The sequence below is a fragment of the Apium graveolens genome, chromosome 4 (assembly GCF_009905375.1).
Source record: "Apium graveolens cultivar Ventura chromosome 4, ASM990537v1, whole genome shotgun sequence".
Lineage (NCBI taxonomy): Eukaryota > Viridiplantae > Streptophyta > Magnoliopsida > Apiales > Apiaceae > Apium > Apium graveolens.
Genome location: NC_133650.1, coordinates 18,007,198 through 18,079,286, shown reverse-complemented (window position 1 = coordinate 18,079,286; position 72,089 = coordinate 18,007,198). Strand labels below are relative to the sequence as shown.

Here is a 72,089-nt window from a genome sequence, read left to right as displayed (position 1 = left end):
TTTTGATGCTCTTCCCTCCACTTCTATGAAAATTAGGTATTCTCTTCTCCATTTTGGTAATTTTGACTATGGTGACATAATTCTTCAATTCATAATTGCTAGGAGAACAGATGCATCAGGTGTCATAGGGTATACTAGATTTCTTCGACTGAATTTTAATTTTCTATGCCCTAATATTGAATTTGATAATGATGAATTGCTTCCTGTATTTCAAATTTCTGAAAAGGCTATTATAGTTCATATCAAAAGAGATGAAAAAAATAAGTTTTTAGGACTTCCTTTCCTGCCTCAGGAGGTCAGGCAATTTCTATTGAGAAATAGACATACTCTGTCACAAGTGCCTGCAAATCCTGATGCTGGCACCTCTGTTACAATTCTTGATGCTGTGGAACAAGACACTACCCATCTTGTTTCTAACCCAAACATTCCTTCTACCAAACAGAACTCCACTCCAGCTCCTAAATTAGTCTCCTCTGATGTCTCCCAAAAGACATCAGTTGTACTAAAGAAAAGGCTAGTTAAGAAATCTGTTCAATCTAAACAGAGAGCTCAACAGGCCTCATTGAGTGAGAGTGAGAAGAAAGAAGAATGATTTCCAGTACGAAAAAGAAGGTTGATCAAGCAAGATGATTCTAACTCTGATGATCAGATGCCCATTGGGCCAAGAATGAAGACAAAGAAATCTACAGTAGCAATTCCTGATGACTCTGTTGACACAATTGGAACTAAAGAGCCAACAACTGATGCTAATGATCTGATCAAAAATGTTTCAGTGAACAAAGAAACTGCTGAGTCGAAGCATACTGCCAAGAGTATGCCGAAAAGAAAAGCTAAAGATGTGGTTAGGTACATCAGAAAGAAGAAAAAGACCCAGTCCTCTGCTATGGATGTCAGTCCACAAGAACCTAAGTCTCAAGGGTACTTAGCAACTGAGGTACATCCAGTCCCACAAGAACCATCTTCACAAAGGGAAGTTGCAGACCAAGAGGTTGCACAAATAATTATTGATTTTGCTCAAGGTGATCTTCTTGCTGATTTTGAACAATTGTTACAAGAAAAGAAGGCTCATCAGGATGGATTGTCAAAGGTGGATGCAGTTATTAATGATCTTTTGTTTGAGGAGAGTGCACAAGAACCTTCACCAATGATTGATGAAGTAACTCATATTCCTCCGGCCCCACAAGAACCATCAGTTCAAAGTACTGATGCTGGTCTAGTGCATTCTCCTGACAAATCAAATCCTGATACTACAATAAATCATGATGCTTACCCACTTTCAATTCAAGCAGCTCTTATTGATGATTCATTGCTTCTAGCTAGTTTGTCAAAGCATCCTGATGCATTGTTTGTTCCTCCACTGTCATCACTGCCACTTGAGTACTCACCTTTAGGTACTGCTTATTTTCCTCTGTTGTTCTCAATATTTGTATGATTATAAATAGTCTCTTATTTGAGGTTACCTCTATTTATATGACAAGCATACTACTCCTCTCATCCCTCTCTTATTTCTTTGCAAAATGTGTGATTGTACCTTTTTGTGAGACTGTGTGAAAATACTATGTGAGAAAATCAAAATTCTGAGTGGCAGTCTCCTGTACTGGCAAAAGGAGAGGTAGTCTTGAGAAAAGAATTTTATAAGTTTTTCTTTGCTTATAAACTTTCTTATGTGAGAAACATATTATTATTCAAAGTAATATATTGTGTGAGAAGTGATGAGATCACTTGAAAAGTGAAGAGAGATTTAGGTGTTACATTGTTTTCTATTTCAGGATCTCATCAGAAATAGATAATTATTGCTAAGGATCCTCTTAAAGGCAAAGCAATTCTACCAAGCTCTGCAAATTCTTCTGAGGGTCCGTCTTGCTCTAATTCTGATGAAGACAGTGATCCTGATGATCCTGACACAGCTCAGCTGAAGACTGCTATTGATGCATCTAAGAAGTCCAATATTAGTTCTTCTTCACATTTCAATATTTATCCCTCTTATTACAATGCTGATGCTGAGCATTTTTGAAAGGATGAATGGGATTTTGCATGGAGAGATGCACATACTTCTATCTCCTCAGCTATTGGTATGCAACATGTTCACAGGGCATATGATGGACTTCAAAAACCTGACCTCAAATTGCATCTCAATGCTTCTACCATCTCTGTGAAAGGAATTCTCTCTGAACGTACTGCTATGAAGACATCTCATGCTACTTTACAGAACAAAATTGATGTTTTTATGGTTAATCCACTTACTTCAGCTGAACTTATAAGTGTGAAGAAAGCTGTTAGAGCCGTGGTTCAATCTCAACAAAGCATGGACATTCGATTTTCTTCCTTGGAAGATAAAGTGTTCTCAGTGGCTGATAAACCGGATGCTATGTTTTCTCTTCTTTCAAATCCTGAGGCCAAAAAGGGGGAGAAGACAGCTGTCACAAAATGTACACCTAACTCTATTCAGTTGAAAGATAAAAATACTGATGATGATGGTGATAATAATCCAGTTGCTAATGTTCAAATTGCTCCTGTTGCTCAACAACCTCAACAGTCTAGAAGATATGGTTCAGGACAAGGAAAGTCTATTGGTGCTCATGAAGTTAAGCACAAGACTAATACTGATGCTCCTGAAATTGGTGATGTTACAATCTCTAACTTAGTAGATGCTAAAGGATTATTCTTTCCTTATAGACACAAGGAAATAGGTGAAGAGATTGTTTTGTATTACAAGGATAAGAGGTTTGAGCAAAAGAATGCCAGAAGTGCTCTTGGGTTGATAACTGAAGAATTTCCTGATCTAACAACTGAAGAAGCAGTTATGCAACAGATGAGTTATTGGCTCAAATTGAAGCTGAAGCAAACACCTCTAAAGGAAGAGGAAAAACAGGTGGAAGAACTACAAGAGCCAGAGAAAGAAGAGGAAGAGGAAGAATCTCTAATTCAAGTCGAGGTTTTCGCAACTGATTCTGCATTTCTGAATATTTTATTCAGCAAAGGTTTTGTTCCTGTGCAAGGAAATGATGTAAAAGAAGAAGCTGAGGATACTGAAGGATTGATTGTCCCCAGAAAGAAGAAGTCAACCGCTGACATTGCTCAAGTTGATGTAACTAATGTAAATGCGTCTCTTGAAGTAAACACAAATCCTGAGAAAAAGGCAGATCCTGATGTTGTGAATCTGAAAGCTGAGTTTGATACTGATGAGAAGGTGATCAAAATATTGGATGAATCAGTTCTTGATAAAATAGTTCTTTCTCATAATTTAGAGGTTGATGAACAAGAAAGAACTGTCGGAAGGAGCGCTGATCAAACATGTAATATCTATGTAATATCAAAAGGTAAGATTCATGATTTATCTACGGGGTATGCTCCTCTCAGCAAGAAGGATAAAAGATGGAAAGATATCTATTCATTCAGTTATCCTAGAGGATTCAAGCATATTGAATTTATGTCAGCAGGACTTAGGGATTCTATTTCAGAACAGGAGGATATTGATAAGTCCATCAAGAAACCTTCTTGGGTGGAACATAATGATAAACTAAAGCTTATCAAAACTCGTACTAGTGGAGGTATTGGTCATTCTGAAATGGAGACCTTGAGGTCTAATTTACTTAACAAGGATACTTTGACTGACAGTCTTGGAGAAAGAATTACTCCTTCACATCTTGAGAAAGTTGAAGCTGTGAAGATTATATATAGAAAAATAAGTGATAATGATGTTAGAGAGGAGATTATGTACTTTTTGAGAGATGGTAAGCTGAAAAGCTTTATATTGCAGCAACTCTTGATGAAGTCTGTGACATAGTTGAAATATATTCACTATCTTCTCTGAGTTGAGGACAAAGTCACCAAAAACTGGTCTTCTATGATACTTGAGAGTATTAAAAGAAGAGTCATGAGCAAAGAAGATAAATACAATGGTGAGTATGTTCCTTTGTACATAACTTACACTGGTCAAGAAATGAAGATGGAAAAGGGAGTTGCGGTTCTGAAAGTTTTTCTCAATAATCCTCAGTTATCTTTCAGTCTTGATCATGAAGATGTCAGCTTAAGCTTTATGTTAATTGGTGATCTTGAAATAACTAAGAGTTCAATTTCTAAATTAAGATCAACCATTTATCAGCTTGGGGAAGATACTGAAGAGAAGAAAGAGTTGAAGGAAAAGCTTGTCAAAGTCCTTCAAGACAAGGTGGAAGAAAGGTTAAACAAATTTCTGGAAACAACTGTCAGTTATCTTATGATACTGAAGTAAACCTTATTCCTTGTACATTTTGTAAATTGGTTTTGGCATTATTAAGAATGGAATTTACGCTTCATTACATTAAACATAAATTGGGGGAGATTGTTACGTGCTGATTCTCAATGATCAGGAGAAGCTCAGGATCTAGTTGTTTTGGATGTCATCAGGATTTGATGTGCCATCAGGATTTGATGCCCATCAATATCTGCAGAAGCATCAGTATTTGAAGAATAGTATGTTGTGAAGATTAAGTTTGTTCCTTATTTTGAGGGATGGATATATGTTCGTTCTGAGTGGCAGGACTTTGTATATTCAGTTAGAGATATGTATCATTTTCTGTTAGTAATTGATAATGCATATCTTAGACTGATTTGTAGCAGCTGTGTATTATATAATCATAGTTTAGGTCATCACATAGTGATTAACTCAAGCATTGTACGACCTAGCAGCTCTTAAGAACATCAGTATTTCTTGAGAGAGTTTGTAACGGTTTTTATCGGAAATATAAAGAACTGTTATATTTTTATGCTTGTTCGAAACGTTTATATAATTGTATCCAACCCCCTTAAACAATTGTATCTTTACTGGACAACATAATTTAAGAATAATTAAGCATACCTAACTCACTTACCAACCTAGTAAAGGCGGATTCATCAAGTGGCTTGGTAAAGATATCTGCAAGTTGCTTTTCACTTGGAACAAAATAAAGTTCCACAGTACCATTCATCACATGTTCCCTAATGAAGTGGTACTTGATGTCTATGTGCTTTGTTCTTGAATGTTGTACTGGATTTTCAGTGATGGCAATTGCACTTGTGTTATCATAAAAAATAGGAATTATGTCCACTTGTAGACCATAGTCCAACAAATGGTTTTTCATCCATAAAATCTGTGTACAGCAACTACCTACAACAATATATTCAGCTTCAGGTGTAGAAGTAGAAACTGAATTTTATTTTTTACTGAACCAGGATACAAGCTTGTTTCCTAGAAATTGACAGGTTCCTGTTGTACTTTTTCTATCTATTTTACAACCTGCATAATCTGTATCTGAATAACCAGTTAGATCAAAACCAGAATTTCTAGGGTACCAAGTGCCAAGTTTTGGTGTTCCCTTGAGATATCTGAAAATTCTCTTAATAGCTACTAAGTGAGATTCTCTAGGATCAACCTGAAATCTAGCACAAAGACAAGTAGCAAACAATATATCTGGCCTACTAGATATTAAGTATAGAAGTGAGCCAACCATGCCTCTATAGCTTGAAATATCCATAGACTTTTCAGTAGTGTTTAATTCAAGTTTAGTTGCAGTGGCCATGGGAGTTTTTGTAGATGTGCAATCCATTAGATCAAACTTCTTTAAAAGATCATAAATATATTTGGTTTGACTAATGAATATTCCATCACTAACTTGCTTAACTTATTAACCAAGAAAGTAAGTTAGTTCTCTCATCATGCTCATTTTATACTTACTTTGCATCAGTTTGGCAAACATTTTGCAAAGTTTTTTATATGTAGAGCCAAATGTAATATCATCTACATAAATTTGAACAAGTATACTAGAGCCATTAAGATTTCTAAAGAATAAAGTTTTGTCAACAGTACCTCTTGTGAAGTGATTTTCTATGAGAAACTTTGACAAAGTATCATACCGGGCTCTAAGTGCTTGCTTCAATCCATAAAGTGCTTTCAAAAGATAGTAGACATATTCTTGAAAATTTAGATCTTCAAAACCAGGAGGTTGACTGACATATACTTCCTCCTCCAAATCTCCATTCAGAAAGGCACTTTTGACATCCATTTGATAGACTTTGAAATTGACATGGGCTGCATAGGCTAATAAAATTCTGATGGCTTCAAGTCTTGCAACATGAGCAAAAGTTTCATCAAAATTTATTCCTTCTTGTTGATAATAGCCCTTAGCAACCAATCTAGCTTTGTTCCTGACAACTATGCCATTTTCATCCAACTTGTTTCTGAATACCCACTTGGTGTCAATTGGATTCTTTCCTTTAGGCTTGGGTACCAGCTTCCATACCTTGTTCCTTTCAAATTGGTTTAGCTCTTCCTGCATAGCTAAAACCCAATCAGGATCCAACAAAGTTTCTTCTACTTTCTTTGGTTCTTCCTTAGAAAAAAAGCTGCTATACAAACATTTTTCTTGAGTTGCTTTCCTTGTTTGAACTCTAAAAGCTGCATCACCAATAATGAGCTCAAAAGGGTGATCTCTAGTCCATTTTCTCTGTTGTGGTAGATTGGCTCTAGATGAAGAGGCCTCATTGTTGTCTTGATATGTGACTGAGTTTTGATTATAAGAAACCCCCCTGAGTTTATGGATCTTTGACTTAAAGATGGGGTTCTTTCTGTAAGTGATCTGTTTTGACTCTCAGCTTCTCTCACTGTTCCGACAGATGATGCACTTTGTATCCCGACGGATGAAGCTGATTATCTACCGACGGATGAAGCAGATTGTCTACCGACGGATGAAGCATTATGTAACTCGACAGATGTTGAATTATGTGCTTCATTAGTTGTAGTTTTTTCTGCATTATCCTTAGCCACTATTTCTTGATCATTTTCATCATCACTGTCATCACTAACCATCTCAATATTATCAAATTTGAGGCTTTCATGGAAATGTCCATCTTGTAGTCCTTCAATCTTTATATCATCAAACACAACATGTACAGATTCCGTAACAATGTTGGTTCTTAGATTGTAGACTCTATATGCTTTTCCCACAGCATATCCAACAAAATTCCTTCATCTGCTTTGGCATCAAACTTTCCATGTTGATCAGTTTGATTCCTTAAGATATATCATTTGTAGCCAAAGACATGTAGAAAGTTTAATGTTGGTTTCCTATTCTTGAACAATTGGTAGGTTGTCATACATTTTGTTTGATTGACCAAAGAAATATTCTGAGTGTAGCATGCAGTATTTACAGCTTCAGCCCAAAAGTATATTGGTAATTTTGATTCTTCTAGCATTATTCTTGCAGCTTCAATAAGAGATCTGTTTTTCCTTTCCACCACTCCATTTTGTTGTGGAGTTCTAGCTGCAGAAAACTCATGCATAATCCCATTCTCTTCACAAAATGATTTCATCACAGAATTCTTGAACTCAGTTCCATTATCACTCCTGATTTTTCTTACTTTGAGGTCAGGATGATTATTGACTTGACTTATGCGATTGATGATGATTTTAATAGCTTCGTCCTTGGATTTTAGAAAATATGTCCAAGAGAACTTTGAGCAATCATCTACAATTACTAGGCAATATCTTTTCCTAGAGATGGACAACACATTGACTGGTCCAAAAAAATCCATGTGTAACAATTGGCAATTGCAAAGGTTCTTCAATTTTTGAATCAAGCTTCTTTCTGAATGATGCTTTAATCTGCTTTCCCTTTTGGCAGGCATCACACAATCCATCCTTTGAAAACTCCACTTGAGGAATGCCTCTAACAAATCTTTCTTGACTAGTTCATTCATGGTCTTGAAGTTTAGACGGGACAGTTTCTTGTGCCAGAGCCAACTTTCATATTGACTTGCTTTACTGAGAAGACAAGTTACTGATTCTACAATAAGTTGAAATCAGCTAAGTACACATTTCCTTTTCTCACTCCAGTGAGAACCACTTTGTTGATCTTCTTGTTGGTCACAACACAGGCTTCAGAATTGAAAGTGACCGAGTTTCCCTTATCACAAAGCTGGCTGATACTCAACAAATTATGCTTGAGTCCATCCACTAGGGTAACCTATTCAATGATGACATTATCCTTTGAAATCAAGCCATATCCCACAGTATAACCCTTGTTGTCATCTCCAAAAGTGATACTTGGGCCAGCTCGAATCTCCAGTCATGTACCTTGAGCACCCACTATCCAAATACCAAAGATTCTTTCTGTTTCCCTGCACACATCAAAATCAAATCAAGTTAATTTTGGTACCCAAGTTTCCTTGGGTCCTGCCTTGTTAGCCTTTTTCTTTGGTTTCTTAGGTTTGACCTCATTTGACTTAGGTATTTCAGATTCATCCTTAGTCAGTTGGACCTTTGAAACCATTTATTGAAACAGAATTATAATGCACATATTGATTTACAGGAAAATGCATGCTATTTGCAAACATGTTATTCCAGTAAGGCATACTAAATGGCATTTGAGGCATACTAAATGCAGCATAATAAGGATTAGGTGCAAATGGCATATTAACAAACTGTGCATTCATATTCTGTGCAGGAAAAACATTCATAGGCATTACAGAAATGGCAGTCATGTTGGGAAAAGAAGAAGGTGCAGCCATGGAAGTAGGCATAGATAGTTTATAATTAACAGACAAATGATTAACACTACCACACTTGACAGATTTTTCTTGGAGCATATTTATTAGGTGTGTAGTTGTTATGTTTGTTAATCCCTACCTTCCTATTTCTATTATTTTTCCTTTTTGATTCTGTTTTAACCTCAATCTTTTCTAATCTGTCATTCAATTGCTTGATAGACAAATGCCCAACATTAACTGTCTTTTCTTTTCTCACTAGACTTTCTTCGCTAACTGGCTTACTGACATTCGACGGATGTGGCTCATTGTCTTTCGATGAATAATCCTCTTGATTATTTGACGGATAATTTTCATCATCCGTCGAGTCCACATCTGTTGAAAGTCCTTCAACCAAGTTGGAATCAAGCTTCACTTTATTCTTTTTCCAGGTTACATCACAAAAAGATTCTATACCTTGAACTTTAGTGATTTGAGCATGGACATCTCTGGATGATTTCCATGCATTAATCACTTCCTGTTCTCGTTCAAGTTGCTTTCTTAAAATCTTCTTTTTCTTTAAGGATTCTGTATGTTCATCCTTAGCAACCTTGCATTCTAATTTCAATTTTTCAAACTCAATAAATTGAGTCTCTAGCACATTGTTTCTTTCACTTAAAAACATATTGTTTTCTTTAATTTTATTGTTTTCTTTAGTGAGAGATTTGAGTGTAACACGCAGGTGATATAATTCAGTAGATATGTCATCTATTGCATCATTACACTCAGCTTTAGACAAATGAGCTAGGTTAGTTGTGATTACCTGATTGCTTGATGAACTTGTCTCTGTTTCATCTGACTTGGCCATTAGGGCTAGATTGACATAGTTGATTTCTTCATCTTCATCCAATCCATCTACAACCCACTCATTTTCCTGAGTTATGAAAGCCCTTTCCTTTTTCTTGAGCAACTCAATGTATTTCTGTTTATAATCAACAGGCTCAAACTTCTTTTTACCAGAATCAGGCTTTCTGCACTCACTGGCAAAATGCCCTGCTAAGACACATTTGAAATACTTAAATTTTGACTTATCAACCATGTTTCTATTTGGCTTGGTTGCTCCAAAATTCTTCTTGAATTTGAGCTTGGCAAACCTTCTGAACAAGAATGCTAGATGCTCATCTATATCATCCATTTCATCTTGGCTCAACTGTTCTTCATTTTCAGCTACCATCCCTTTACCCTTGCTTTCACAAACCTTTGATGTAGATTCGACAGCTTCCACCTTCATCTTTTTCTCCTTCTCTAACTCAGCAACTAGTACAATGGATCCTCCATTCTTTCTTCCCTTCTCCATCTTTTCATCTTGCTTTATTTCAAGCTCATAGGTTTTCAGGATGCCATACAGTCTTTTCAAGATGAACTCATTGTAATCTTGTGAATTTTTCAATGAGACTGTCACGGGCTTCCACTCCTTTGGGAGAGATCTAAGGAACTTGAAGTTAGAGTCTTTTGTTTGATAGACCCTTTTACTTGCTCAGTACCATCACAAATAATCTGTATTGTGTCCCAAACCTCTTTGGTTATTTTACAGTTAATGATGTTGTCAAACATATCACCTTCAACACCATTAAACAGTATATTCATGGTCTTCTTATCTTTCCTGACTTGTTCAATGTCTGGATCAGACCATTCATGCCTAGGTTTTGGAACTGATGGTTCATTCCCTTTAGCAGCTCTCATAGGGACATGAAGATCAATGCAATCCATATAAGCTTCATCTTGAGAAAGAAGATGTAGGTACATCTTCACCTTCCAGTGGTGATAGTTATCTTTGTCCAGAAATGGAATTTTCACTCCAACATCCTTTTTGTTCATCTTATTGATTGTTGTGATCTTTATACTCTTTGTGCATCAAGAGCTTGCTCTGATACCAATTGTTATTCCCAAACAATACAACAAAAATTACAGAAGGGGGGTTGAATGTAATTCCGGCTCCTTTTTGAGATTTTAAAAATGTTCTAACTTAATATATATAGCAGTGTTTGATTTACAGTAATACGGAATGGAAGAATAATATAAATCAAAACACTAAGTAGTAAAATACAAAGCTTTAAAACTTTTTGGTGGATTTGAATATATCCACCATATATATATCAGATTTAGAACTTTATGATGCTTTGAATAGCACACATCTGCTTACAAGTGAACAACCAAACTTATAGAGAAATTCTTAGCAGATACAACCTTATCTATTTCTCTGGAAAAATAAGCTTTCTTAGTTACTTGGTTCAACTTGCTACTCTTGGTTTATATATCACCAAGTTACATGATAATAATACAAGACAATAAAACAAAATGAATCTAGTCTAATATCATGCTGCTACATTACTCTATCCAGCATATTTGAATATCTTCATATTTGCATGGAAATGGTAATGCTTCTTTGTTCTCAAAATCCTGCTTAACAGGCTGCCACATTCCTTTTGTAAACACCAGAGGCATGTGACTATATTGTCACTATCAACAGCTATTTTGAATATGATCATCCGTCGGGACTAAGTTGGTCATCCATCGGGAGCCTCGGTGATTATCCGTCGGGAGCCTTTATAGATTATCAGTTGGGAGTCTTTCTGCCACTTGACTCTATTTCACTTGTATAGGATTACAAGACATCTTATATTTACAATTAGTCAACCTATCCAGTACATCAATCTAGCAGTCATCATGACTTATAGAATCTTACAGCATCTACTCAACTGAAACATGTTGTTTGCAGAAATGTGTTAGAATACTTATTATTACATAAGCTACACTCTCGATGGATGTTCAGTTGTCATCCGTCGGGACAATAAAGATCATCCGTCGGGACTATAATAAAACATCCATTGAGAGCTACAAAAACACTAAGTTAAATCTACTAAGGTGTTTTATTTAACTTATCATCAAGTTCACAACAAATTCCTAACAACTTGCATAATCATAAGCAGTTGGATATGAAAGATATTGAACTATTCTGGAATTAGAATAGTATAGAGAACTTGCCTCTGGTTTTTAGCAGTTAAGCACACTCGCAATAACATGACTACCTTGTTTTGATGTCTCATAACATCGTTGTCTTTCTATTTCCACAATTCACTGATATGCTGCTCCTGCGATTATAAGAAGCCCGATATGCAATACCATTCTATTTCATTCTTTCCAATGTTTGGTCCTAACCAACTCGAATGATTCACATCTATAATTAAAAGATACACTCTTAATCGTCTAAACGTTAATTACTCGACAAACTGCGTGTCAAAACTGTACCGTCAACCCAAACGATAACCCGCATATAAAGAAAACAGCCAGACACAAGACTTTTGACCCGCGTACGCACGTAATTCACATTCCATGTAAACACATAACTTACGTATCACATAATTCATGTCACACATGACTCGGTTCGTCAAAAGGTTTGACTCGGTATGATTAAAACTGAAATCGGGTCAAAAATATGATTTGTCGATCAATAATTGACTCAGAATGACCCGCAAAACAAGCGAACTTTCGAAACAAAAGAATTTAGATTTTGAAAGTATTTTTATAGGAAGCGGAATATTTTTCTGAGTCTAGACATGTTCGTTTCGTATTAATCGGATGAACGGTCTATTTATTATGATTAAAATAAGAATAAATAAATTAATAATAATATAAATTAATTTTCAAATACTCAAATTTATTTTTAAAAGATCAAAATAATATTTGGAAATTAATTGGCTTAATTATAAATAATTAAACTTTATTTAATTATTTATAAATAAAAGTAATTGATTAAATGAATTAATCAATTAATTAAATCTATAAATAATCAATTAGAATTAATTATAAATAATTAAATCAAATTGGATTTTTAAAACTAATAAAAGAAAATAAAATTTTGGATTTAGAACAATTTAGTTAATCATTAGAATAATTAACTAAATTAAAATTAAAATATGATTTTTAGAATAAAAGAAACTGATTTTTAAAACTAAAAACTAAATTTTGAATTAATATTAAAAAGAAAACTCAGAAATAGAACATAAATTGGGGTTTAGGATTTCTGAGAATCAAACCCGGGTTTTTAATCAACCAAACGGGTCAGGCAACCGGGTCAACCACTCACCCGGGTCGGGATGAACACCGAAAGGGTTCTGGGTTGAACCCAGTTTTCCAGCGGGTTCTCCCCCGTCCGGTGAGCTTGATTTCGGACCTAACACAGCCGTTCGAACGGGTTTTTTAACAAAATCGACACTATATCAACTCAGGAACTGCTTTCTATCAACAATATTCACAACAATCGATCCATTCAACACGATATCCGATCAAAACGACCAAAACCCGATCCCTTTTTTCCGGCGACAACAATTCCCTAACAGAATTAAAATAAAATTAATACCAAAACGAAGAAAATTAAACTTACAATCTACTACTATAATCAAGATCTACAAACAATCCACCAATAACTCAGAAAATGATTAATTAAAATCGAATAAAACCATAACATGAACTATTAATTCCAATAATTGTTTGATATGTTTCCATATATGTATAAACCCAGAATCATCTCAGGAAACCATTTAAATCATCAATTCAATCAGAAAATCATCACAGAAGAAACACCCAATTCTAGTTCAGATCAACGAAAATTGAATTTACCAAATAGGAAACCTTAGATGAAGATATTGATAAGGATAGAAAGCTCTCGAAACAAGGATCACTTTGATACCAAGATCGCCAATAACGGATTAATCTAAGACCTTCAATCGATTGATTCTTCTCAAGAACAATCCCTAACCCTAATTCCCAAATTTGTTTTCTGTTTTTTTCTATTTTTAGATAATTATTAAAATAAAAATGAAATTATGCTATTAATACTTTTTAAAAAAATATTACCCTAAAATCAATTAAGGGTGTCTTTATCCCTTAATTAATATAATTAGACCCTAAAATAATAATTATGGGGAATAATTTCCAATCGTATAAATATAAAATTTAAGCCAAAATTTCCCAAAAATTACGAATAATCCAAAATTGCAAAAATAATGGACATTTAAAATATGCATGATTTAATAAAAATAAAAATATGAATTTTTGGCCTTTGACGTCCCAGTGGGGTCCCAGTCCGTTGATTTTTGAGAAACCGAAACACTTCCTAAATTGACATAAAATCCCGAAAACACATATAATATATGCAAATGCACATAAAACGAGATAAAACGAATAGCTCGATAAAACGCACTTGGATCCGCGTCTAGATTGCGTATAATTTTATATAATTGTATTTTTAAAATGTAACGAGTATCCGAAAAATACTCTGGTCCTTAAAAGACCACACATAAATCCACCGCATGTTAAATCCTGGAAAGACATATTTTTAAATAATATTAAACACATAATAATTCATTTAACACGCAACAAAATAGTTATAAATATTATTTTTAATATTTTTAAACCTCGCCCTAAACCCGGGTGAACACGGGTAAAATACCAAATAATATTTCTGACACATATAAAATATTAAGGCGAGTAAAATATTCACTCGATCCCCAAAATTGGAAAACACACTCAGTTTTACCAATATCGATAAAATAATCGGCTTTCAAATAATTTTTTTTAAAATAGTAAAAGTATTTGAATACTTTCACAATACTAACACAACTTGATACCAACTATCAATTAACATATTAATCCAATTAAAGACATGAACTCACAAAACATGAATAAAATATCCACCATTTTATTCCTTCTAAATCAAAAAAGCACATAAATATATTCAAAGAATAATAATATTAATTGCTGAAAAATACAGGATACCACATCCACAACCTGTTTGATACCCTCCATTAGTAGTGCATGAGGCTCATATCTGCTTTGGTGAAGCTTGGTCAACTTTAGCTTTGTGTCATTTGAACTTGTGATTTGTTGTTGAACCACTTCATGAAGAGAAATAAAAGATTGTCTGAGATTTTTGACATCTTTTTCCACAAAAGTTAGATCTAGCCTTGCCCCTTGGTCAGCAAAATGTTTAAACTTTGAAGTGATCTTGACTTGAGAGGGTATGATCTCATCCATCTTCTCTTTTACCAGCTTCCTTACCTTGTTTTCATGACCAATCAACTTGAGTTCTAGAGCTTTTCCAAAGAGATAGAAAGCTTTGAGTTGAGCTTTGGAAACTTTATTGATTGCATCCTAAAATTCACCAGGATTGGGGCTTTAGCATTGCTTCCCAAAATATTTAGATAATCTTCCCTGAATTTAGCCAAAATATCCTCCATCTCCAGACTGTAGTCCTTGTTCAGCCAAGCATCACAATTGCCATCCTGTTTAGCTTCATTAACAATTTTATCTTGTTGTTCTTGGACATCTATTTGATATGAGAGCATTATGGATTGGTAATCCTGGTTAGACATATATGAGGTTAACAACTGTTGAGAGATTTGAGCAAGTCTAGACAACTGATCCACTAGAAGATCATCCACAATTGTTGACTGAGCTTCAGCTATTTGCAACCATTGGGAGATGAGGTGTGGTTGTTGAGATTGAGAGGTTTAGGGTTGTTGAGTAGGATCAGAACCACCTGTGACATGAGTCACAGTTTGACTCATAGATTGCTCTGTGTTTATGACAGTGTGTTGTTCTCCATTTGTAGTGGGAACCTCCAATTGAATTGGAGGGGATTTGATCGTGCTACTGTCATTTGCAACAGCCTCAAACCCTTGTATGTTTTGCACCACACTGTCACTTAAATGTGCTATACTTGCCTCTCCCATAACAGGGTCATTGGCAATTGTACTCCTAGCATCAGTTGCTAATGCAATTTCTGCTAGGGTTTTGAGGGGAGTTGTTCCTTGAACCGGAACCTCCAATTGAATTGAAGAGGATTTAGATAGCTCATCCTCAGGAGTACTACCCTCAAACCTAACAGGATGTGAAGGCTGATTTGCACATGAAAGTGCTTTTATGACCTCCATGGGGTCTTCAGTAAAAACTGATGAATCTTCCATGGTTTTGATGGTGTCATCAAGGTCTACCCCAGCTAGTAGCCTCTCACCATCTAAATGAGGTGTCTGGTTGGTGAGCAAGGTTTCTGGACCTAAGTCACTTAAAATAGGCAACACTTGTGGATTTGATTCAAGTGTTTCAATATAGGAAGAAGAAATATTAGATATAAGAGTTTGAAGCTTAGGACTGAGTGTTGGCAGCTCCCCCTGAAGGGAAGAGGGTGTTAGATATATTTGATAATATCATGTCTAATATGATTTATGTTTAGTTTTCAGATCTTACTTAAACATGACAAATCAGTATTTAACTGAAATCAGTACTTATACTGAAGTCAGAATTTAAGTCATCAGTACTTAAGGTTCAGGAGATATTTATCAGAAGATAATATCAGGACTTAAAGGAAATATTCAGATAAGGAAGGCAGCTGATTTACAGGAAGAGAAGATCTAGACAAACGTAAGAAGAGATATGCATGAAGAAGGAATTCCGTGAAGAATGGAATACTTTGAAGAAAAGATATCTGATTGATATATTTTTTAGGAAGCAAAATTATATTCCATATCAATTAGCGATTATCTTGTAACTGTGTAGTATATAAACACTGACATAGGGTTTACACTATAAGGGTTATAATTATCGAGAAGATTATTCATTGTAACCCTAGCAGCTCTCGTGATATTTGTTCATCACTGAGAGAGAACAGTTCAATACTGTAACAGAGTTTATTATTTTGAATAAAGTTTATTTTCTGTTACTTGAGTTATTAAAGTTCGATTTGATTGTGCTATACACTGTATTCACCCCCCCTCTATAGTGTCTGTGACCTAACAAGTGGTATCAGAGCCTATCTGTTAACACACAAATAGTTTAAGATCCAAAAATAATCATGTCTGAAGTAGAAACTCCAACTAAGCCCACCAAAATTGAAGAACCTCCAAAGACACAAATCCATAGCCGATATGAGGCTATTAGAGTTCCCATATTGGGACCATCTGAATATCCCATATGGAAGGTGAGGATGACCATGTTTCTGGAAGCTACAGATCCTGAATATCTTGATAGAATCAAGGAAGGGCCTCACAAACCAACCAAGCTCGTTGTTGTAGTTACAGGTGAAGCAGCAAAGTCAGTACCAAAGGAGAAGAGTGACTACACTGCTGCAGATATCGCATCAATTGCTAAGGATGCTAAGGTACGACACTTACTGCATAGTGTCATTGATAATGTAATGTCAAACAGGGTAATAAACTGCAAGACTGCAAAGGAGATATGGGATGCCTTGGAAACAAGATGTTAGGGAACTAATACGATTAAGAAGAACAGGAAGACAATACTCACTCAAGAGTATGAACACTTTGACTCAAAGGCTAATGAGTCATTGACTGATTTATATGATAGATTTGTCAAACTCTTGAATGATTTGTCACTGGTTGATAAGGAGTAAGATCTTGAAGATTCAAACCTTAAATTCCTGTTGGCTCTTCCTGAAAGCTGGGATTTGAAGGCAACAACAATAAGAGACAACTATAATCTTGATGAAATGACTCTTGATGAAATTTATGGGATGCTCAAGACTCATGAACTTGAGATGGAACAAAGAAGCAAGAGGAAAGGAGGAAAGTCAAGGACAGTTGCTCTTAAGGCTGAAGAAGAATCCCCCAAGGCAGCTACCTCAAGGAAAGGTAAGGGTAAAGCTCTCTTCACAAAGTCTGATACTGAGTCATCAAGTTCTGATAGTGATGATAACTCAGAATCTGAAAGCTTGCCTGAGACGGATGCTGATGAAGAGATGATGAAGCTGTGTGCCCTTATGGTGAAAGGAATCACAAAGATTGCATACAGGAAGTTCAGGAAGGGAAAAAAGTTTTGAAAGGATCAAGTTCTGATAAGAAGAATTTCAGAAAATCTGAGGGCAAAGGAGGAAAGTCTGACAGATGAGATTATACAAATGTCAAATGCTACAACTGTGGTGAGAAAGGCCTGGACTTGGACTATCAGGACTTGGACTAACTCTGGCAGAACAACTCAGAATTTGTTAAATAGTGAAAACTGGAAAGAGGGCTTAGGTTATGGAGAGGATAAGAATGATAAAGGAACTGTAGATATTAAGCCTATAGTTGTTAAACAAAAGCCAAAGTTAAAACCTGTTAAGTTTGTAGATGTAAAGTCTGATACTGAGAAATCAGAAGTTAAAAAGGAATTAACTTCTGACAAACCAAAACAGGGTAAGCTAACTGAAGTAAACATAGGCTTAATGACAAAGAAGCAGTTTAAGCATAAGCTGAAAGATGTTAAGAATGTAAACAAGGTAAAGTCACCTAGGAAAAATAGGAATGAAAAGGAAGGTGTGAATAAAAGTAATAATTATAAGCCTGTTCCTAATGCTCCTAGAAAAACATGTCATAACTGTGGAAATTCTAACCATCTGGCTTCTTTTTGCAGGAAAAATAAGAACATAAACTCCCTACCTTCAAAGTCAGGAGTTAAGAGTCAGTGTGTTAGATATAGGCCACAAAATCCTTGTTTTCATTGTGGTAGTTTATGGCATTCCATTTATACTTGTAAGGAATATCATAGTTTGTACTATGATTATTATCAATTAAAACTTTCTTTAAAGAAAGTTAGCATTGTTCCTTCTAGTGTAAGTTCTGATACAAAGTCTGATAGTGTAAATGCTGATAAGAAAAATGTTAACATAAACTCTGATGCTAAATCCGCTGTAAATGTTAACAAACTTAATAAGGCCAAAGGATCCAAGCAAGTCTGGGTCCTTGAGACTAATCATTAGTGGTCTTTGTGATTGCAGGGCAACAGGAAAAATATCCTAGTTCTGGACAGTGGATGTTCAGGACATATGACTGGAAATAAAGCCCTGCTATCAGACTTTATGGAGAAGGCTGGCCCTAGTGTTTCTTATGGAGATGGCAACATTGGAAAAATATTGGGATATGGCAATATCAATCTTGGGAATGCCATCATTAAAGAAGTAGCTCTAGTCTCAGGACTTAAACACAATCTGTTGAGTGTTAGTCAAATCTGTGACAGAGGTTATCATGTGGATTTCTTTGAAGAACACTGTGAAGTTGTAAGTAAATCTACATGCAAAGTTGTTCTGAAAGGATACAGGCGTGGTAACATTTATGAAGCCAAGCTTTCAACAAGTATTGATGGTTCTGCAATCTGTCTGATGAGTAGAACATCAATTGAAGAAAGCTGGAATTGGCACAAGAAACTCTCTCATTTAAATTTCAACAATATAAATGATTTAGTGAAGAAAGATCTTGTGAGAGGACTGCCAAAGTCAGTATTTGCTCCTGATGGCCTTTGTGATTCTTGTCAGAAGGCTAAACAAAGGAAATCCTCATTCAAGAGCAAGACTGAATCATCAATTCTTGAGCCTTATCACCTACTACATGTTGATCTATTTGGTCCATAAAATGTCATATTTATTGCAAAGAAGAAATATGCTAAGGTCATAGTTCACCAGATACACATGGGTGTATTTCTTACACACAAAAAGTGAAACTATATCTATCTTGATTGATCATGTCAGGCAACTGGATAAATTGGTCAAAGATTCTGTGAAGATAATAAGAAGTGATAATGGTACTGAGTTCAAAAATTTGTTAATGGACGAGTTCTGCAAAAACCATGGAATGAAGCAGGAATTTTCTGCTCCTGGAACTCCACAGCAAAATGAAGTTGTTGAAAGAAAGAATAGAACTCTCATTGAAGCTGCACGTACAATGTTTGATGAAGCAAAGCTTCCAACCTATTTCTGGGCTAAAGCTGTGCAGACTGCTTGTTTTACTCAGAATGCAACACTCATTAACAAGCAAGGAAAGACACCATATGAGATGGTGAAGAAAAAGAAGCCAAATCTGAAGTATTTTCATATATTTGGATGCAAATGCTTTGTTCTTAAGACACACCCTGAACAGCTATCCAAATTTGATCTAAAAGCTGATGAAGGAATTTTTGTTGGATATCCACTTTCCACAAAAGCCTTCAGAGTCTACAACTTGAGAACAAGAGTGGTCATGGAATCTATCAATGTCTCTTTTGATGATAAGAAGATTACTGGACTTGAAGATTTCAATGATCATGATCAGCTGAGATTTGAAAATAAAGACTTAAATTCTGATACTGAAAATCCTGACAGTCTAAATCCTGATACTGCAAACTCTGATGTTATCGAAACTGTGGTGACTACGCCAAAGGAAGATGCACCTATGCAGGGGGAGCATACTCAAGATACAACCACATCTCAAGAAGCATCAGAACATACATCTGGCTCTTCAAGTTCTGATTCGTCAAGTTCTGATAAGCCAAGTTCTGATAATTCTGAAAACTTAAATTCTGAAGAATCCAACTCAGAGAACATAGTTTCAGGAGGAGCATCAGAAAATGTTGATGAAGATAGCATGGATCATGGGGGAGCATCCAGTTCTAGAGAAAACCTTCCATCTGCAAGGAAGTGGACTAAATCATATACACCTGACTTAATAATTGGAAATCCTGATGCAGGTGTCAGAACCAGAACAGCTACTTCAAGTGAATGTCTCTACAATTCTTTTCTTTCTCAGACTGAACCAAAGAAAGTGGAAGAAGCTCTTCAAGATGCTGATTGGGTGTAAGCAATGCAAGAAGAGTTAAATGAATTTGAAAGAAACAAAGTCTGGACCCTAGTGCCAAGACCAAAGAACATATCTGTTGTTGGTATAAAGTGGGTATTCAGAAACAAAACTGATAGTGATAGCATAATAACAAGGAATAAGGCAAGGTTGGTTGCAAAAAGATATTCTCAACATGAGGGAATTGATTATGATGAAATATTTGCACCAGTTGCTAGATTGGAAGCCATAAGGATATTTTTGGCTTATGCTGCTCACAAAAAGTTTATTGTCTTTCAAATGGATGTGAAAAGTGCTTTTCTAAATGGAGAATTGGAGGAGGAAGTATATGTTGAACAACCTCCAGGCTTTGTAGATCCCAAATATCCTAATCATGTCTACAGGCTTGATAAAGCACTTTATGGCCTTAAGCAAGCTCCAAGAGCATGGTATGAGACATTAGCTCAGTTTCTTCTGGAAAGTGGATTTAACAGAGGAACTATAGATAAAACACTGTTCTACCTCAACCATGGAAAGGACTTACTTCTGGTTCAGATATATGTTGATGATATCATCTTTGGTTCTACAAATGACAAACTTTGCAAGAAGTTTGCCAAACTGATGCAGTCAAGATATCAAATGAGTATGATGGGGGAACTTAGCTATTTTCTGGGCCTTCAAGTCAAGCAGAATGAAGAAGGCACTTTTATTTGTCAAACCAAGTACACCAGAAACTTGTTGAAGAAATTTGGAATGCAAGATTGTTCAAGTGCATCCACTCCCATGGCCACTGCAACAAAACTGGATAAGGATACTGATAAATAAGTAGATATTACTGATTACAGAGGTATGATTGGATCTCTACTCTATCTAACTGCTAGTAGACCTGATATCATGTATGCTACCTGTCTTTGTGCAAGATTTCAAGCAGATCCAAGAGAATCTCACTTAACAGCTGTGAAAAGAATTTTCAAGTATCTTAAGGGAACAGCTGATATGGGATTGTGGTATACCAGAGAATCAGATTTTAAACTAATAGGTTACTCAGATGCAGATTTTGCAGGTTGCAAAATTGACAGGAAAAGCACAAGTGGAAGCTGCCAATTTCTTGGAGGCAGATTGGTTTCTTGGTTTAGCAAGAAACAAAAGTCAATTTCTACATCAACTGTAGAAGCAGAATACTTTGCTGCAGGAAACTGTTGTGCACAGATTCTTTGGATGAAGAATCAGTTACTGGATAATGGGTTAACATATTTTAAAATCCCTATTTACTGTGATAATCAAAGTGCTATTGCTATGATAGGTAATCCAGTTCAACACTCAATGACAAAGCACATCAGCATTAGGTACCACTTCATAAGGGAACATGTGGATGAAGCTACAGTGGAATTGCACTTCGTTCCAACAGATCAACAACTAGCAGATATCTTCACAAAACCACTATGTGAAGCTACCTTTACAAGATTGGTAAATGAACTTGGAATGGTTTCAGGTTCTTTCTCTAAATCTGCTTAGCTTTTGTTCTGATGCATCAGACTTTATGATCAGTATTTGCAGATATTACTCTCTTTGTGCATTCTGTGCTTAATTAAAAATTGCTTAAGTACTGATTGTTGTCTGATGTGAATTTCTAAACTCTGATAGTGAAATGACTGTTTCTGTGACTATTCAATCCTATGAGGATAACTGTGCTAGATGCTGCCTAGTAGTCTTTAACATACTAGAGATTCCATGTTAGAAGTAATTATTTATGTGGAAATCTATTGACACAAGCAAATTCTGATATTGAGCTTAGTTAAGTTTACTTTGCCTATCTTATTACTAAGTCAAAAACTAGAATAATGCTTCTCATATATTAAGTTCTGATGTTAGTAAATCTGTTGAATGTACTAAGTGCTGATAAACCTCACTTATCAAAAGAAAAAGGAAAAGAAACAAGGAATAAAAATCAGGTACTCCTTTGAGATCTAGAGTAAAAATGTGGAAGGGACGACCCAAGTGCATTGCTGGTATTAAGTAATATGCATTTGAAAAGCAAATAATTATTTTTCTTGGTGACTTTTCACACTCTATGATTACTGGAGAAATACTCTGATAATAGCATAAATTATGATAAACAGTCGTGACTCACTTACACTGAGAAGCCACTGTAAACTGGAATTTCAAAAGATGCATAAAATAAGAACAAAACAGTTGAGATGGACTCATGCATGAACTCATTCAATAGTAAACTTCAGAATAATGACAGATTTTAAGTAAAGTTCTTATTTATGCCTTATTTCTAAGATGTACTGAAGTGAATCAGACTTTACTCTTTGTCTGCTATTTTGCTTAATGCACACACTTACACTCCATATGAATGATGAAAATTACTGTGGCGTTCAATGTTGTTTTAGATGAACCGTTTATGTGTCAAATTTCATAAATTCTGAGGACAAGTTCTAGTGGAAGTTCTGATGATTAAGTTATGAAGAATCAACATCAGAATTTGTGTGAAGAATTACGGAGATAGGCATTTACTTTTTGAGTTAAGAAATCATGTTCTGATGACTGTTAAGTTCTGATATAAGTCTAAATGCTGATATTACATTCTGATTCTTTACTTGACTTATTTGTGGTTAAAATCTGAAACAGTCTTATTTTAAATCAGAATATATTTGGGTGGAATATTAACAGTCAATATAATTAGGGTTAGTGGTACACGTACATGCACAGTAATTTTTACTTGTTTCTTGTGCGCATTAAACCCTGTTTTACACTTCCAATGACTGTTTTTCTTCTTCCCAGTCTAGGAAGACGAGGTAGAATTATTTCTACATGTACGCATTAAATTATCCTTGCGTCTCCTGGAATTCTATTGCCTATATAAACCATCACCTCACATCAGCCTACATATCATTTCTTCTCTCACATACTCACTCTTTTTTCCTTCATACCAACACAATCATGGTTAACTACAATATATTTTTAAACTATGAGACCTTCGATATGGAGTTGAGCTGTGAGGACTGGCAGCAGGAATGGCACATAACTGTCATTCCTGATGAGATTTGGGACTCGGTTCCCCAGGAGGTTCTCACACACCTCCTGTTCTTTTACATGGACTACCATCACCATCTGGAGCGATTGGAAGAAGAAAGGTTGGAAGCTCTCCGCCAACAAGAGTGAATCATTCGACTAGCTATTCTTTTTATAGAGAGTCGGAAGAAGAAATAATTTTTTTTCTTCTTCCTGTTTTTCTTCATCGTCAGCTTTGTCCGGCTTCTTAGCCAAGGACAAAAGCTGTTGATGTTAGGTTCAATAGCTTAGGACAGTCTTGTAATGTTCTGATGTAAATTTCAATTTCATGGATGTATTCTCTTGATATATTAATGAAATTTTATATTTTTGCAAGATTTTGTCTCTGAGATGTTTTAAATTATGTTACATTTTCAAATCCTGATATATCCATATTCTGATGACCATTTTAATTACTGATATAAATTAAGTTCTGATTTTAAAATATCAGTACTTGTTTACTTGATTTATTTTTTTTGGTCATTCCCACACTTTAATATTTTTACATAATATTGGTTTTGCAGTGAAAATGATTAAATAAGTGGGAACAGTTTAAATTTTGAATTAAAACTGACTTGCCTCAATTAATGGGATTACTTGGTAAGTGGAACGTCTTTTTTCCTTGAAACACTCCACGTGATAAGTAATGATTACTGTTTTCTCGTGCCCATTAACTATTCATTATTGTTGCATGTATGACAGGTGTCCAACGTTTATTTTTTTAACCATGTATAAGTAAGAGAGAGAGAAGATTCTACAATCTTTTATTTACTTTTGCACTTTATCTCTCTTTCTTTACTTTTACTATCTCTCATCTCCTGACGTTGTTTTTCATACAGACATTTTCTCAAACACTTTACAGGAAACCTTAATTCTCAACTTTTTCTCATGGCACCTAAGGATTTGATCATAGATGGAGCCAAGTTCGTTCCCAACAACTATGCTGCAATCCTAAATCATGATGAAGCCCCATCTGAGTTGCATTTTGTGCAAGATCTTCTTGCATACAGTGAAATTGGGTATGCCTTGACCCAGCCTTCAGTCTTTTCAAGCCAACAAGTTCTGACGTTTTGGCGGACTGGGCATTTTGATAATGGTGGTGCAACTGGTACTCCCAGCATTGTTTTTAAAGTCAATAATGATGAGCATGTGGTAACTCCTGGAACAGTTCGCAAGGCTTTACATTTACCAGAAGGCTGCATTTTCTCAACACCGGAGGAACCAGCTCTACAGCAGCTCATGGCCAATTTGGGTTATGAGCAGAGTTTGGCTAAGCTTGGACAGTTAAAACGAGCACATATCAGAAAGGAATGGAGTTTTTTCTTCGACTGCATCACTAAAGCCTTCGGGAATAAGTGTTCCAACTTTGATGCCATTCCAATAATGAGTCAGCACATGGGTATGCTATTATTAACCAAACTCATTTTGATTTTGCAAGTGCTGTGCTAGATTTTATAGGGGATAGAATGACAGAGGATAGGAATATTATCTACTTTGCTAGATTCTGTCAGATTATATATAATTTATCTTGTGCTGATGAACCTCAACCTACCATTGACTTATTTCCACCCTTTAAACTTGCAAAACTGGCTTTTAATGACTTGGTAAATGCTGACCTTAAGAAAACGGTGGTTAGACCCTTACAGATACCTCAGTCTGTAAAGCAGATCTTGGTAAATGCTGATCCTCAAACCTATAGATCTGTTTATCCTGATGTTCAACCTACCACCACATCCCAAACACCACACCAACCATCAGAACATACCACACATACATCTATACCTCAACCCTCTCTCAGAAATATCTCAAAACATATCTCACACCTTCACAGACAGCTCAACCTTCATCCTCAGCACCTACTGTGAAGCCTTCATCTTTCAAGCCCAAGAGGACAAAGACTGTTCCTCAGACGCCACAGAAAAGAAGGAGGATTGTTCTGAGAGATGAGTCAGACAGCGAGGAACAGGTTTCTGCATCAGAACCTGTTGTTAAAGAGGCTGAGAAGGTCCCTTCTCAGAAGGATTCTGTAATTGGGGGATCTAAGCTTCTCAAAAGGCTTAGAAGAATGACTTCTGTTGAACCTCCCAAGGAATCCCCACCTTCAAAGAGATACAAGAAACAGAGAGCTAAAAGGCCAGCTTCAGATGATGAGGAAGCAGCAGCTAAGGAAGGAGATCAGGAATCTCTGATCTCAAAAGAACCAGAATTTGCTGAAGCTACTGCATCTCCCTCTTCATTGTCCCCAACTCAGGAAGCTGCTACAGATAAGGAAAATACACCATCCGTGTCTCCTGTACATGAAACTGTATCTCCTGTAGACCCAGGCACAAGTGCTGAAATTGATATTCATAACCTGGTTGTGCCTGAGGTTCTCTACTTAGAAGCTCCAACAACAATTAATCCATCAACAACACCTTTTCCTGATGCTACTCAAACTCCAGAATTGTCTACAACACCTTCTCTGCATCTAGATGATGATGATCAGAATATAGGTGAGCATCAGGATATGGTTGTTGATCAAAACTTGGAAACAGATCAGCACTTAGAGGATGATGTTGAAGCCTCAATTGCTTCTCATACTGTTGTTTTATCAGAAGATGCTGATTCTGTCAGTTCTGATGCTTCAAATACTGATGATACTGGTGATGCTGCTATTAATGCAGATGCTGATGAAGCTGGTCCTTCAGGACATGCATCTCAACAAACTGTTCATAAATCTGAACTAGTTAAGAAGTTTGTTACAAGAGCAGCACCAGTACCTTGGAGTGAAACTCCTAGAGGACATGAGTGGACTAAGGAATGGAACTCAGTTACCTTTGTTCCATCTGAAAAGATTCTTGCTGAGCACTTGGCAAAAGCTGATGAAATGTTAATTAAGGATGATTTCAAGACACAGCTTCGAGTCACTGCATTGAGTACTAGACATCTGCAAGGTCTCCATTCAACAACTCATGCAGAGTTACGTCAAGTTAAGGAAGAATTGCTCAAGCAAGATATGACTAGGAAACTTGATAAGAAAAAATTCTTCCAACCTACCTTTGACAGAGTTGCTTACATTGAGAAGACCCAAGAGAAGCAAAAGTCTCAGATTGATGATATTTTGAAACATCAAGCTTCTCAGCAATCTCAACTCGATGAAATCCAAGCCTCAGTGGAATTGCTTGTCTCTCTTCTCTTACCTGCTGATGCCAAAAAGGGGGAGAAAGTAATTAAGTCCAAATGCAAAACTGTTAAGACACTGAAGGGGAAGGATGATGAAAAAGATGACCAGGGAAACTCTGGAATGGGTGGAGGTCATGGTCAAGGTAGAAGTTTCTCATCAAGAAGAGCTGAAATTACAAGTCACAGGACAAGTTCTGATGCTGGAAAAAGAATTACTTCTGCTACTGGTAAAAGGATAAGTTCTGATGAACTTTTGGATCTTGATGAAGAAATATCAAGACAGTTATTTCTGAAAGAAAATCCAGGAATGGACTTGGAAAGTCTGATGGAAGAAGAAGCTAGACTTAAATCAGAAAAAGTCAATTCTAAATCTGAAGCTTCTGTTGGTAAAAAGAAACTTCCAAAGGCCAAAGGCATTGTGATAAAAGAAAGAACAAGTTCTGAAGCAACCAAGGCTAAATCACAATTGCAGATAGATCCAAGGTCCAAGGGCAAAGAGAAAGTTGGTGAACCTATCAAGGTTTATGTGCCTCCTGTGGATGAAGAAATTACTGCTGAAGATGCTGATCTTGCCCTGACTTCAAGAAAAGTTTCTAAGACAACCTCTGACATGGCTCAAGTTGTTCAGAGTAAAGATATAGTTAGTTCTGATATTTCAAAGAAGCAAGTAACCTCTGACATAGCTCAAGTTAACTTGATATCAGAAGATAAATCAAAGGAAACCTCTGACATTGCTCATGTTAAACCTTCAAAGATAATCCTACCAGGATTCACCAAAGCCAAACAGACTCAACCTTTGAAGACTGCTGCAAGTGGTTTTGAAGCAAGAGTGGTTATTGGAAAGGAAGCAAGAGATAAATCTGGATTGGATAGTGCTGATGAAAGAAGAATACAGAACACAACCAATGATCCAACTTCCTTAAGTGAACCAGGTATTGGAGCAACTCCTGAAAGATTGAATCAACTAGAATCTATACAGATGGTTTACCATACCTACTTGAAAGAACACATCTTGTTGTACTTCATGACAGATGGTAGGGTTTATCATATAAGGGAAAATGCCATTCCACTGAAGTATTTTGAAGAATTGGAACATGTATTATTCTTACTTCAAGTGAATGACAAAATAACAGAAAGTGCTGCAAACTATTTAAGGAATCAAATTCAGAGACAATAAAAGGCTTTATTCTGTAAAGTCTGACAGCATATATCTTCCAAAGTACAGAGATCACAAGGGTGATATTGTTGAGATGAAGCCCAACTCTGCTAAGATTATAACTACCTTTCTGGGTTACAAGGCTGTGGAATTCAATCTTGAGTCTGACAAGGCATATTTGATCAGACTGGATCAGGACATAAGGAAAGCTAAAATTAATGATCTCAGGGCTGCAATCTTTCAAACTGGTGAAGATTCTGCAGAACTTAAAGATGCTAAAAGGAGGATGATTGATGAACTTAGATATGCTGAGAGATGTTTGTTAAAGAATTATCTCAGAACAACTCCTGACATCAGAGAGATCAGAAAGTGAAGCCAAGTCAAGATCTACAACTGCTCAAATTCTGATATGAATACAGACTGAAGTTGTTATCAGAAGTTAAAGTTGGTAAAGCTTTAAGGACTGTAAGTTGTAGTTATCTAGTCAAATTCTCATGCATTTTTACTTAATGTTTTTGACATCATCAAATATCTGTTAAACTTGTATATTATGCTAATTTACAAGTTGGGGGAGATTGTTAGATATATTTGATAATGTCATGTCTAATATGATTTATGTTTAGTTTTCAGATCTTACTTAAACAGGACAAATCAGTACTTAACTGAAATCAGTACTTATACTGAAGTCAGAACTTAAGTTATCAGTACTTAAGGTTCAGGAGATATTTATCAGAAGATAATATCAGGACTTAAAGGAAATATTCAGATAAGGAAGGCAGCTGATTTACAGGAAGAGAAGATCTAGACAAACGTAAGAAGAGATATGCATGAAGAAGGAATTCCGTGAAGAATGGAATACTTGGAAGAAAAGATATCTGATTGATATATTTTAGGAAGCAGAATTATATTCCATATCAATTAGCGATTATCTTGTAACTGTGCAGTATATAAACACAGACATAGGGTTTACACTATAAGTGTTATCATTGTCGAGAAGATTATTCATTGTAACCCTAGCAGCTCTCGTGATATTTGTTCATCACTGAGAGAGGACAGTTCCATACTGTAACAGAGTTTATTGTTTTGAATAAAGTTTGTTTTCTGTTACTTGAGTTATTAAAGTTTGATTTGATTGTGCTATACACTGTATTCACCCCCCTCTACAGTGTGTGTGACCTAACAGATAAAACTTCAAGAGATGTGCTCTCCTTGTGTATTTCGTCTTTGTTTCTCCTTCCATAAACTTGTAATGATCAAGTGATGGTTGTGCAGACTCTTTACATGGTGCATTTGGGAGAATGCTCTTTTCAATAGAGACACTCTTTTGAGAGGATGCCCCTAGATTCTTTTTAAGTCCCTTGTTCACAACTATATCCTTTTGAGAGAATGCAGAGGTGTCTTGAGTGGTCAACTCAGTTTGCTTTACCTTCTTAGGTTTTCTGACCAAGGGTGACTGGATTTGTGTTATTTTCTCACCACTATCATCTAATACAGTAAGTATTATCTCCTTTCTCTTCTTTTTACTCACTTCACCCTTTTGAGAGGATGAAGTGGTTGGTTTCCTAGCTACTGGTGGTTTTGAAGAAGTGGTCTCAGCTTGGGAAGGCCCCTGTTGGTTTTCCTGTATTTGAACTTCTACAGGTTCAGGGACCATAGTTGTACTAGATTGATTTGATCTCATGAATGGAGTGATTTTCAGCCTCACAGTTACCTTGTTCTTTGTAGTAAGTGAACCAAATATAATTTTGGAAACTTGCTTACAATTGCCTACTTTAGTGTTGTCTATACCATTCAGCAAATGTATGTCTGGTACTTTATGATTTAAAGTAGACATAATAAATCTAGGAAAGAAATTTTCTTACCTCTAGCAGATTGGGGCATAGTTAGCCTGGTGGCAAGTTCTTCCAGGATCAATAGACCAACATTCAAGTGTCCGTTGTGGGCTATTGAGAACACCAGTTTCCGCACCACACTTGAGATGTTGTCATATACTGTCTTCCTTCATGTGAAGGCCCTCACTATTGAATCAAACACAGAGGACCATTCCTTCCTTAGTTTGTTCTGTTCAAACGTGCCAGGTTGATTCTTCCACTATAGTTGATGAAATCCATGAACTCAGCTAGCTCATTCTGTGCTGGCACCTCCACTAGATTTGCAGTTGGAAGACCCAAAGCTGCATTTACATCTTGTTCATTAAAATCTATCTGTTGGCCTCCAATTGAGCATGTTACCACCAAGGACACAGAGTTGTCAATCATAACAGTTCTTACCACAGCTAGAGCTGGCCAAATGTGCGGGTTTGAACCGCCCGTTCGGGACCGGCTCGTACGAAAACCCGAAATTATTCGGCCCGAATCGGGCCGGTTCAAGCCCGAATAATTCGTTAAAATATACGAGCCGATTACGAATCCAATATTTGAAAACCGGAGACCGGACCGGCCCGCACAGGCCCGTAGGTGTTGTTCACGCGCCATCTGATTTTCACAACGTAAAGCTGCAGGTTGCAGCCTCTCTGCTCCACTCCAACATTCTTCTGCTTCTACACAGAGACTCTAACGAAATCATGTGTGATAGCTCCGTCGCCGCCGTTGGACAGCCATGATGCGGCCGAGAATGACGAGCAGCTGTGTGTATAAAATATACAGTGGTGATTCTAAATAATCTTCTACTTAAAACTATTGTAGTAATTACTGATGTTGACTTCTTAAACTAAAACTGAAAAAAAAATCAAAACGAAAATAGCTTCTGCAGATGTGATTTGGTCCAAGAAGCGATGTTGTGGCTACGTGGACCAACCTTGTCCAAAAGCTTAAATCTAACTCAACCCGTGAAGCCCGCACTCAACCCACAAGGCCCGCACGGTTCAACCCGCATGGCTCACGAGTCCAGTGTCAGTTACGAGTCCGTATCTATCAGTTCGAACCGGCCCGACCCGATTCGTTCAACTTGCGTGTCGGTTTAGTGTTCGCTGTTCGCGTGTTCAACCCATAATCAACCCGGCCCGAACCGCACGGCCCGCACTGGTGGCCACCTCTAACCACAGCTGTTGTCCAGAATTCATGCAGAACATCCAAGTATAGGACTGAGTTAGCATTTAAAGCACCTGCAAGATAAGATTCAGACAAAAATTTCACAAACCCCTTGAAACTTTCAGGGGCTTGATTATCATCAGTGAAAGCAAGATAGTTGGTTCCTTTCTCTGGGATTTCAGCTTTAACAATATCGAGTGCCATTGTTGTTGAGTAAGAGTGAATGGGTAAGAAAAATTAGTGAGAAGGAGCTTGAAACGCAAGAGAAATCGGTTTGGAATTGAAAAATCTAGGTCACTTAGAGTTCTCGAAGGCATAAGTATATGTGTATCGAGATGTCTGGGTATTTATAGTAAAAGTAAATGACTTGTAGAGAACTAAAAAATAGACGTTTGGAATTTGTCTCTCGAGAAGTAATTTTGAAAAGAGAAGAACATATCGATAAGTTATTTATTTTATTCTTGTTGAGAACCAAAAAAAATTAAACTTATCGAGATGTCAAATAAATACCCAGTTTGTCCAAAATGGACTGAATTGTTTCCAATTTTTATTTGAATAAATCAAAATAAAATCAGAATAATTTTGCCAAAAGTATTTTATTAAAATAATTTATTGGATTACATTATTTCAATTATGAGTTATTTATAAGTCTAAAATTATACTTTAGAGAACTTTGTGAATTAACACTTATAGAGAACTCTACAATGACTTATCGATAAGTCATAATAAAGCTTATCGAGAAGTCAAGAAATTGACTTATCGAGAACTCACTCGAGAAGTCTTAAAATGACTTGTCAAGAAGTCAATTAGACTTATCGAGAACTCAGTTCTCTATATAATTTTGATTACTTTGATTCTGCCTTGCTAATTTTACATATTGAAAATGTAAATCAACATCCAGACAGTTTACTTAAAATTTGAAAAATTCCAAGCTGAATTTTAAAAAATTTAAAAATAAATATGTAGAGATTTATGAAATATTTATAATTCATATTCCAGTTAATTTCTAATTAAATCAAATTAATTTTTGATTTTATAAGAAATTAATCTGCTACAACACATTAGCTGAGTTCTTGCCTTAGGATGAAGAATTTAGCATTCCAATTTCACCTACAAGTCTAGTGAAAGTTGCTTCATCCAAAAGTTTAGTAAAAATGTCAGCTAATTGTTTTTCTGTTGGAACAAAAATCAGCTCAATGGTACCAATTGCAGCATGTTCTCTAATAAAGTGGTACCTTACATCAATGTGCTTTGTTCTAGAATGATTAACTGGATTAGCCACAATAGATATAGCACTAAGATTGTCACACATAATTGGAATTTTGTGTAACACTAGGCTATAGTCCATTAGCTGATTTTTAATCTAAAGCACTTGAGCACATCAACTTCCAGCAGCTATGTATTCATCGTCAGCTGTGGAAGTTGACACAGATTGTTGTTTCTTGCTATACCAGGATACAAGTCTTTGTCCATAAAACTGACAGCTTCCACTAGTACTCTTTCTGTCAACCCTGCATCCAGCAAAATCTACATATGTATATCTAACAGCTTCAATCTTGCTTTATTTCTGGTAACAACATTGTTTTATTTCTGGTAACAATTTCATTTTCATCCATCTTATTCCTGAACACCCACTTTATTCCAATGATACTTATGTTCTTTGGTGCGGGAACCAATTAATAAATTTTATTTCTCTCAAACTGATTTAGCTCGTCTTGCATTGCAGATATCCAATAAGGATCAAGAAGGGCTTCTTCAGTTTTCTTTGGCTCAACTTGTGACAGAAAACATGCATGAAGACATTCATTTATATTTGCACTTCTAATCCTCACTCCAGCAGTTGGATCACCAATAATTTCTTCTCTAGTGTGACTTATATCCCACTTCCTTGTGTGAGTTTGTTGACTAGAATTTTCTGTGTTTTCTTTACCATTGGCATGACTTGCAGAACGTTCCTCTTTTTCTCCCCCGAGTTTGTGCTATCAAGTTCAGGTTCATGAGATCCTGGTTCACTTTTTCAGTTGACTCTTCATTTATTATGTGAGTTGCATTGATTTCAGCTTAATCATCAGAATCACTATCAATGTTGAGGTTTTCAAACTTTAGGGCTTCAGCTTCATTTTCATCAAGGCATTCCAAGCCTGGTCACTTGTCATCATCAAAAGTAACATATGTGCTTTCCATAATTTTCTTTTGTTCAATCACATAGACTTTATATGTACTTCTTTCCAATGAATATCCCATAAAAATTATCTCAAAAACTTTAGAGTCAAATTTTCCCACATATTTAGAGTTATCCTTTAACACATAGCACTTGCTTCCAAACACATGAAGATGCTTCACAGTAGGCTTTCTCTTGGATAAGATTGAGTAGGGTGATTTTACAAGATTTTTGTTAATGAGATATCTGTTTTGAGTATAACATGCAATGTTCACAGCTTCTTCCCAAAAACTAGTTGGCAACTTTGCATCTTACAGCATTATTCTAGCAGCTTCCACCAATATTCTATTTTTCCTCTCAACTACTCCATTTTGTTGAGGTGTCCTAGCTGCTGAGAATTCTTGAACAATGCCTTTGTCTTTGTAGAATTCAGTTAAGGTTGCATTCCTGAATTCTGTTCGATTATCACCCCTCAATCTTTTCACACAATTCTGATCTTCGGCCTGCTTCTCAATCTTCTTGATGTGCTCAATTATGATGTGTGGAGTCTCATCTTTAGAATACATAAATTCTACCAATGTGTATCTTGGGTAGTCATCCACCATCACAAGTGCATATCTTTTTTCTTGAAATTGACTGGACATTTACTGGTCCAAATAAGTCCATGTGAATAAGTTGCAAATATGCACTTATAGAATTCACAGTTTTACTCTTGTGACTTGATCTTTTCATTTTTCTTTTTTGACAGGCATCACAGACTTCATCTTGAGCAATTTCTAGATTCGGCATGTCTCTCACCAACTCCTTTTTAACTAGAGTATTGATTGCTTTGAAATTCAAATGAGACAACTTCTTATGCCATAGTTTGCTTTGCTCTACCGACGCCTTGGTGTAGAAGCAACAAATTCCATCCTCATTTGCCGAGTCCAAGTCTGCAACAAATAAGCTTCCTTTCCTTGCTCCTTTTAGTGCAACTTCACCAGTTCTCTTGCTGATAAAAGTGCATTCTTCTTTGTTGAATAAAACTTTAAAACCTTTGTCTGCAAATTGGCTGACACTGAGAAGATTCACTTCAAGACCAGCTACCAGTGCTACATCATCAATGACACTATTTCCAGAAATCAATTTGCCATATCCCATTATGAAGCCTTTGATGTTATCTCCAAAAGTCACCAATGGGTCAGCCTTCTCCTCAAACTGTGATAGCAGTGCCATATCACCTCTCATATGTTTTGAGCATCCACTGTCTATAATCCATATGACTTTCTTCTTTTTACCCTGCACACAATTAGTTTAAATGTGTTTAGCAACCCAAGTAGTTTTGGGTACTTTCTTCTTGTTAACAGAGTGAGCAGAATCAGAATGAGTTATTTTAAATAAAATAGAGTTTATTGATTGTTGTGCATTTTCCCTTTTTGATGTAGAGCCAATTTTTACTTCTTTAAGGTCTACTCTCAGCTTGTGGCAACTTTTCATCACTTTCAAGTTGCAAGGGATGCAAGTAAACTTGTCACAAAATGAGTAGGGATCATTTGCATTTTCTTCATTGTACTTGCATGCTCCTTCTACTGGCTTGCTAACAGCCTTTTTATAAAGGCGAGTTAGATGATTCACAGAGCCACGTCTTTGACATTGTTTTCTTGGAGCATCTGCAACATAAGAAAAATTATTGCTTTTATTTATCCCAATCTTGCCATTTCTATTTTTCTTTTTATTTCTTGCATCTTCAGTTTTCATTTTTTTGACAGGTGTCTTGGAATCTTGGTTGACCATGGGCTTCTTTTCAGCTTTGGAAGTTGGAGTTGTTTCTGCATTTTTCTTCTCATTGTCTTCATCAGCAATTTCTTGCTTAATGATCAACTCTTCTTCACTGAAATCTACCTCACATGCTTTTAATATTGGTGAATCAACCTTTTTCAGCATAGCTGGAACATCTTCATTTTATGTTGTTCTTCCTTTTCCACCGGTATTTTTCTTCTTGTTGTTCAAGGCACTATAGTCAAGACCAATAGCTATGTTAGCACATGGTTTGTTCTTCTCATGATATTGTCCAACCAACTCATATGCATTCCTGAAAGATTTCAACTTAACTTCATTCTTTTCAATCTTCTCTCTTAACACAGCTTCAATCTCATTGGCACACTTTAACTTGTTTTTCAAATATTTATTTTCTTGCTTGACTGACTCAAGTTCCACAAGCAGTAGATCCATATTTTGCTTTTCACTCTCAAGCTTCTCATTTGCTTTTGTTAGCCTACTGACTTTCTCAGTAGCTGCCACGAAGCTAGTGTGTATGTGAAATATCTCCACACTCATCTTTTCCACAGTCTCCTTATATTGATTAGCATTTAAATCAATAATGGTTAGAGTTAGTACCTTTGATTTTGAAGTAGATGCTTCTCCTTGCTCAAAAGCCATGAGTGCATAATTTCCAACTTCTTGATCATCAACATCAATGTCATCCCAACTCTTACCTTCTGCAATATAAGCTTTTCCAGACTACTTCTTCAAGAGAGCTTCATACTTTGCTTCCAGTTCAAGATATGCCTTATCTTTCTTCACTTTCTTAGGATTTATGCATTTAGTAGCAAAATAACCCAGCTCATTACAATTAAAGCACCTTATCTTTGATATGTCCACATATCCTGTTTTGTAGCCACCTTTGCTAACTGAATTGAACTGAGTTTTTGGTTTCCAATTGTTACTGTTTGAAGATTGTCCCATGCCTTTGAAAAACCTTGGCTTCTTGACTCTAATATTTGAAAATTTTCTAGCCAAGTAAGCCATGGACTGATCCGTTTCATCTAGTTCATCCAAGGTATAATATTTATCTTCCTTCAGTTCCAACACAACTTGCTTGTAAGGTCCTTTGTTCTTCTATTCCATAGTTTGACTAGCTGAAACTTGATCATCTTGCTCATCTTCAATTTCTTCTCTGTCATTTATAATTAAAGCACTTGAACCATCAACAATATGACCATGGTGTGCTTTTAATGACTTTCTTTGCATCATTTCAAGTTCATAAGTTTTCAAGATTTCATATACAACATCCAAAATTATTCTGCTCAAATCTCTTCCTTCTCTAATGGCTGATATTTTCTGTTCAGGATGGTCAGGAAGAGCTAGCAGAAACTTTAAGTTAACCTCCTCAGCCTCATAATATTTATCATGAAGCTGCAAGTCATTTATCAATTTATTGAACCTTTCAAAAACTTCAGTGATTCCTTCTTTTGGTTTAGCCATAAACCCTTCATACTGAGAAACTAGAATCCTCCTTTGGGTTGACCTAACTTTCTCTGTTCCTCACGTAATATCTCTATTTTCTCCCAGATTTGTTTGGATATGTCACAGTTGACAATGTTATTGTACATTACATTGTCAAGTGACTCTATCGAGATCAGCTGCAAGCCACTATCTAGGGATACTTTTTCTTTCTCAGGCACAGTGTATTCTGAAGGATCTTAAGGAGCATAATGAGTTGGAATGACCATGTCTCCATCTGTAGATTCCTCAACTCTTACCATAGGTGTGAAAGGCCCATTCTTGAGGATCTGAATGTATAATTGATTGACCATCCTGATAAACAACAACATTTTCTTTTTCCATAGTGTATAGGTAGATCTGTCAAAGGTGGGAATTTTAATACTGCTCAGTTTCTGCGTATTCATTCTTCCAAGATCTTTAATCTGTTTACTTTTAGATTTTTCTCTGATACCACTTGTTGAGTAATGAATACAACACAGGGGGGTGAATGTGTTTTCAAGATTTTAATGTCTTTTTGAACTTTTAATAATGGTGAACAAAGTAGTCTATGTTGTAGAGATAATGTGTTTTGACGGAATGATTAAAACATGCATATGAACACAATTATATATCAAAACTCACTTAATTTTATATTAAATCAAGCTAGGGTTTGCTACAAATTTCTGGGTTTTTAATATGTTAAGAACTCAGCTTCTCTCTTGAGAGTTACAAGAAATTTTAGATCTATTTGTTACAACTAAAACAAAGCATCTAGTGTTTACTTTATAGAACAGTAAACACTGGTTTTCACACAGCATGCATTAGCATGTACTAAACGCTATTTTTGGATAACCAAATCTTTCTATTTCTGACTTACTGTATCTTTGCTAATCTTTCATGCCTGTGAATTTACTTTGCCAGCTAATCTTGGCCTTTGATCTTGTACTCTTTAAGATGCATTTGTAGAATTTTCAAATCAGTGATTTATTTGTTTGTTGATTGATAATCTTGGATATTAAACTGATCTGCATCCTGTACTTGAACTTTTACATCGAGATCTCCAGTTAGTCATGTAGAGAACTCGACATCTCTATAAGTATAATGACTTACCGAGATCTCTAATAACTCTATAGTTTGACTTATCGAGGTCTCTGAGTTCTTTTAAAGAGAATTTGGCTTGTCGAGATCTCTCATCTTCATGTCTTCATTTTGGCTTATCGATGTCTCTGAGTTCTCTAGTGACAGATAGACTTATCGATATCTCAGAGATCTCTAGTGATATTTTAACTTATCGATATCTCAGAAATCTCTAATGATATTTTGACTTGTCGATATCTTAGAGTTCTCTAGTGAAGAAATAACTTGTCGATATTTTCAATCTTCATGTATTCAATTTGGCTTGTCGATATCTCTGAGTTCTCTAGTAGCTTTTCTTGACTTCTCATTAAGTCATTCTGGAGTTCTCGAATGACTTCTCAATAACACATAATTTGTGACTTGTAAATATTTCGACTTAGAATGTTTTTCCTAAAACAGATTTATTCAACTCCAAGCTTCTTCACACTTTCTCTGAGGCATGATCTTCATGATTTTCTTCCAAAGTTTATTCTTAGGCTTGAAACTGTTTATAGAAAAATACTCCGGTCTAATTTGTTTTATATATTTACAGACTTAAATGTTACAATACAAAATGTAAACTTAGTGTTAGGTCACACACACTGTAAAGGGGGTTGAATACAGTGTTATCACAATCAAATCGAATTAAAGAACACAAGTAATAGAAAACATGCTTTATTAAACTCTGTTACAATATGGAACTGTCCTCTCTCAGTGATGAATAAATTATCACGAGAGCTGCTAGGGTTACAATAAATAATAACTTCGATTATGATAACACATATAGTGTAAACCCTATGTCTTTGTTTATATACTACACTACAAGATAATCTCTAATTGATATGGAATATAATTCTGCTTCCTAAAATATATCAACCAGTTATCTTTTCTTCCAAGTATTCTATTCTTCATAGAATTCCTTCTTCATGCATATCTCTTCTTGCGTTCGTCTTGATCTTCTTTCCTTTCAATCAGCCGCCTTCCTTATCTAAAAGTCTCCTTAAGTCCTGATATTATCTTCTGATAAATATCTCCTGATAACTTAAGTTCTGACAACTTAAGTTCTGACTTCAGTATAAGTGCTGATTTCCAGTTAAGTACTGATTTATCCTGTTTAAGTAAGATCTGAAAACTAAACACAAATCATATTAGACATGACATTATCAAATATATCTAACAATCTCCCCTACTTGTAAATTAGCATAATATACAAGTTTAACTGATATTTGATGATATCAAAAACATTAAGTACAGATGCATGAGAATTTGACTAGATAACTACAACTTACAGTCCTTATAGCTTTACCATCTTTAACTTTTGATAACAGCTTCAGTCTGTATACACATCAGAATTTGAGTAGTTGTAGATCTTGACTTGGCTTCAATTACTGATTTCTTTGATATCAGGAGTTGTTCTAAGATAGTTCTTTAATAAACATCTCTCAGCATATTTAAGTTTATCAATCATCCTCCTTTTAGCATTCTTCAATTCAATTGTATCTTCACCAATTTGAAAGATAGCAGCCCTGAGATCATTTATTCTATCTTTTCTTATGTCCTGATCTAGTCTGATCAAATATGCCTTATCAGACTCAAGATTGAATTCCACAGCCTTATAACCCAGAAAGGTAGTTATAATCTTAGCAGAGTTAGGCTTCATCTCGACAATATCACCCTTGTGATCTCTGTACTTGGGACAGTATGTGTTGTCAGACTTCACAGAATAAAGCTTCTCCTGTCTCTGAATTTGAGTCTTCAAATAATTTGCAGCACCATCTGTTAATCTGTTCTTCACTTGAAATAAGAATAGAACATGTTCTAGTTCCTCATAATACTTCATTGGTACAGCATTCTGCCTAATATGGTATACCCTTCCATCTGTCATAAAATATAACAAGATTTGTTCTTTCAAGAAGGTATGGTAAACCATCTGTACAGATTCAAGCTGATTCAATCTTTCAAGAGTTGCTCCAACACCTAGTTCACTTAAAGAAGTTGGATCATTGGTTGTGTTCTGTATTCTTCTTTCATCAGCACTACCCAATCCAGATTTATCTCTTGCTTCTTTTCCTGTAACCACTCTTGCTTCAAAACCACTTGTTGCAGTCTTCAAAGGTTGAGTCTGTTTAGCTTTGGTGAATCCTGGTAGGAGTAACTTTGAAGGTTTAACATGAGCAATGTCAGAGGTTTCCTCTAACTTATCTTCTGATATCAAGCCAACTTGAGCTATGTCAGAGGTTGCTTGCTTCATTGTCATATCAGAACTTACTATATCTTGACACTGAACAACTTGAGCCATGTCAGAGGTTGTTTGAGAAATCTTTCTTAAAATCAGAGTAAGATCAGCATCTTTAACATATATTTCTTCATCCATAGCAGGCACATAAACCTAAACCCTGAGTTGTATCTTGAAATCATCATTGACTAGCATCTCATCAGCCTTTGCCAAGTGCTCAGCAAGTATGTTTGAAGTAGGAACAAAATCAACTTTGTTCCATTCCTTGGTCCACTCCATTCCTCTAGGAGTTTCACTCCAAGGTACCGGTGCATCTCCTCTAACAAACTTTTTAACAAGATCAGCTTTTGAAGGAGCTTGTGGAGGTGCATGCCCAGATGGACCAGTTGCATCATCATCTACATTGGCAGCAGCTTCACCAGTAACTTCATCATTAGCAGCATCAAAACTTATAGAATCAGCATCATCAGCTTCTTTTGATAAAAGAATAGTATGAGTGGCTATTGAGGCTTCAACATCATCCTCTAAGTGATGATCTCCAACTAAGTTCTGATCAACAGCCAAATCTTGATGCCCGCCTAAAACTTGATTTTCATCATCCAGATTCAGAATAGGTGTAGTAGGAATATCTTCATTAAAATCAACATCCAGAATTGGGGTTGGTGGAGTGATTTGAGTTGGTGGAGCTTCCAAGTACAGAACCTCAGGCACAATTAGGTTGTGAATATCAATCTCAGCACTTATGCCTGGGTCTTCATTATGTACTGGTTTATTTACAGGAGACACATGAGGAGTAGGCAGTTTGTCTTGAGTAGTTTCTGGTTGTGCTGAAGGAAGTAATTCAACAACAATTGATTCTGTTGGGATCAGAGATTCCTGACCCCCTTCCTTAGCTCCTTCTTCCAGAGTTTCTTTAGAATGTGATGATACACTGACATCCCTCCTGGCTCTTTGGTTTTTATGTCTCTTTGCAGAACTAGAGACTTTGGGAGCTTCATCATCAAAATTTATCTTTCTAATCCTTTTTAGGGGCCTAGAACTCCCAATTTCAACATTCTTCTGAGAAGAGACCTTCTCAGCTTCTACAACAACAGGTTCTGATACTGGAACCTGTTCCTCACTGTCTGACTCATCCCTCAGAACAATCCTCTTTCTCTTATATTGTGTCTGAGGTACAGTCTTTGTCCTCTTAGGTTTGGAAGATGAATGCCTCACAGGATGTGCTGATGGTGAAGGTTGAGATGTCTGTGATGGTTTGAAATATATCCTGATGGAGGGTTGAGTAGGTTGAGGTTGAGAAGTTTGAGGTGTAAGTGTGGTATGTTCTGATGGTTGGTGTGGTGGCTGGGATGTGCTGGTGGGTTGAACATTAGGTTAAACAGATGTGTAGGTTTGAGGATCAGCATTTACAAGAATCTGTTTTACAGACTGAGGTATCTGTAAGGGTCAAACCACTTTCTTCTTAATGTCAGCATTTAACAAATCATTAAAAGCCCTTTTTACAAGCTTAAAGGGTGGACTTAAATCAGTGGTAGGTTGGGGTTCATCAGCACAACAAAAATTATATATAAGATGACAGAATCTAGCAAAGTATACTACATTCCTATCCTCTGTCATCCTATTCCCTATGAATCCTAGCACAGCACTTGCAAAATCAAAGTAAGTTTGATGAATAAGAGCATACCCGATTTGCTGACTCATAATTGGAATGGCATCAAAGTTGGAGCACTTATTGGCGAATGCCTTAGTGATACAATCGAATAAAAAGCTTCATTCCTTCCTGATATTTGCCCTTTTCAACTGTCCAAGCTTGCCCAAACTTTTCTCATAACCCAAACTGGCCATGAGCTGCTGTAGAACAGGGTCCTCCACTGTTGAAAAAGTACAGCCTTCTGGTAAGTGAAGAGCTTTACGAACTGCTCCAGGAGTAACCACATGCTCAATATCATTGACTTCAAATACGATGCTTGGAGTACCAGTAGCACCACCATCATCAAAAATCCCAGTCCGCCAAAATGTCAGAACTTGTTGGCTTGAAATAGTTTGAGGTTGGGTCAAAGCATACCCAATCTCACTATTTGCCAAAAAATCTTACACAAAGTGCAAATCTGATGGAGCTTTAGCCTTGTTCAAGATTGCAGCATAGTTGTTTGGTACAAACTTGGCTCCATCAATAATTAAATTCTTGGGTGCCATGAGAAATAAGGGAGAAATAAAATTGCTTGTAAGGTGTTTGATAAAATGTCTGTAAAGAAACCGTCAGTAAAAAGTGAGAGAGAATAAGAAAAGAGAGAGAGTAGAATAAAACTGAAAATAAAAGATTTAAAAGTCTTTTATCTCTTTTACTTAGACACCCCACATGACAACAGTTAAAAAGTAGTAGAACAGACCTTTACACCTGGCAAACATGTAGCAGTTAAGGCAAAAATTAATGGGCACGGTTAATAAGCAATTATTACTTATTACATGCAGTTTTTCAAGGAGAAAAACCATCCCACTAACCAAGTAATCCCATTAAATAAATGATTATTACTGCTTTATCTCTCATAAACGAATATTCAAAAAAAATATGATCGTTGAGGTAATGACCAAAAATAAACTGAGTAAATAAATATTTCCACGTTAGCATCATAACTTGATTATTATCAGAATTTAAAAGGTCATCAGAATATGAAATGACTCAGAGACAAAATCTTGTAATAAAGTAAAATTTCATTAATATATCAAATGAATACATTTCATGAAACTTAAATTACATGCATAAAATTACAAGATTGCCCTAGTCTAAAATCTCTAACATCAACAGCCTTAGTCCTAGTCTAAAAGACTGACAAAGCTGACAGTGAAGAGAAACAGGAGGATTGCAATTAATCCTTCTTCTTCCTATCTTCAATAAAAAGAATAGCAAGACGAATGATTCTCTCCTGCTGACGAAGAGAACGGAGATGAAGATTTTTTTGGACAGTCAACAAGTCATTTTGAATGATTTCTGGAAATTGAATCCAGAGATTATAAGGAATGTTGTTGATAAGATATGCAGTCGGAATTCCATTTCGAAAAATATGCACAGTGTTCGTGCCATATTTGTAAAACCAACCAAACTGAGCCATTGTTTGAGAAAGAATTGATTTTTACTGAAGGATTATTGGTCAGTTATATAGATAAGGGAAGACCAAGGGATGTATGGAATGTGAAATGTAAAGAAGTAAAGCCTCGTCTCCCTAGACCGATGAGTAATAATGACAGCCATTTGAAGCTTAAAATAGGAGTTAATGAGCACACGAACAAGTAAAAATTACTGTGCATATACGAGTACCACTAACCCAAATATGTTGAATGTTTATATCTCACCCAAACATATTCTGATTTTAAATATGACTGTTTCAGATTGAACCACAAATAAGTCAAGTAAAGAATCAGGATTTAATATCAGAACTTAGACTTATATCAGAACTTAACAGTTATTAGAACATGACTCCTTAACTCGAAAAGTGAATGCCTATTTCTGTAATTCTTCACACAAATACTGATTTCATTTCTTCAGAACTTAATCTTCAGAATTTCCATCATAACTTGTCCTCAGAATATATGCAACTGACACTTAAACTGTTCATCTAAAATAACATTTATCACCACAGTAATTTTCATCATTCATATGGAGTGTATGTGTGTGCAGTAAGCTAAATATCAGATAAAGATTAAAGTCTGATTCACTTCAGTACATCTTAGGAATAAGGCATAACTAAGAACTTTGCTCAAAATCTGTCAGTATTCTGAAGTCTACTATAGAATGAGTTCATGCATGAGTCCACCTCAACTGTTTTGTGCTCATTTTATGCATCTTTTGAAATTCCATTTTACAGTGGCTTCTCAGTGTAAGTGAGTCACGACTGCTTATCAGAATTTATGCTATTATCAGAGTATTTCTCCAGTAATCATAGAGTGTGAAAAGTCACCAATAAAATATTTATTTTGCTTTTCTAATGCATATAACTTAATACTAGCAATGCACTTGGGTCTTCCCTTCCATATTTTTACTCTAGATCTCAAAGGAGTACCTGATTTTTATTTCTTTTCTTTTTCTTTTGGTAAGTAAGGCTTATCAGCACTTAGTACATTCACCAGATTTACTAACATCAGAACTTAACAAATAATAAGCACTATTCTAGTTTTTAACTTAGTAATAAGATACACAAAGTAAACTTACCTAAGCTCAATATCAGAATTTGCTTGTGTTAAAAGATTTCCACATAAACAATTACTTCATACATGGGATCTTTAGTATATTAAAGATTACTAGGTCAGCATCTAGCACAGTTATCCTCATTGGATTGAATAGTCATAGAAACATTCATATCCCTATCAGAGTTTAGAAATTCACATCAGACAACAATCAGCACTTAAGCAAATTTCAATTTAAGCACAAAATACACAAAGATAGTAATATCTGTAAATACTGATCATAAAATCTGATGTATCAGAATATAAACTAAGCAGATTTAGAGAAGGAACCTGAAACCATTCCAAGTTCATTTACCAATCTTGTAAAAGTAGCTTCACACGGTGGTTTTGTGAAGATATCTGCTAGTTGTTGATCTGTTGGAACAAAATGCAATTCCACTGTACCTTCATCCACATGTTCCCTTATGAAGTGGTACCTAATGCTGATGTGCTTTGTCATTGAGTGTTGAATTGGATTACCTGTCTTAGCAATAGCACTTTAATTATCACAGTAAATAGGAATTTTAGAAAATTCTAACCCATAATCCAGTAACTGATTCTTCATCCAAAGAATCTGTGCACAACAGCTTTCTACAACAATGTATTCTGCTTCTACAGTTGATGTGGAAATTGACTTCTGTTTCTTGCTAAACCAAGAAACTAATCTGCCTCCAAGAAATTGGCAGCTTCCACTTGTGCTTTTCTTGTCAATTTTGCATCCTGCAAAATCTGCATCTGAGTAACCTATTAGCTTAAAGTCTGATTCTCTAGGATACCATAATCCCAGATCAGCTGTACCCTTAAGGTACTTGAAAATTCTTTTCACAGCTGTTAAGTGAGGTTCTCTTGGATCTGCTTGAAATCTTGCACAAAGACAGGTAGCATACATGATATCAGGTCTACTAGCAGTTAGATAGAGTAGTGAGCCAATCATACCTCTGTAATTAGTAATATCTACTGATGTACCAGTATCCTTATCCAATTTTGTTGCAGTGGCCATGTGAGTGGATGCACTTGAACAATCTTGCATTCCAAATTTCTGGTGTACTTGGATTGACAAATGAAAGTGCCTTCTTCATTCTGCTTGACTTGAAGGCCCAGAAAATAGCTAAGTTTCCCCATCATACTCATTTGATATCTTGACTGCATCAGTTTGGCAAACTTCTTGCAAAGTCTTTCATTTGTAGAACCAAAAATGATATCATCAACATATATTTGCACCAAAAGTAAGTCATTTCCATGGTTGAGGTAGAACAGTGTCTTGTCAATAGTTCCTCTGTTAAATCCACTTTCCAGAAGAAATTGAGCTAAAGTCTCATACCATGCTCTTGGAGCTTGCTTAAAGCCATAAAGTGCTTTGTCAAGTCTGTAGACATGATTAGGAAATTTTGAATCTACAAAACCTGGAGGTTGTTGAACATATACTTCCTCTTCCAATTCTCCATTGAGAATAACACTTTTCACATCCATTTGAAAGACTGTAAACTTTTTGTGAGCAATATAAGCCAAAAATATCCTTATGGCTTCCAATCTAGCAACTGGTGCAAATGTTTCATCATAATAAATTCCCTCCTGTTGAGAATATCCTTCTGCAACCAGCCTTGCTTTATTCCTTGTAATTATGCCATCATTATCAGTTTTATTTCTGAACACCCACTTTGTACCAAAAACAGATCTGTTCTTTGGTCTTGGCACTAGGGTCCAGACTTTATTTCTTTCAAATTAATTTAACTCTCCTGCATTGCTTGCACCCAATCAGCATCTTGAAGAGCTTCTTCCACTTTCTTCAGTTCAGTCTGAGAGTGATAGAGACATTCATTTGATGTAGCTGTTCTAGTTTTGACACCTGCATCAGGATTTCCAATAATTAAGTCAGGTGTATGTGCTTTAGTCCACTTCCTTGCAGATGGAAGATTTTCTCTAGAACTGGATGCTCCCCCATGATCCATGCTTTCTTCATCAACATTTTCTGATGCTCCCCCTGAAATTATGCTCTCTGAGTTGGATCCCTCAGAATTTGAGTTTCCAGAAATATCAGTACTTGAGTTTCCAGAATTATCAGAACTTGGCCCATCAGAACTTGATGAATCAGAACTTGAAGAGCCTGTTGTAGGTTCTGATGCTTCTTGAAATGTGGTTGTATCTTTAGTATGCCCCCTGCACAGGTGCATCTCCCTTTGACGTAGTCACCACAGTTTCAATAACATCAGAGTTTAATCCATCAGAGTTTGCAGTATCAGGATTTAAACTGTCAGGATTTAGACTATCAGGATTTACAGTGTCAAGATTTACAGTATGAGAATTTAAAACTTCATTCTCAAATCTCAGCCGATTATGATCATTGAAATCTTAATGTCCTGTAATCTTCTTATCATCAAAAGAGACATTGTTAGATTTCATGACTACCCTTGTTCTTAAATTGTAGACTCTGAAGGCTTTTGTGGAAAGTGGATATCCACCAAAAATTCCTTCATCATCTTTTAGATCAAATTTGGATAGATGTTCAGGATGAGTCTTAAGAACAAAACACTTGCATCCAAATACATGAAAATACTTCAGATTTGGCTTCTTTTTTCTTCACCATCTCATATGGTGTTTTTTCAAGCTTGTTAATGAGTGTTGCATTATGAGTAAAACAAGCAGTCTGCACAGCTTCAGCCCAAAAGTAGGTTGGCAACTTTTCTTCATCAAGCATAGTTCGTGCAACTTCAATAAGAGTTCTATTTTTTCTACGAACAACTCCATTTTGTTGTGGAGTTCCAGGAGCAGAAAATTCCTGCTTTATTCCATGGTCTTTGCAGAACTCTTCCATGATCAATCAAAATAGATGCAGTTTCACTTTTTATGTGCAAGAAATACACCCATGTGTATCTGGTGAACTCATCCACTATGACCATAGCATATTATTTCTTTGCAATAGACATGACATTCACTGGACCAAATAGATCAACATGTAGTAGGTGATAAAGCTCAAGAATTGATGATTCAGTCTTGCTCTTGAAAGAAGATTTTCTTTGTTTTGCCTTCTAACATGAATCACAAAGGCCATCAGGAGCAAATACTGATTTTGGCAGTCCTCTCACAAGATCTTTCTTGACTAGTTCATTTATATTGTTGAAATTTAAATAAGAGAGTTTCTTGTGCCAATTCCAGCTTTCTTCAATTGATGATCTACTTAACAGACAGATTGCAGAACCATCAGTACTTGTTGAGAGCTTGGCTTCATAAATGTTACCATGCCTGTATCCTTTCAGAACAACTTTGTCTGTAGATTTGCTTAGAACTTCACAGTGTTCGTCAAAGAAATCCACATGATAACCTCTGTCACATATTTGACTAACACTCAGCAGATTGTGTTTAAGTCCCGAGACCAGAGCTACTTTTTCAATGATGACATTCCCCAGATTGATATTGCCATATCCCAAAGTTTTTCCCATGTTGCCATCTCCATAAGAAACACTTGGGCCAGCTTTCTCCACAAAGTCAGGTAGCAGGGCTTTATTTCCAGTCATATGTCCTGAACATCCACTGTCCAGAACTAGGATATTTTTCCTGTTGCCCTGCAATCACAAAGACCACTAATGATTAGTTTCAAGGACCCAGACTTGCTTGGATCCTTTGGCCTTATTAAGTTTGTTAATATTTGCAGCGGATTTAGCATCAGAGTTTATGTTAATATTTTTCTTATCAACATTTACACTATCAGACTTTGTATCAGAACTTACACTAGAAGTAACAATGCTAACTTTCTTTAAAGAAGGTTTTAATTGATAATAATCATAGTACAAACTATGATATTCCTTACAAGTATAAATGGAATGCCATAAACTACCACAATGAAAACAAGGATTTGTGGCCTATATCTAACACACTGACTCTTAACTCCTGACTTTGAAGGTAGGGAGTTTGTGTTCTGATTTTTCCTGCAAAAAGAAGCCAGATGGTTAGAATTTCCACAGTTATGACATGTTTTTCTAGGAGCATAAGGAACATACTTATAATTATTACTTTTATTCACACCTTCCTGTCCATTCCTATTTTTCCTAGGTGACTTTACCTTGTTTACATTCTTAACATCTTTCAGCTTATGTTTAAACTGCTTCTTTGTCATTAAGCCTATGTTTACTTCAGTTGGCTTATCCTATTTTGGTTTGTCAGAAGTTAATTTCTCTTTAACTTCTGATTTATCATTATCAGACTTTACAGCTACAAACTTAACATGATTTACCTTTGGCTTTTGTTTAACAACTATAGGCTCAATCTCTACAGTTCCATTATCATTCTTATCATCTCCATAACCTAAGCCTTCTTTCCAGTTTCCACTACTTAACAAATTCTGAGTTGTTCTGCCAGAGTTAGTCCAAGTCCTGATTATCTCTTTTTCCTTTTCTAACTCAGTTTTTAGAGATTCATTTATTTTAAGTATTTCATCCCTAACATAAAAGACATCATCTCTATCTTTCTGAGTTTGATGGAACATGACTAACTCTTTTTCTAAATAATCATTTCTCTTCTTATAAGCAAGATTTTCAGAAGTTAATCTTTCACATGTTAAAGTTTGATCTCTATAACTAATGAACATGGTTTTAAGATATCTTCTCAACTCATTAATATCATCAGTATGAAAGGCATAAGTAGTTTGAGGTATCTTTAACTCAGCAGCATCAGAACTGCTATCAGCATTTGCCATCAAGACATAGTTCATCTCACTTTCAGAATATGAAGTGTCTGTCCAGCTTTTCTTTTTTGTAACAAGAGTCTTGCCTTTGCCACTCTTCACTTTCTTGCAATCAGGAGATATGTGGCCTTTCTCACCACAGTTGTAGCATTTGACATTTGAGTAATCTCCTCTGTCAGACTTTCCTCCTTTGCCTTCAGATTTTCTGAAACTCTTCTTATCAGAACTTGCACCTTTCCTGGAAAACTTCTTTCCCTTTCTGAATTTCCTGTATGCAATCCTTGTGATTCCTTTCACCATAAGAGCACACGGCTTCATCATCTCTTCATCAGCATCCATCTCAGGTAAGCTTTCAGTTTCTGAGTCATCATCACTATCAGAACTTGATGACTCAGTATCAAACTTTGTGATGAGAGCTTTTCCCTTGCCTTTCCTTGAGGTAGCTGCTTTGGGGGATTCCTCCTCAGCCTTAAGAGCAACTGTCCTTGACTTTCTTTCTTTTCTCTTGTTTCTTTGTTCCATCTCAAGTTCATGAGTCTTGAGCATCCCATAAATTTCATCAAGAGTTGTCTCTTCAAGATTATAGTTGTCTCTTATAGTGGTGGCCTTCAAATCCCAACTTTCAGGAAGTGCTAACAGGAATTTAAGATTTGAATCCTCAAGATCATATTCCTTGTCAACTAGTGACAAATCATTCAAGAGTTTGACAAATCTGTCATATAAACCAATTAATGACTCATCAGGCTTTGAGTCAAAGTGTTCATACTCTTGAGTGAGTATAGTCTCCAAAGCATGCCATATCTCCTTTGCAGTCTTGCAGTTGATTACCCTGTTTGACATTGCATTATCAATAGCACTATGCAGCAAGTGTCGTACCTTAGCATCCTTAGCAATTGATAAGATATCTTCAGCAGTATAATCACTCTTCTCCTTTGATACAGACTTTGCTGGTTCACCTGCAACTACAACAGAGAGTTTGGTTGGCTTGTGTGGTCCTTCATTGATTCTATCAAGGTATTCCGGATCAGTAACTTCCAGAAACATAGACATCCTCACCTTCCATATGGAATATTCAGATGGTTTCAGTATGGGAACTCTAATAGTCTCATATCGACTATGGATTTGAGTCTTTGAAGGTTCTTCAGTTTTGGTGGGCTTAGTTGGAGTTTGTTCTTCTTCAGTCATGATTATTTTCGGATCTTAAACTGTTTGTGTGTTAACAGATCTGCTCTGATACCACTTGTTAGGTCACACACACTGTAGAAGGGGGTTGAATACAGTGTTTATCACAATCAAATCGAATTAAAGAACACAAGTAACAGAAAACAAGCTATATCAAACTCTGTTACAATATGGAACTGTCCTCTCTCAGTGATAAATAATAACTTCGATTATGATAACACATATAATGTAAACCCTATGTCTGTGTTTATATACTACACAGTTACAAGATAATCTCTAATTGATATGGAATATAATTCTGCTTCCTAAAATATATTAACCAGTTATCTTTTCTTCCAAGTATTCTATTCTTCATATAATTCCTTCTTCATGCATATCTCTTCTTGCGTTCGTCTTGATCTTCTTTCCTTTCAATCAGCCGTCTTCCTTATCTGAAAGTCTCCTTAAGTCCTGATATTATCTTCTGATAAATATCTCCTAATAACTTAAGTTCTGACAACTTAAGTTCTGATTTCAGTATAAGTGCTGATTTCCAGTTAAGTACTGATTTGTCCTGTTTAAGTAAGATCTGAAAACTAAACACAAATCATATTAGACATGACATTATCAAATATATTTAACACTTAGATTACCATACAACTTACTTAGGGTTGTCAATTTGACTTAGTCTTCTTATTGTACAGACATGTCTAGCACAACAAAAAGTATATATGCGAAGATCATCATTAAAAATATGCATAAGTAAGGTAATAAAGAGCACTTGTGAGTGTAATTTTTTTCTTAGGAAATGAATGAAAATTTTAAACTAGTTATCATCAAAATGCTATCTAAAACAAATTTAGTACGTGTGTGATATCCATACTATTATATTAAAGATGAAACAATTAAAGTTTGGTTGGTAGTCGGTCTGGTCACCATTACACTCTCATAAATAGATAAATATTTATAACATAATTATAATATGTTTAATGATTTTTGTTAAAATAAAATAATATATAAAATTCACCTGACCGGGCTAAACAAAATTATGCTATTGATCCAATTTTAAAAAAAATTAAATATAATTAGTTGGATATGAAGAATTGGGCTAAAGTAAAATAATAAATATTATTGATTTCGCTAAAAATATTATATTATTGGACCAGACTATAACAAAATAAAATTTGAAAAGAAATTCGTGGGGTCGATATAATGTTCACCAAATTAAAATAAAATAATACATATTATCCATTCGGTCTAAAACAAAATAATAATCACCAATGGCTAAAATAAAAATAAAAAGTATAATTAGCTGAATTTGGTTGATATAACGGGCCTCAAGCTAAAATAATTTTTTTCCATTGACACGTAAAATTTTACTATTGATTCAGGTTTTTTTTATCGTAGATAACCCGCAGCCGCTACCTTTGGGTGCGCACTGGGTAAACCCTACGGGCTCACGCAATAACCTACAAACCACGTGAACCAAGATAAATAGCATTTAAGCAACATGCTCTGACTTAGGAGGCATAATCATAAATTATCCTCCCGCGGAATTCGAATCTGTGACCAAGAGGATAATTATCTCCTCTTTAACCCTTGCAGGCTTGATTCAGGTTTAAACATATTAAACCAACATAAATCTGAATATAGTTAGTTGGATTTGGTCGGTTAACAGACTAATCACAATTCGTATTTTATTAATCTCGGCTAAAATTTACCCTTTAATTAAATATAATAATCATTCGTAAACACACCTATAAATGTCAATAAAAATAAAAATTTCAATCATTACATTATTTTTAAAAACTGTAGTAATACTAACTTATACACCTATGTGTATATTAATAACTATTATCGAATCATATTATTAAAATTTCAAATAAATAAGTTTCCTAACTTAAATTTTTATTTCAAATTATATTTAAAAAAATTATGTAATACTAAAAATAATCCGTATATCACACGGATTTGAGGTTAGTATACGTATAATTGTGTTGGTAATTATATATTTATAGGAAACTTGCCTAATTAATTGAGGGAGTATATATTTTATTGTTATAGATCTAGTTACTTCTTGTCTTGAAAAGATTAAAGATTCGATCTTTAATTAATTAAGTTTAGATCTATTTCATTATACGTAAAAAGTCGAACTTATAAATAAACCTACAGATATTTGCTCAATCCATTTGTTTCATTTACAAAAGCAAAGAGAAACAAAGAAAAGTCTCTCAACTCCGCACAAACAAATCTCTCTCTCTCTCTCTCGTGTCTACAACTACAAGTCTACAAACAACTCAATAATAACACACATATACATAAAAGGTGTTGCAGGCATGACGGCCGGGGGAGCAATAGGAAGATTACCAACATGGAAAGAGAGAGAAAACAACAAAAGAAGAGAGAGAAGAAGAAGAGCTATATCTGCAAAGATATATGCTGGTCTTAGAGCTCAAGGTAATTTCAAGCTTCCTAAACATTGTGATAATAATGAAGTCTTGAAAGCTCTTTGTAATGAAGCTGGTTGGATTGTCCAAGAAGATGGCACTACTTACAGAAAGGTACCATCTTTTTCTTCTTTCCGAATCTATGCATCTCTATGTTTGGATCTTGATGCCATTTGTTTTTTTTTTTTAATTTGGGGTTCTTGATTTGTGTTGATAGATCTATAAAAAGTGTATGTCTTGTGATGTTACAGTGGATTCACATGTGCTTGTCTTTGTTTCTTTTGATTAAAAAATGAGTTTTTGACTTTTGGGCATTTTCACTGTTTGATTCAAGATCTTGTTTAAATTTAGAAACTTGATGATGGTTTAGGATTCAACTTTAATTGCAATCTTGATCCTGTATGATTTGATGGTCTATTGCAAAACTATTGCTACTACATATTTAGCTGCAAAAGTGATAATAACTATTGTTGTGAACTAGTTGCTGCTAGTTTAGTTATAGTGGCAAAGTTTTCATATTGGCTATGCATTGTCTACATTGTATCTCCATTTTGCTAAGAATTCGGGGATTGATTATCTACATTGTCTGCATTTGCGATGTAATGCAGAATTGAAATTATACTAATCTGTTAAGTAGATGGTTTGCTGCTACTTTTGTTTCTAATTTGTGTTTTGATCTTTTTTGTCACAGGGATGCAAGCCACCCCCTGGTGAGATAATTGCAGGCACTCCGACAAATATGAGCGCATGTTCATCAATGCAACCGAGCCCAATGTCATCAGCATTCCCTAGTCCAGCACCTTCTTACCATGCCAGCCCTACATCTTCATCTTTCCCTAGCCCTACTCGTGAGTCGAATCCTTCATCCTACATTCTTCCTTTTCTTTGCAACTTAGCTGCTATTCCTTCTTCTCTCCCTCCTCTTCGAATATCCAACAGTGCCCCAGTAACACCGCCCCTTTCTTCCCCAACTTCAAGAGGTTCAAAGAGACCCGAATGGGAGCTGCCTACTAATAACTCAATGTTGTTTCGCCACCCGCTTTTTGCTGCCTCTGCCCCTGCTAGCCCTACTCGTCGTCATCACCACCACCATTTCACACCAGCCACGATTCCCGAGTGTGACGAGTCTGATGCCTCCACAGTGGATTCTGGAAGGTGGGTTAGTTTCCAGGCAGCACCGTCCCAGGCTGTGCCTACATCGCCCACATTTAATCTTGTCAAACCAGTTGCTCACCAGATTGGTGCAGTTGATACTCATGGGGGATTGGGCTGGGGAGCAGCAGCAAAGAGGGCGCGAGGGCCAGAATTTGAGTTTGAAAGTTGCACGGTAAGGGCTTGGGAGGGAGAGAGGATACATGAGGTTGGGGTAGATGATTTGGAGCTTACTCTTGGTAGCGGGAAGGCTCATTAAAGATTGCAACGAGATGTTTTGTTCAAGGAACATTGAAAGAGGTTCATATGCCTTATTAATGGTACATTTTATCTGCTATTGGCGGATGATACTTCACTGCTCCGCAGCATTGTCTGGTAGTTTCCTGTGAATTCTACCCACTGTCCAAGGACTTCATACCCCCTACTCGTGGATTCTCTGTCTCGTCTTCCAATTACAGACTTGAAGTTGTATTAATCTAAAGAACTCTAGTCAGTCAATGTGCTCAGGACATGAAAGACTACAGCAGAAAGGAAAACGGGAGGCCATCCCTCGGTAGACATTTTTACATTTATTCTTTATATCGAATTAGTGTATTGATCATAATATGTTATAGCTTGATTGTGAATAGGACGGTGTTTAATAGTTTGAGTGTTAGAGATTCTAGGATTTGCTGTGATAAATACTTGAATTCTATGCTTTCAGAATATGTTCTGTCAATCAAAGCATGCAATGTGGTATCGGTGTGTTCCATGTTCTTGTTCCTAATCTGTGTTGCTGAATATGATAAAAAAAAAATTCCTTTTACTTGAAAGTTCTGTTGCTTGTTAGTAAACGTTTGCTACTAAAACAAGATTAAAACTGATTATTAAACTCTGATATACAAGGAACACATGAAAGCGGAGATAGAAATGCTCTGCAGGGAAACACTGGAACAGTTGTCACATTCATATACACGATTGCATGTTCGTGTGTGTAATTACTATAATAGTGTGTAAACTTGATTGAATTAGTTGAATGTGACAAGTTGAGGAGGGGGTTTAAGAGTTATCCAAATGTCACGCTCTGGTATTATGCGCAAGTGGTGTGTTTGTTTGGTCAAAAAAAAAAAAACAAAAGAGCATCTCTATCCTCCCATTGGAACAAATGAGAAGTCCTTCGTTTTTGGGCCCTTGCTACCATGTGATTTTGGTTTTATATTAATGGGGGCATGTGCTTCTGGCCTTTCTCATGCTTCATGATGTTCTCATCTTACCTACTATTATTAATTCATCACCCCGCTTTCTTTATTTCTCATGCTTTGCCTTTGACCATTTATTCGCTAAACCCCTTCTAAATAAATTGATATTTAATATGAAAGAGTGCTTTTTCTAGAACTTCTTTTTTAAGATAATTTATTTTGAGAACTTTAGTAAAACTACACATTGCGTGAATTCCCATATCAAAATTGTATTATAACACAGTACATGCTGGTTATAATTAGGATTATTTACTTGTAACGAGGGAATATATACTGCAATGTCCATACATGCGTGTGCCTTCCAATAAAACTTGAACCTAATTCTATCACTACTGATAGAGTTGAGCATTATCGAGGTCAAATGATATTACGAGGAGGAAGCAAAAAAAGCGAAGATCACATCATTTTCGTATCAAGCAGAACGGAGACATGAAAATTCTATAAAGATAACAAGAACAGATCCAAAACCCACTCTTACTCGAGACATGAAGATGTATTGAACTACTTTGGTAGCTGTACTATTGCAAATACTAACTTCTGAATTTTACAATTCAACTTATGTATTGAGAATTTACAATTCAACTTATGTATTGAAGTTTTACAATTCATCCAATACAAAAAAAAAAGAAGAAAAGATTATTCAAGTTCATCAGCTTTCCTGTATACTTTCCCTTGGCAAGGAATTGGGGATCAGGCTCCAAGTCCGAGACTCGTGCATTCGGAAAAATGAATTTAGTCATTCAAAAACATGAGCAACAATTTATTTGAAGCAAAACATAATCAAGAGTATATCAACGTGAAGTGACTGCGTTTTGTAGGTTAAAAATATACGTGGTCTCTGTGACTTGACTTGGGCAGGGAATATGGGTGAACAGAAAATCGCAAAAACTGTGCGTACCGCACCAAATCATACCGCAAAATTTTTGCAGTTTTTAATTTTTGTGGTGCGATTACGGTTTGAATTTTTAATAAACCGCGCGGTGCGGTGCGGTTTGTGATTTTAAATATATATATATATATATATATACTTATATTCCTATCGGATAACATAAAGAACCATTTTATATTCTTAGTTAAACTGAATTTCACCGGATGGTAATAACATACTTATTGAGTTAGAATTATATGTTAAATTTATTAAAGAATTTAAATGGATCACGCGATCTTCTGACAAATTAAAAAGAGACTAAACAATCTCTTATTTGTATTTTTTCACCAGGAAAACCAAAATCCAAGTATTTATACTAGTAAACTAAGATGTTGCATTCTGATCGACTAAAACTATTTTCGGAAATTTGATTAAATTTAAGTTTTGTATTTATTTAATTTTTTTGAACTTGTAAAGTATAAATCGCAGTGAACCGCACCACACCGCACCGCATTTTCGTGGTGTGGTTTATGCAGTTTTCAAGGGTACGCGGTGCGGTTGCGGTTTAAAAATTTGAGCAAACCGCATGTGTGATTTAGTTTGCGGTTTGAGGAAGTGTGAACAGAAAGTACAGCTCTGAAAGATGAAGCAAAAACGTTTAGCTTACACATGCGTAAAAAAAACATTACCAAATTGGATCGCCAGGAAAATAGATCATCTACCATGTGATCACATTGGTGAAATTATATTTTAAGGCATTTGCAGTTTTGTATCAAACTAAAGTGAAATTTGACTTGCCAAACCGAAAGAATCGGCACATTTTTTCGAGAGAAAGTACAAATTATGCAAAATACATTAAACTATTTAAAAATAAAGACTTTTACAGCAACCAGTTTAGAAAATATTGAATTCCGTATCCTCATGCACCAATGGGTTCAGTGGCCTGCTTTAGCCACGTCATCTCAGATTCATTCAAAAACGGAGCAAGGATTTCCCTACATTGGGAATGATAGGTATTCAACCAATTTATCTCTTCAGGTACCAGGGCACCAACGTCTAGCAACTTTCTTTGGTACGGTGCCTAAACAAGAAAAATGATCGTATCAAACTCAGGAAAAGGTTAGTAACTTGTTTCTGATTAGCAACCTATCTAGATTCTAAATTTAGGAAACCAACTTCTAGATTAGTAAAACATGTATTTCTAAGATCATATAGGAAATCCTAACAAATATTTGATCAAATACCAGTATATTTTTCCCATGAGAATGAAGATTACTCACCCATGTTATGTGCTCCATTTTTAGGTAGCCCTTGTTACCAAAGTTAAACTCTGTATCAGCATCCTTGACTATAAGCACATTTTCCAATCTTATACCGAAGTTTCCATCCTCGTAATAACCAGGTTCTTAAATAAGAAAAAAAAATAATCACAAAAGGATTCTACCAGTCACCCTAAGGATGGGAGACAAATTTAGCAAAGAAAAGGGAATGGGAAACAGGAAAAGTAGGAAGACAGGACAATTTTTTTTTACTTCAAAAACTTGTATTTTAAAGTATATATCTTTGTCCACTACCACAGTTGTATAACTTTAATTTGAGGCCAACTGATCTTCTACAGTTGTAGTTCACAATATATAGCTAATAAGATTTAATGGGCTTTGCTACATTCTTGATGGCTTCAGCATGAAACATAGCAGATGGCCTTTTTCCCCACTGTCCTTGTTTTCAGTCGCCTTTCTCAATCAAACACAAGGAAGGTATAACCTTCCACAGTCAAATACTACATTCACAGCGGTCATCAACCATTCAAGATTATTTAGCTAAAATCTAGCCCATATGCATCTTGGCTGTGGTCCATCCTTAAGTATACATCAACTAAGAGCATCTCCGAGAGGCTCTTTAATCAAAAAAAATAAAGCGCATTACATAAATTGAAGCTCAAGAGACTCTTAGAGGCTCTTTAAAACTTTAAGAGCCTCTTCTCTCTCATTTTATTAATAACAATTTCTAGCTAAATAAAATATAACATTTTATTATCTTGGCTGGCACTTAACTTATATTTTATTAATAAAATATTCATGTCCGACAATTCTTGCACAACATTTTGTCATGGTGGAGTTGGGTTTTAATAGATTATAAGGACATGAATATTTTTTGGCTGTGCAAAAATTGTCGGACATATAATAACAATTTTTTTATCTGTCAAGGAACATCTAAAGATACGACTCTTTCTCCTCTGTATGATTTCACATAAGTTACAGTACTACAACAAAAACTGATATTTTAAACTTCCTAATTAATATATTGAGATTTATTTTCAAACTTTTATTGTAATGACGTGCTTACAGAGATGGTCCCTCTTCAGAAGTCCTTTTCCTATACCAGACAACAGTTAACTGATGGTCCAATAAATAGTATATGTTTACAATTTCATCTCATATGAGTGCTTGGCAGCAATAACGGTCAATGATAGGAAATATTATTCTTACCATCGGTGACTGTCATTGAAGCCTGTAAAGGCACATTGCGAGGTGGCGGTCTGTAACTAATGCCATGGGGTCCTGTGTACATGAAAAAGAAAGATAAACATAACACCCACAGTCAAAACTGAATTTAATAGGGCCAGTTGTAACTTGCCTTCATGGACATTCAGGAAAATTCCAACTCCATGACCAGTTCCATGTCTATAGTCGAGACCGACTTTCCATAGTGGGAGTCGAGCAAGAATGTCAAGGGTAGGACCTGTATAAGGTATTAAACCAGTGAACACAGATGTCTTTACAAATAATCTGTTAAGACAGAATTTTTTTTTATGCAAGATCATATTATCTAAATGAACAAATTAAGCAAACGAATGCAAACAATCATCTACACCATGCAGTGGTTAGTAATTCACTGGTAAACAAATAGACTGCATCGTCAAATAATATATTGAGAGTAAAGCACGACAAATGTAGACTTTTAGTACCCATAGTTCCACAAGGAAACCGAGCATTCCCCAGAGCAACATGACCCTTGAACACCTACATATTTCAAACAAAATTTTTAACGTGAAACAGAAATTTAAGAGGGGGTCGAGAAATATACATAAACGTAAATACCTGCTCTTATAAATTAAGTAAACACATAACGACTAGTAGGTTAGCAAACAATAGGTTGGAAACACAAACAATTGTCCAAATTTCAGACATAAAGAGCTCATGAACCTATTTTGCAACATATTACTAGTGCCACATTAGATGAGGAAAGATAAGGTGAAATCATTTCCTTTTTCTGTTTGAAACAGACCCATTTTACTTATTAAAACAAAATGTTGGATATAAGCATCACACACATGCAAGTAATTAAAATGTGAATTAAACTATCCAATTAAGATGAGGAATGAAGATACTCTGACTTAAAAATAGCAGGCATAGTTTTCTATAGGAAACTGTTTGTCTGCAACTTATTGTTAGAAAGAGGGAAGGACTTGATCACAGAATATATGGGAAAGGGTTTTCTAACTTTTGGAGTTTGGTGACTTAAAATGAATCAACACAAGAGCGGGATCAACATTTACCTTGACCTCTGGTTTTAAGTAAACATAAAAGTACAAATTTAATCAAGCACCACGTACCGCAGTGTAACAGGCTTTCTCATGTGCTGACGGTTTTCCAAAATGAACAGTCCTGGTAATGTCGGTAGTTCCATCGAGATACTACCCAATTTTGAAAGATATTATATAATTTAATAGATTAAACATATGGGCAAGAAAATATATTGTATAGCAGTGTTCAGATATTCAATAGTTACTAAGACCAATAATACACAAGAACGGTGCAAACCTGCGCTCCAGAGTCGCACAGATACATTTTATTTGGATCAAGCTCAGCACACGTTTTAGCATCTGGTGTATAGTGGATAATAGCCCCATTTGCACCCACCGATGAAATAGTAGGAAAACTTAGGCCTTTAAAATACTGCAGTAACAATATGTACACAAAAAATTAAGAAAAAAAACTTAAACCGCATAACAGTGTACAATTTACCAAAGCTTTGAGTAAGTGTTAGATTGAGCTACTGTACAAGAAGATTAAAAACATCTTGTATGACATTGTATCATAGTCTCACTTGCTTTAAGCCTTGTTTTGTTAGATGAAATTCGACAAGGGGCCACCACTTCGGTAATATCACTTATTAATTGTTATTTTAATGTTATTTAAAAATTGGGACTTTCTCTTGCACATCTCTGATCTCCCTAAACTGAAAAGGCAACAATTGTTAAATATCACAAAATTGTTCATTATCCCTGTATCCCCGCAGAAATAACTTCTAAGAGAATATATCTACCCAGGTCCTTGCCATATCCATACCAAACAATAAAAAAACAGTTCGAACTAATACATGCTCCGTAACCGTATGGACAAAAATCAAAATTAAGCACCGTACTTCATAGTGAACAAAATTTAAAGGCTAAGTCGAAGTGCCAATTTCTATTTATACCATGATATTCAAAATACAAAAGACAGTTTTTTATTAGTCAAAACTACATACATACATTAATTTTCAATAATATAATTAACTAAAACTCCAAGGGAAAGAGACCTAACTTTATGTCACATCAAAGATACAGATTTCCAAAGGAAAAATAACACCAAAAACCATTGTTAATATATTTAATTTCGTATTAGTATTAAATATAAAAATTTCATTGTATTAAAGTACTCATAACTACGAATCCAACAAAATCACTCATGACTATGTTTGATATTATAGATTAGAAGTAAGTTAGTAGTCAATCGCTTACCATGAACATTTCAAAAAGTCAAAACGGGAACATCATTTTGGGACGGAGGGAGTACTAGAACTCCCATACCTATTGAATACATGCTCTAATTATTGGCTTTGGCTTTAAATGAAAATTAGAATTCCCATATTATTCACAATTACCTCTTTTGAAGCACGGAACTCCTCTAGCTTGTCACTTGCTGAGACTTCTGTCAGCTTCATGTTATCCCTGCATTATTTTTCATTCACAAGATATATCAATAATTTATATGATATAATGACATGCATATCCAACGTAGCATGAAGCTAAAATTCCAAAACAAATGTATTTTAAATTACTCAAGTAATCTTTATAGTTAGCACTTGGCAGATTTTAAAAATGGCTCTTAATGTGTTATTTTCTTTAATTAGGCCAGCTATGCTGGGGATCATAAAATGAAAAACCGGGAGAAAAAAAATTGAAAATCACAGTTCTTATGAAGAATCACTAACTCACATGAACTCACATGAATAGTGAAACTGTTAAATTACGAGTTTATTTTATATCAAGTTAATCAAGAAAACTTTGGGAAACGGGAATGGGTCCAACCTCATTAATATTTATAGTAATCAAGTTTTCGACGGGAATGGGTCCAACTTCATTACTAGTAATCAAGTTCGGATCCATACAGCAAGGTCAAAGTTTGAATACTAATTGTTCATCGAAGAATGCCCTGATCATTGTTAATAGTGCCATACTTACAATGAAAGTCAACATAAGCTCAGTACAAACTTACTTCAAGGATTTATTATTTGTACTCTCGGCTTCTTTGAAGTAACCAGATGCCCCGTAATTATCCTGCATCTGAAATTAGCAGAGAGGAAAGAAACATCAAGTTAGCCGATAGAAATACTGGCTCATGAAAAAGATACCTTCTTCATTCTTTTCCTCCCTTGTGTGTGTGTGCAGGTAAATTTCAGGGCAAAGAACTAACATCAGGAAAGTGTTTAAATAGTCTGGATATATGATTAGTACAATCTTTTGAAGCATATATCATGCCAATCACATGAAACCAAGATTAGAAAATGATCAAATGAAATATTATAATGTCAGGAATAGCATAGACTACTAGTAATAAGCACCAGTTAGTAGTGTATTAGATTGGTGTCTTAGTAGTATTATAGGACAGTAAGGGCATTGGTGTCTTTTCAGAGTTAGTTACAAGACTTAGGCTATAAATACCACATCAGTTGTAACATTTTAGATTAGGAATTATGAATGAATATATGAAAATGGCTTTGACCACCAATCTCTCTCTCTCTCTCTCTAGGGTTTCTTCTTCCCTATTCTGATTTCTCTCTCTGATCTGTTTCTTTCTCTCCGATCTCTCTTTTCTGTCTCTAATCTCACCCTATCTACCTCTATTTCTCTTCTCTATCTATTATTTGTTGCTTATAGAAACAGAAAATACCAAAAATAGTCTCAAATCAGGTCTGGAATTAATCAGTTTCTGAAATATAATTATATCTTAATCAGGCTATTGATTACATCTTTGTAAATAGGAATTAGAAATACAGGGCCTGTTTGGGTGATGCCAAATAAGTGGCTTATTGACTAATAAGCCCGTAAGTACTTATCGACGAGTGTTTGTCGACCCAACTTATAAGTTGAATTTACAACTTATAAGCTGAAAAGTTGAATGTTAGTAATGACGTACTTTTTCTTAACTTATTTTGATTTTTCGTTTTTTTTAAAATTTTAGTTTTGAAATATATGTTTGTAAATGTTATTTAAATTTAAAATTCACGAATTAAGATATTTGTATTTTAAAAATATTTATTTTACTTCATTTAAGTAAACAAAATTCTGACATATAAGTTAATTATATAAACACTTATATAACTTATAAGTGTTTCATCTACTTATCACTTATAAGTTACTTGTGTATTTTAAGTTATAAGTTACTTATTTTAAGATTTCCCAAACGAGCACACAGTAAGCTAATGGATTTCTGTTAAAATGTAGGCATGACATCACAGTCATGATGTCATCAATAGGGTTTACTGTTAACTACTTAGGGACCAAGTTTTGTTCCTCTAAGAGAGGCAGCAGCCTCCTCTTTTGTAATACAACTAATATATGAGAAATATATACGCACTGCAGTTCACATATTCTCTCTGAACCTTACTCTTTCTCTGCCCATATTATTAATCCATATCTATATTTATTTACCTATTAAGAATTTCATTAATATTCTTCACTATAAATGACAATATAAAAACACAAAATTTATAACTTAGTCTGGCTATCCAATTGCATTACTGTATATAGGACACAATCATATAGAATTTTATGACGTAGATGTAATATTTAGATATTGGATATCTTCAAGATGGTCGAATCACGAATGTGAATAATATCATAAAGCACAAACTTTATCTAGAGAATTTTCCTTCCCTAACAAAGTGAGACGCAGATGGGAAATTTCATGGTTACAATAGGTGACAGATATAATGGCGTATGTAGTCTAAAAGAGCTGAAATGGAAAATTCGTTAAAAACCTATTGGCAAGGCTCCTTTCTTCTTCCCCCATAAAAAAGGTTATGGGTTCAAATCCTCACCACTCCGAGGATACTTGCATCTAATGCATTAAAAAGTGTCACACACACCATCAAAGAGTATATCGAAAGTAAGATGACTACATAAACGTGGGAGGTAACATCAAGTTTAAACAATGTAAAAAGATTCAAATAGGCACAAACATGATAGAACTTAAGCACTGTTATATGATTTTTTATTAAACATTTAACACGTCGCAAAGTTAACTACCTGCTTATCCAGCCATACAAGATATTGTACAACAGCTGCACCATCCCGAATGTGCGCCTTTTTTAACCCATCCATCTCAACTGAATTCTACAAATTTAACAAAGTTCTGTCCTCAGCAGAAAGATATGTATATAGCTTAAATAAGCACATAATGAGTGTGTGTGTCTCAATTTCAGCTTTTCCCCTTCGTTTTTAATTTGATTTTTCCCGTCAAACCGTAAGTTTTTTTTTAAAATCCGATTTCACTGTATTTTTCTACATCTCTCAACGATCGATTTGCATACCATATGTGTTATATTTCAAATTAGTTTTAAAAAAAAAATATTTGGCTTCTAGTTTCTATTTGAAATTGGTTTCTATTGGAGTAGCCCCCTATATATCTTGAGTCACTTATTTGTGTTGTACTAGTCCTGACGCTATGTTCCCGAATCTAGGATGGAAAAAGAAAAAAAAAATGACTCATTTTACTTTCTCTCCTAATCTTCCCAAAAGTGAGAAGAAAATCTTAGAGACAAAAATAAAGGAAACTTCTTCGCAAATCCACATCTTTCTGTTCCTTTCTTTCCTAAAAATTATTCAGGAACAAAATGAAGAAATCAATTCTTTCTATTTCTTTTCACTCCGAAGACGTTTCTGGAACACAGTGTATTTAAAATGAATAGGAAAAGGCATGCTGTGTGCACTACCTTAAGAGCTTTAGGAAGAGCCAATGGCGAGGGCTGTAGCAGAACTTGGTCAGAATTTAGTTTTGAATACAAAGCAAAGCAACAGCGGGGGTCAACCCATATTAGGTTGTGTCCATCTTCTGCTTCATTTTTCTTAGCTAAAGTGGAAGTGAGCTGATTAGATGCAAGATGGATCACATCTGAACTCACATTGTCATATTCCCGTACTTCAATTTCATTTTCTTTCATATGAGAGTTCACCTGTAATAAAAGAAATAACAGTTCCCTACAATGTCAACAAGTCAAATCAACTAAAGAATTGATGGTACAAACTATGTACATTAGAAGAGTCTAGAAATTGTATGACCTCAGAAGACAGCTTTCTTTTATCTACATAAAAAAAGGCAGAGACAGGCGTTACGATGGCAAATGCATGAACAACCGGACAATAAGGGACATCACTTCCACGTATGTTATACAACCAAGCAACCTGCATAGATAGTTAACAAATATTCACCAAAAAATTTAGCACCTCATATCATTAACTTAAAGAAGTCCACAAAAGCAAAGGCATAGCAAACCCCATCCTCCCCACCACCACCAGAAAAGGATTATAAAATCTTTAAGGTAAGGTAAAATATAATGTAAATTTGGTCAATATCCTTTGATACGAGTACACTTGCCTCATCTAGTGTTGTAATAACTATACCACGAGCTTTCTCCTGTTTCAAATGTTCCCTCAGATCCTTTAACTTGTCTGCAACTGAACGTCCAGAAAATTGTAATTGATGTACAATTACATGATTAACTTCAGCTGGAGGCCGGCTTTTCCAGACCTCATCTACCAAGTTGGTGGACGTCTGCACCAGTTTCTGTTGTTTTTTTGAGAAAGCACGCTCCCATTTTTGCGCAGTATCCACTGATAAACACCAAGTATCAGTACCTACAGTTGCACCAACTGCAAGATTCTGGTATAGCACATCAAAACACTTCGTTAACTCCATTATATAGTTAAAATACTTGTTATATGAGAAAATATATAAAGACACGATGAAGATCAATATAAACAAAATCCTAAAAGCAAAAGTATAAAAAATCAACACAAACATTCATTGTATTACAGTAAAAAAAATTGCTTCACTTACACAGAAGAAAATCCAAGTGGAGTCCTTAGAAAATTCATAAACAAACTCCTGATTATTCTTCAACACTTCAAATTTTATTATTAACTATTATCTTCATACAATCTAGTTATATATGTAAATTAACTAGCGACAGCAAGAACGCTAAGAACTATATTATTCATACAATAAACATAGTATTCAAATTGATTACAGGAATGACTCGGCTCCAACTAAATCACTTTACTACAACATATAACAAAGTATTTTCTAGAATTATGAAAACAATTTCCAATATAGAAGTTTTATTGGACCTTGACAGGGCAAAATATGATTATAACTCGAACCATCCAAACATAAGTTGTATCTCAATTCTCAAACAACAAGCTAGCTATGTTACTCAGGCTCGGGCATGGATGTCGGGTACAAGTGTTCAATCCAAGTGTCCGAATTTCAGATATGGACATGGAATTGGACATGTAAGCAGCAGTACATGGACTTGGCAAGCCACTTTAACAAGTAAAATTTTAATACTGTTAACTGTTAGTACTTCAGTATACTACCATTAGAAACAGATAGACCTAATTCTATATGAATAACTATCAAAATAAATTAGAAGGATAAATCAAAAACAAATTGTCTAGAGCCTTAGATTACAATAGGGACTCTACTACAAGAAACTAAGAAAGAGAAGTGTCTCATTCAACCTAAAGGGATCCAGCTCAGATGCCACACCATGTGGTGTATGATAGCAATATTGAAGCAGTACTAATCTTCCCAATAAAGACATTGATTTATAAATAAATAGCTTTGAGAAGTAGCACCCTCGGTGCTCTTTCATAAAAAAAATTCCCTTAATTCAATGGCAAACATTACCCGTTATTTTTTATTTTTTTTTAAATGACATTAACCATTCTATGTGATACTATAGTTGATTGTGAACAATGGACTCACATCTGCCATCCAGACATCTATGTTTGGGTCTTCCATCAGACGCATGAGCTTCCATCCATCCCTCAATTGTTGTTCTGCTTGCAAGAAGTACCGCCCATCAGTCCACATCAGTGCTTCACTCTTTGTTATAAGTGCCACACCTGAAATAAATTTTCAGCAGATATTGAGGACTTTTGGTCTATAACAGCAATGCAATACATCTTAACAAGGAGACCGCCAATATTTTTATTCTTCCAGTATAAAGCATAATTTCTTTTGTAGCATCAGTAACAATTAAAATCAACTGTACTAGATACTAACTAGGCAAAAAAAAAGACAGTACTGGATACTAATGATAGAGCACTACTGGAAGCATTTTCCAAAGTATGTTAAGTGATTATAACAGTTGGCCTCTTATAATATTGTTATCTGTTTTCATATACGAATGTCACTCCATCCGTATAATATTAAAATAATATATAATAATCTTTGCGACTGAAAGTATTCTATAGAGAGCTTTTCAAATAATTATAAGAGTAATGCTACCTGTACCAAAAAAATCCCAAAATAACTCCCAAAATGATACATGGCACATTTTTATTAGTGGGATTCACATCAACATACACGGGTATATTAAATTTATGAGAAAACAACCAATAGATAAGTGACGACCCATGTTTTGGGAAAATTTTGAATTTTTTTGAGAGCTCTAGAATTACTCTATTTATAATAATCTTTGTTACTGTATTAACAGTCCACAAGCTTAGAAACTATTTTTTGACCCTTACAAGATCGTGTTTTGCAGAAAATTAGGTATAGAAATTAGGAAAATAAGATACTTGAAAAATAATCACCAGTATTTGGAAATGTAAATATTTTTCTCACTTTTCTATGACTTGAACAAGATTCTTCTAGTAAAATTTATTGCAAACAGAACCTTAAAAGCATAGTTATCAAGGCACAAAAACGATAGAGAACCGCCTGGATGTCTAGGCATTAAGGCGTTTGCCCGGGCGTCCATTAAACGAATTAGTCATTCTACTACACATGGATATTTATATTAGATTTTATGTACATATGTTTTGATTGGTTTCCAATCAAATTTGTATGTGACGATTATTCTGCTTGATAAAAGTAAAGGTAAAATACAATGTAAATAAGTACTAAGAAAGTAAAAACAAATGACTTTGTATCCTCGAAGATTAAAAATCTGAAATTTTTAAGTTAAATAACATAGCACGGTAATGTAGGCCTTGTTATCTCCTCTTCATACATAGTTTGGAGTAATAAAGAACAACTCTGATCCATTTAAGCTTGAAATGCCGATGTATATTAATAAAAAGTATTTTCATCTTAAAATGGAGTTTAAAGCATAACGATCATTCACTTAATCTAAATAAAATCAGGTGATGATACAAAACATAAATAGATAGAAAATAAACTAACCAGCACTTCCGGTAAAACCAGAAACAAATGCACGCCTCTGGTCTCTTTCGGAAACGTATTCACTCTGAAACAATACAAAATCAATCAATTCACACAAAATCAAATTCAGTACGATTCTCAATGCTTATAAATTCAATCAGCTTGTCAACAATCACCAGATAATTGACTAAATAACATACACACAAATATCTATATGATTATATATACAATCAGATGATACACATATACAGAGAGAGAGGGGGAGAGAGAGAGGAGACCTGATGATAATCTTCAGAAGGAACAACAAGAGCATCGAGAGGAGGAGAGTGAGAAGACATTAAAGACCTGAGATCAGCTAGAATGTCCGCCATGGTGAGAGGAGTGATGACTGATTAAGCTGATGATCTCTATCTATGTGTGCTGTGTGTTTGGAGATTTATGAGAATGAGATTATGTCAAATTGTGTTAGCAAAGCAATTGTAGTTGATTTGATTTCTTTTTTAATTATATCCCCCGTGTTTCCCGAAAATGACCACCTCTTCATTAGTTTTGTCGCTCAACGCCAATACTTATGTGGATTTATTATATTATACTAAATTAATATTTTAAATTTTTATTTATCAAGTTATATTTTATTTTTAAATTATTTATATAAATATATTATGATTATAAATTTATAATAAAATAACATGCGGGCGTAATTTAGTAGAATAAATAGACTATTTCTAGTAATTTAACAATTTAGTAGTTTACCAGATATGTAACACCATTATTTAATATATGATAAGTTGTATTCGTAATTTAGTTCGATAAGTATACTATATTTAGTAGTAGTTTAATAATTTAGTATTTTATTAGATATATAACACTATTTATCTATTTTTATAATAATCAAAATTAGGGAATTATCGTTTAACCAAACCGTTGAACCAAATTATCTCTATTCCGACTATTATAATATATAGTATAGATTTATTCAAAAAAGATAAATTACCAAAATTACCGATTCTTTTATAATTTTTCAGGCAATTTTAGTTATCTCTGAATATATTTACAAAATTACGGTGTAACTAAAAATCATGGAGGCAGTTGTAACAATTCTTTCAGTTGCATTCGAGGGTTGTTAATGATTAATTCAAGTTTTATTTAGTTGCATAAATTTTTAGTTGTTATCGAAATGCAGAAAAACTGTATTTTTGTAAAAAAAATTGAAAAATCATAATTTGCATATAAAAATTAGAAAATCGTATTTTATAATAATTTTGTTTGTACGAATTTTAATGTTTTTTAACTGCAATTTTCAATCATAGCAAATATTCTATTTAATTACATAGTTTTATTTTAATAGTGATATTATTATCTCCATAAAGAGATTGAATATACATTTTGATCATAAATTTAATGATCTAAAGAAAGTTATTTAAAAATTTACAGAAGTAATTGTTTTGTGTATTCACATTTGTATAATTATATTTTAGAATAAACAAATAAACAAATTGATCGATGTAGTGTATAGGATATGATGATTAAATAAGAACCTTATTAAAACTAGGAATATAGCCAGTAACACGGAAATCTCTACAAATATATTAAATTAACTTTTTTTTAATTAGTTTTAAGCTTCCACATTATAGAATTATAATATTAGCTAAAATAATTTTAACAAATTATTTATGTGTAAAAATAATATTTAGAGTTAACATTTAATTTAAAAAAAAAAATTAACCTGTAGAAATGAAAAATTAGGTTAAAATATAGTAAGGGTGTGTTGGACATACAAAAAGTTATTTTTCAGGTTGTGCGTGAAGTAAATGTAAATTTTACGGTATTGCTCATGTTTCACAACGAAAGTGTTAGTATCGTTTTTTAATATAATATTTTTATATAAATTTATTTTTATAATAACATGTATTATAATTAAAAAAGATAATATTAAGTTTGTATAAGCTAAAATTGAGGTTGTTTAAATAAAATGGAGATGTTTTATATTTGTTGATAAAATTTAGCATATTATTTTGAGAGAATATATTTTATTTAGAATAAGTATCAAGAATACGATTATCATAGTTATTTATTTTTTCTTGATTGTTAAGTAATAACAAAATTAAAAAAATATAATTAATATTTATCACAAGAAATTGAAAGCACCTTACGGGTAACTAATTGAAAAATGCTTATTTGGGGTAAAACCTAGATTTATTATTTCTTATTGGTTTATTATTTCTCTAGCCCGGTATTTTAATTTCTCCAACCAGTGTGCATATTTCAAATTTTTGTTTAATTTCCAAATTTCTAAATATTCAAGTTTCACCTAAAATTAAAAAAATCTAATATTTTACTTTTAATAATTTGTATTTTAATATATTTCTTTTTAAATTTTATTTTTTATAATTTTATAATCATGTATTAAAAACAAATTTAATTAAAATTTAATTTTTTACTTATAAGCTATGATTGACAAAAGACATATTAATTTATAAATAAATTATACATAAATTATCCAAACAGTTAAATAACTTATAAATATTCATATTACAAAAAATTTCAACTTCCTGTGATAAGTTACATTTTCAAACAAATCTCAAAGAGACCCTAAATCTTAAAATTCAATTAAATATTAATTGATCATGCACATTAATTTGAAAAATATGTTAATATTTTTTACACCATTAAAAATATAAACATGTTACAATTTTACATTGACACCATATATAAATATTAGTAGGTTAAATATCTTTTTTCTTAAATCATTGTGTTATCTTTGATTTTTTTTTAATATAATTTAAGTTCTTACTATTACTCTCATTCTCGGTTATTTATTTGTAATAACATGATCCAACATCGACTAAAGATTAAAATTATCTTTTTATAATTTTAAAAAGTTGAAACATAAATTTAAAAATTGAGCGGAAAAAAAATTGAGCAAATACACAATTGCCGATACAAATAAGAAACACGAAATGAAATTGATTTATTCATATGTGAATAAAAAATTAATTTTCATTAATTGATTTTTATTTCATTTTCAGTTTGCAAGTTAAAATTAAAGAAAGCAAAAAGCAAAAAAGGGTATGTAAAAAGTCTTCCCAGTGATCGCACACCTTTTTTGTTAAGTAAGAAATAATGTTAATGATTTTTTTAAATAAGAAATAATGTTAATGATAAACAGGGTTGTGACCTTTTTCTTATAAGCAAGAAATACTACTAATGATAAGGCTGAGCACACAACTGAGACATTAGAACATTAGACAATAGTTTCAACCCAACTTAAAGAGGAAAAAAGGTTTTCACAACTTAAGTATTTATATTTGGCCAATCCAGCCCTTCTCCAGTTGTATTCTGAAACATGGCCTTCTGACAGTTGAAATAATATAGATAAGCTACTCATTCAGGGAAGTAACATAAAACCTATATTCCAGCACTTATATTTGTGCAAAGGAGAGAAATTCAATTTCCAGGATCAGAGCCATTTGCAGTGTGAGCCACCGCATTCAGGTAGTACCCGCTGGAAAGAACTTCCATCTGAAATATATTTGAAACAGTAAGAATATTTTTTTGTGCGTGTGCAATATTTTGTGGTTAGCAATCAAGAAGAAATACGACGTCACTCATATTAATTGGCAAATTTATAGAATTTGAGCTCTGATGTGTTCATCCCTATTAGGAGATCAAATACTTGGTAATTGGTAGTGAGAATATGGTTGCCAAGTAGTTGATACTGCAGTGAGAATTAAACCCCTGGGATGTCCAGGCCTGTTATTTTCATTGTAGTATTATGATCAAAGAAAACTATATTAGGGAAAGAAACTCGTTTCAAAAATCACAAAAATGGAGAAAACATTCAGTTCAAAACTTAATGGCAATAAGTAGAGCTTGTCTCAAATGTCACCATGTGAGTATTTATATTCGTGTAATTTATGAACACCAAAAAAGGAACAAAGAAACAAATTATTAATACAAACCTCCAAGATCAGATATATTCCGAACCATAAGGCTAGCGAGCCTCTTACATTGTCTTTTAAGAAAACTATCCAGGATTATGCTCCAAACACCAAGCCAGAATTTACAAACTAATTGAAGAATTGATGCACCCGTTTATCCTCCACCTTCACATGCTTGACCCATGTCACCTATATAACATTTTAATCTAGGCTAATTAGTAGTAATAATTATTTGTATGTGTTTATAACCTTAAAAAACCGCAGTAACATAAATCAACGATCTATAGAAATAAAGAATGAGAATATTGTTGGGGTCACCCTTGAGTGTCCATTTGACATATCTTGAATGATGCATCCAGAAAGTTTTCTCTTGTATATCGGGAATGAGGGTAGATAGTTATAATCTTTGAGCTATCAAGGGAAAAATCAACTAAAACCCAAGTTCCCTCACATCTTGGTGGCAGTAGCGTAGGAGATGAGCTTCTCTTTTGGGCAGCAGAGGTGACACTACTTGCATTTCTGCCTACATCTGATTCTATAATGATCAACATTAATTAATTGCAATAATTGAATAAAAATAGTTGTATATTCAAAGTAAAAAATACACGTGCAATTCACTTAGATACTCACTTGTGAAAAGGTTGTCCATTATAAAAGTTAGGAACCATAATGTATTAGTTAAGAAATGTCAGGTACCTTGACTAAATCTAGGTCGGTCCACACAGATCCGAGAAACAGAAATGCACAACTGTGCAAACAAAAGTTATAACATTATATTTATTGTAAGAACTGTTGGGAACCACGGACTTAGGGTGTTACTACGTTTTACGATAAAGATTACGAAAAGAGGATTACCTTGTTAATGGTTGATTCCATGCTCTTCTATTGTATTCCCAAATTCCCTTGAGCGAAGTGTGACCTCCGTCTTCTCAAGTTATCCTCTCTTCTTGCTCCTTGGTGGCTACAATATGTTTTCACACAATTCCAAGCAAGAAGAGAATAAGAATATATATAGGCTACAATAGGGACCATGGATAATTAGGTTGGGCCTTCTAATTACATCTTAAGCCTAACCCAATGTAATTAAATATTAATTCAATCCACTAAAGAATTAATATTTGCACTACCTTTCCTAATACCGTAATTTAATTAATTCGGTTCCAATATTATTTGCTTATTAAATTCCCCATTTTTAAAATATCATATATCCATTAATTAAATAAATTACTGATAATTTATTTAATTAATATCTTCTATCCTTGATCATCCACTCAACCTTTATTTAATTATGCCAGAATAAATTCCACCTGCAGGGTTTCACATAATTAAATCTTTTTGAGCTTTCAAGGGGACATCATTAACCCGAATATTATCAGGACATGG

General features: G+C 34.7%; 2 protein-coding genes across 2 annotated transcripts; one reads left to right on the top strand and one right to left on the bottom strand.

Moving 5' to 3' along the window:
• Window positions 1-51,528: 51,528 nt before the first annotated feature.
• LOC141717856 (BES1/BZR1 homolog protein 2-like) lies at window positions 51,529-53,751 on the top strand. Its single transcript, XM_074520071.1, has 2 exons — window positions 51,529-51,901; window positions 52,479-53,751. The coding sequence occupies exons 1-2, from the start codon at window positions 51,677-51,679 to the stop codon at window positions 53,196-53,198; spliced, it is 945 nt and encodes a 314-aa protein (XP_074376172.1). The 5' UTR covers window positions 51,529-51,676; the 3' UTR covers window positions 53,199-53,751.
• A 2,004-nt stretch (window positions 53,752-55,755) lies between these two features.
• Window positions 55,756-67,278, bottom strand: LOC141717855 (aminopeptidase P1). Its single transcript, XM_074520070.1, has 16 exons — window positions 67,044-67,278; window positions 66,787-66,850; window positions 65,362-65,501; window positions 63,970-64,254; window positions 63,654-63,776; window positions 63,308-63,547; window positions 62,622-62,708; window positions 60,589-60,656; window positions 59,975-60,041; window positions 58,870-59,004; window positions 58,662-58,742; window positions 58,014-58,068; window positions 57,683-57,787; window positions 57,535-57,606; window positions 56,326-56,450; window positions 55,756-56,126 (listed from the first exon to the last, which is right to left on the bottom strand). The coding sequence occupies exons 1-16, from the start codon at window positions 67,134-67,136 to the stop codon at window positions 55,965-55,967; spliced, it is 1,902 nt and encodes a 633-aa protein (XP_074376171.1). The 5' UTR covers window positions 67,137-67,278; the 3' UTR covers window positions 55,756-55,964.
• Between the last annotated feature and the right edge of the window lie 4,811 nt (window positions 67,279-72,089).

What these genes read in the sequence shown, in the direction of transcription:
- LOC141717856 (XM_074520071.1), top strand. Translation starts at nt 51,677, where the DNA reads ATGACGGCCGGGGGAGCAATAGGAAGATTACCAACATGGAAAGAGAGA. An exon ending in ATGGCACTACTTACAGAAAG is followed by an intron (nt 51,902 to 52,478) that starts GTACCATCTTTT and finishes TTTTTGTCACAG; the next exon opens with GGATGCAAGCCACCCCCTGG.
- LOC141717855 (XM_074520070.1), bottom strand. Translation starts at nt 67,136, where the DNA reads ATGGCGGACATTCTAGCTGATCTCAGGTCTTTAATGTCTTCTCACTCT. An exon ending in TTATTACAACACTAGATGAG is followed by an intron (nt 63,777 to 63,969) that starts GCAAGTGTACTC and finishes CTATCTATGCAG; the next exon opens with GTTGCTTGGTTGTATAACAT. An exon ending in CTCTTCCTAAAGCTCTTAAG is followed by an intron (nt 62,709 to 63,307) that starts GTAGTGCACACA and finishes TTAAATTTGTAG; the next exon opens with AATTCAGTTGAGATGGATGG.